Raw genomic sequence first — 71,860 nt, 5'->3', positions numbered from 1 at the left:
TGTTTATATGAAGAGAGAAAAACAAAAATATTGAACTATTTTTTTTTGAAAATTGATATAAAAGAGTATCTAGTTGTGACAAGACTTCGACTTCTTCAGCTTTAGAGTTAAAGGAAGCAATGAATAACTAAATTACAAAGTCTTGGAGCTAGTTGCACGTAGCATGGGAGATTTGGGAGGAGCAGGAGAAATGAAAATGAAAATAAAATTTAGAACAGTAACCCTATGCTTACATGAGCTTTAAAAATAGGGCAGAATGAGGAAAGTAGCACTAGGTCACAAGGTAAGATGGCACATGTCATCAAGAGATAGTTAACAATACCAAAAAAAAAACAGCCAATAAATTCAGAGTGCGATTGTACTTTTGCTGTACTCCTAATCACCACTGCTAAGCCCTAAAGATCCGTCAGTACCTCTGAAAAGTACCCGTATTAAGATGCACCTAGGGCCAGCGTCCAACAACAACTTGAGTGCATAATCTTCGCTTTACTAACCAGTTTTTTGAAGGTGCCTACTGGACGCTGTTCTAAATATTATTCTCCTCCCTTTCGCTGATATGTTGCATCAGAACCACGGGCCGATGATTACCATTTTGCCGTAAGACTCACCCAGTCGACGTACTCACAGGAACCGTAAACTGCCTTACCCTTGGTGACAGAAGTTGATGTTCCTACTTTTAACTTGTACCTTAGCTTGGTACACTACAGCAACAACCCTGTCGCCAATACTGTGTGGTGCGCGTATTTGTGCTCGCGTTAGGATCGGGTTCTAAACAGACATAACTCTCAAAGCGGACAGCAGCATGTCCACGGGCACAAACTCCTCCCAAAATTCCATTCAATCTAATTAAACAAAATCCGTCAACATCGCGTGAGTAAACTTAGCGCACCCATTTTTCAATCGTTTTAGTAACCTGTACCTTATTTTCTTCTGCTCAATGAGCATGTAATGTTAACAATTATATTGGTCAAGGCACTTCAAAGCGCAAACGCTCAATTTTCCCAGCTCAAGTTTTATGGCCAGCTGGAGCTGCATATGCGGGTTTCTGAATTACATGTGATTTTTCAGTAAAATAGTATTATGCTTCCAGCAAAATGTTTTCGGCCAGGTTCATGGTGGCATATCTTTTTCGCGTTAACTTACCTGTGCGTTACAATCGCAGGGCCTTTGGAATCGTAGAAAAACGGCATTCTAAACAATCTACACAATCAACATATGTGGCTAATTTATAGGCAGCCTATATATATGTAGATATATCGGGGTGTCGAACCGGAACCGAACCGAACCGAAATCCGGATTTAAACCGGTATTTTTGCCGGAACTGAACCCGAACCCGAACCGTTATTTTTTAACACGCTGAACCCGAACCGGAACTGAACCTAAAAACGAAATAACGGTTACCGGTTCATGCCGAAACGATTCGACCCTCCGTTGTTTATATTGTACAGTCAATGCGATTCAGGTACTTTTTTCTTTCACGTACCATCAACTTCGTACCCGCTCACGAACTTTCCCCTACAGACCATGTATTGGACAATATCACGCTCTATGTAACAGCAGGGGAAATGAATGAGCACCAGTGTAGCAATGGTCTGTTGCTGCTGGAAGCGCGAGCGTAGTTCAAGCTGACCGAACGAAATGTTATTCTCGGCAGCTTGCAGGGGATATAAAACGACTTTGCCCTTGCCTGGCTGCGACTTTATTGGAGCAATCAGGCCGCAGGAGTGCTCCACTGCGCAACAGCGAAAGCCTACACCTGATGTGTGCAAACTTTTTGCATTTCATAATTTGTTTAAAAGGTCCAACACCTGCAAATTGCTAATACTTGACAAGTGTGACCGCAGGAGCTGCTCAGTGGCTAAACCGTTTGCTGCTGACCACAAGTGGCCTCGATCTTCCTTCCCCACGACCATTTTTCTGAAGTATATCGAAATCGAGAACGTCTGTGTATCGAGACTTTGGTCCACGTTTAATATCACCAGCTGGTTAAAATAAGTCTGCCGACCTGCAACATAAGCTGCGCCTACGAGCACAGATATAGCACTGGGCATCAAGTGCGCCAGTTACAAAAATGTGTTTACACGGAAAACAACAAAAAAGAAAAGCCGAATCACGATGTTTTAACATATTACGCAAAAGGTAAGTAAAACCGAATAAGTAAAAAAAGCACCAAAACGTGGATATTGCTTTATGCTTTTCTTTGCCCTGCCTTTCACAACCAAACGTGTCATCAACGCGAATGAAGCGATTTCCGTGGTCAGTTTTTGAGGACAGTGGAGTGGACAAGTGCCGTTTTTTACAGATACAAATAACAACAGATATGTCAGGGAAAACTGTAAAGGTGCGCACTTAATCCCTTGGCAAGAAACTGCAGCCCTCGACCTTGTCTTGGAAGCACAAATAGTAATAAAGCAGATGACACGTGTAGAAAGGCAGGCCGGTACCTCACACTGTCCCATTCGCCCAGCGATCATCTTTTCTGCTTGTTCTGCAGTTTTGACTCTTTCAGATCTGCTTTTTTTCGAAGGTGCACTTGTACTGACTGCCGAATTCGCTACAATGCTTCTACCGCTACTCGTTCCGGAGGGGAGTACTGCTGTGGACGAATTATAGAGCGTCTACCCAAAAAAGTCCCATCTCATGCTCCGCGCGTCAAATTTCCCTTTCATTTTGTAACAGCATAATCTGTGGTAACATTCCGCAATGTAGCACACAGAACGATGGCCGGGACTCAGGTGGTACGATGACATACTGATTGGGATGCACAGTTTCGGTATAGCTATCGCAAAAGGAATTGCAGTGGTCAGAGCAATAATGAAGTGACTGAGCGTTAACTAAAGCTTACTTTTAACAAAAGTATGGCAAACACATTCGATAAGATGACAGCTAACAAATTATTCAAGGTGACCAAATATTCTAATTCATTGGTAGTATTTATGTGCCTTTTGTAGAATTTTTCTGTTTTGTTACAAATATAAAAATTGTGCGCCATTGGTATTAAGCGCTGGTATTTCAACGCGCCAGTACGCAGGCCTAAATTTGAGGCTTCAAGGTTAGCGTGATGCGGAATCCATAGCGACGATTGCGATTTCAACAAAAAAGGAAAGGGCAGAAAATATCTTCAAATGTCATAGCTGTTGGCGGTGGCTTTATGAATAGTCGCTAGGACAACATAAAGTCTGGGCGAGAAACAACGTGGTAAATCGTCGCCACTTCATCTGCTTTTCTAATATCTAATAATTGTTTAAAGTTTTGTTTGCCATTGCGCCACTGACCTTGGGGAACAGCAGAATTTTAAATTTTTGTTTTTATTTTGATTTGGCTGTCGTTTTAAACTACTAAATCTTTTTTATAAATTCAGTTATCATTTAACTCATCGAACCGGTTCGCGAACTAGTTCGGTACGCGATGTTGTCGAACTGGAGCGGAATGATTTGCCTGAACCAGAGCCGTAACCGAACCAGTATTTTTCGGTTCGACACACTGATATATATATATATATATATATATATATATATATATATATATATATATATATATATATATATCAGTGTGTGTGTGTGTGTATATATATATATATATATAAGACAAACATAAGGGCTGGCAGTCAAGAAAACTACGGAAAGCAAAGGGGAAGATGTGGGTAATTGAAATAGATAAAGAATTTGGAAATGCCGAAAGAAATTGGACAAAAAAATACCAACCGAGTGGAATCTGAACCTACGACCTCCAGAATACCGGTCTGGTGCGATGACCACTACACTACCGGTGGGGGTATTTTTTCCCTCCCCTTTCTGGGGTATTTATGTTAAGGTATTTTTGTTTCCCGCGCTTGGGGGTGGTAGCCAGCGCCACTCGGACTACTCGGGGTGAAGGGGACTTTTTTTTAACCCCCGGGCCGTGACTCGAGTGTCCACGAGATGTCGAGAGTAGTCGACCAGCGTTGAACCCTCTCAAGTTCCCTATGACACCAAGACTGCCAGAACAGAGGCCCTCGCTATGCATGTAGCGAATCAGAATAGGAAATGAGGGCCTTCTTGAAAAAAAGACAGAAATAAGAGTTGGCAGTCAAGGTTTCTTGACTGCAAACCCTTATTTCTGTCTTATTTCAGCGAGCCCCTCATTTCCTATCCATAAAGCAAAGGAATGCAAGGGGAAATATGGTACGACACTTTATTCTTCTTCAAACAGATATAGTCTTTTGAAAGAAACAAAGTGGAGAAAAATGCCCGCCGGGTGGGATCTGAACCCACCACCTCCAGAATACGCGTGTGGTCCGATGACCACTACGCTACCGGCAGGGTTGTTCTCCCCTCCACTTTCTTGGGTATTAGATGGGGAGCATCTCATGCTCGGGGCTGCGTCCATCCCTCCCTTTTCGTTGTCGTTGTTGTCCGCCGTCCGCACCCCCACTCCACATGCCTGACCAGGCACCGCTGATGATGATTGTGGCAGGATGCTCCTAGGGATTGGCCAATCAAAGAATCCATCACGAGATAGCTTCGTGTTCAACCACCGTCGTCATCTTCCCGTAGAGTAACCGCTGAAGAAGAAGGAGAAGAAGACAAAGCTGCGAAGAGGAGGGAGTGTACGTTGTTCTCAGCCCGTGCACCAACGTCAACAACCTTTACCTCACCAACGCTGACGGAGACCACCGATTCTACCGCAGAGACGACAACATCGACAAGAACATGATTGATGAGTTTCGGCGCCTCGAGAACCACCGCTACTCACCGTAACACAACAGTACTTGCGTGCCTTTGCCACCGGTGTGGACCCGGACGCGGAATTCCGTCTGGCGCTACTAAACACCAGATCACTCAACATCACGGCAACACAGTGGAACCACACGGAACCCCCATGATGCTTCGCATCCTCGTCAGGGTTCCCCACGGGGAGATGGTGTAAGTTTGGTAGACAGCGCCACTCCTACTACATGGGGTGAAGGGGACCTTCTTTTTAACCCCTGGCCGTGACTCGAGCGTCTACGACATGTCGGGAGCGGTAGACCAGCGTTGAACCCTCATAAGCTACCTATGGCACCAAGACTGCCAGAACAGAGACCCTCGCTATGCATATAGCGAGTCAGAATGGGAAATGGGGGGCTTGTTCAATTAAGACAGAAATAAGGGTATGCAGTAAAGAAAGGCAAGGAAAGCAAGGCAAAAATGTGGTAGGTCTTTTTATTCTTTTTAAAACAGAGATATTTTTTTGATAGCAAGAAATAAAAAAAGTGGTGAAAAAAAGCCCGCCTTATGGGATGCGAACCCACGACCTCCAGAATACGCGTCTGGTGCGATGACCACAACGCTTCCGGTGAGGTTGTTCTCCCCTCCCCGTTCTTGGGTATTTATCTCAAAATAATTATTTCTTTTGCTTGGGGATAATAGACAGCACCACTCCGAACACGTTGAAGGTATATTTAACAAGATGAAAAGCAAGCACACGACGTGAGCATAACAGATAATGGGAAAAGGCACAACACAGTCGGAAGGTACACAATATAATCTGGCAGTTCGGGAGGTCCGAGAGAATGCCCGATAGCGAGTGGGCGATGTGTTTCTAGCGGCTCAACGCAGGAACGACAGCGCCCAGAGCCGGAACAGAACGTAAGCGATTGGCGCACCAGTCCCGCTTGCCTTCCAGCCTTCGTCTTTAGAGCTTCGCGATCGCGGCCCATCTTTATTGTCGTGGTTGCTGCAGTTCCCGCTGCAGTGCGTGGTCAATCGCTCGCGCGGCATTTCATGACATACCCAATACATTGAGAAAGTAACAAAAGCAAAAAGAAAAAGAAAAAGGAGAGGCAGTTCGCCCACTGTAGGTGCGAAATGTTTACTGCTTGCGTGGCCTCCATGAGGGCATTCATTATTTTTTAATTTGCTATCGCTGCAACTTCGAGCGACCGGCACTGAAAAAAGGGTCGATTAACTGCTAGACACTAGTTTGAATGCACTGTATTCCCAATTCTTTTAAAAAAGTGTTTAGTAAAGGTCTCGGTAGTATAGCTAACTAAACACCACAGCGAACCGGCCTAGTTAGAAGCGGTTCGTGATTGTAAATGCACAAAGCAAACGGGGACACAGGAAAAACACCGTGCGCTCGCTTTTGTGTTCCCTACTGGGGAACACAAAATCATACAAGTGCGAGAGCTTGTTTGTGTAAGTTTGTGTAACCATACAAGTGCGAGAGCTTGTGCGAGTGCAACCATACGTAAAAATATAATTATGCAAGGAGCACGCTTTCGAAAAAAACGAGATAAGCAAGGTTAATATATCTATTTTTAGTCGGTCTTGCATAACCACTCGGCGTTGAAGCCTCCTCTTTATGACAGCCTGCGTCCCTGGTGATAGCGGTTGATGAGGGTAGGCAACGCGGAAGTTTACCTTTCCTCTCTTGACATTGCATCCTGTTGCGCAACTCCGCGGAACAGGGTCGTCGTTGCCTGAGTTGCGGCGTCAGAGTGGCCGCCGCGTTACCTCTTAAGAGTCACTTTTTAAGTGTTACCTATCAAGCCTTATCTTCAATATGTCAATTGCATTATCGGCGCCGGTAAACACTAAAGCGTTAGTACACGCGAAAGCACGGGAAAGCACGGTGTGGCTACGCCTGTGGAGCTGGGTGATAAGGGGCGATGCGCTGTTACCGTGGGGTTTCGTCAACTGAGTGGCCGTTGCACTGTGGAGAGCAAGTTTAACGCGCCAACAGCTGTTGGCGCGTTAAACTTGCTCTCCCGACCTTGATACTTCAGCTAGCTGACGTAGCAAGGTCGGGAAACTCTCCCCCCCCCCTTCCCCCAGCAAGTAGCATCAGGCAAAGCCCGAAAAGCAAGTGGTCAGAAATTAAGGCACGAAACTAACACAGCACAGTGTGCTTGCTATTGAAAAATTGTCACTCAGGCCGTCGCTCTTTGCCAGGCACAGTCATTAAAGCCACTGCGTCTTTGAGAAGCCAGTTTCTTTTATTTTATTGCATTCATGCGTTCAATAAAATATTTATTATTGGTGGTGGTATTGTTATAACTGTTTATTTTAAATAGCGTTGATGTCGCTTCATGCTTGCCGCTTATTTCGGAATGGCGGCTACGAAAAGACTTGCAGGCCGTCACGGCTAAATTTAGCGTGTATCTAACATATTTAGCCTGTGCGTGAACGAACAAGAGACCGATAAAACCCAAGAAATGTATAGAAATCAAAATCTTCAGGTTCGAGGTAGCGTAGAGGCATGCCTGAGATTGAAAAATAAGATGCAAACTTATTTTTATGATAGTTTAATTTATTGTCTTTTACGACACACCAGCGATCGCCGATAGTGCCTCGTTTTTTAACCGCTAACAAATTTCAAGCACATTCTATAGATTTTTCTCTCGCGTTCTGTTATATAACGTCCACAAATTCAGTCTCTCGATTGGAAGGTGACACGAGTAAGATCAGTGAAAAACATTATTTGCTGAAAAATCAGTCTGTTTAGTTTTCTTCCTTCTTTTTCTGTCTCGGACGTTCGTCGACCGTGCCGACGATGTTAATCATAAACCTGGTTATGTGCACTCCCCGATGAAAGCCTTTCCAAAATACTTGCAACAACTCCAATCCTGCCCTTCCCAAATCCAGTCGTGGCTTCAAATTATGTCACCTCTTAACTCTATCAATTACCCTCTTTTTGCCACATTTGGAATTCATAAGCATTTGCTCATCGTAACTGGGCAAGGAACTCAATCGAATGGGCCCGAGAATTGAAATGAGTTTTGGTGAAAAATTAGCCCTGCTTCACTGACTTCACTGATGTTAAGAGCGAAGCTGCAGGCGTTTTCTAATCGTAAGGCTACGCTTCATCGAACTTCTCAAAGACAAAAGATTGATTCATGTTCGGACCAATTCACTTTTGCCATCTCACACTACTCCCGGCATCTACTGAGTTTTTGTAACTTTTGAACACTGCCACGAGCTGACGTCGTGAGCGCTTTCTGGTTTTACAGGCGTATTTTGTATTTCCCATCACAGAAATCAAACAGCCATGTATATTAACCCTCCTGAAACATTCCCTACATACGGAATTATGGGAACGCGGAGTACTTGCCTAGAATGACACAAATGCGCCTGAAAACAACGAAGACTTTTGAGACGCAATTGAAAATGAATAGTACATACATGTCGCAGTATTTTGCACGGTTTTATGTTTGTAAGATCACTAGAATCGCGAAATAATTGTCCGTATGAATTTCGTACATACGGTTATACCGAAATCATACGGAGCGCGATTTTGCTTACAATTGAAGATAAAAACAACAAAACTGTGCCAAACGTTTCTATTCTGTGAACTGGTATCATTCCCTTGTTTCTGGAACTCTTATCTAATTTAGTTGTGTTTGGGGGCGTCACACTGCGTATACACTGAGCACTCCCATAATTCCGTATGTACGGAACGTTTCAGTAGGAAAATTATTAGCACAATGGATGCATAATTTATGTATTGATGTCTGTTGCCTGAAATATGCTTAGTTTTCATCTTTGCTCAGCAGTGTTGACAAGTGTAAACAGTGCCACCAGATTAAGTAGTCTTAAGATTAAGTTTCACCTATATAAGCGTCCCGTTCAGCAGATTAAGCAGATTAAGATTAAGAACCAGATTAAGTTTTGCCTATATAAGTGTCTCGTTCAGCATTCTTTTAACTGCTGCATGTGTTCTTGGCGTTTGCTCCCCGCCTGGCTAGGCTGTGTCTTTTCCACATCGCTGCGACCGCGTTACCGCATTTCGTCCCATAAATGCCTCGACAAAGAACAGCAGCGCCATTTAAAGGAGTCAAATAACAGGGTTACTATCTTCACTCCAGCTTAAAAGTTGCGGCATGCGCCACATTTTGCCTGTCATTGGATCTAATATGTCTTCATTAAATACCGCCTCTAAACAGCGGTGGGGACAGGGGCCGTGTTGGTAAGATAGTTCGTTTCCGTTCGTGGCAGCTGGTAGCTCATTCGTGTTTTAACCTCTTCTCTTCTTTCCTTCAGTCAATTGTAATGAAGTTTTCGCCCCTCAGCCGAAAAACCCAACAAACCTTTCTGTCGCACAACAGAAATGCCCGTTGCACAACATGAATATCAGATATCTCTGTTGGGGCTACAGGATGGTCGGTTGTGCGACAGGAATCTATATTGTAGAACTACAGAATGTCTGGGGCACGACAGAAATTTCTGTTTTGCCTACGACAGAGTACCCCAATCCGGAAGTTACAGTATAATCCTGTCGTATTTTCTGTTGCGTTTTTTGACTGGACGCCGCGTTTGAATTTTGAGTCCCTTCTGTGTATTAACGTTAAATTTTTGGATTTTATAGAGGCGAATATTTATGTTTGAGATTTTCTGGCATACTTTCGCATTTCTTCGCGTATGTCACGATCCAGTTATCTGTTGTTTTTACTGGCCATGCAAAACTTTTCTTCGCACCTCAACGTTTCCTCGCGCGTCGGTAGAAACTTTTTCAGGAAAGAATGGCGGAAATTGGATAAAAAAGACTTTCTTCTCAGGCGGGAGCCACGCAACGTGGTGCCAATAGTTGAAAATAAAGAGGAAAACAATAACAATCTTGTTTTTTTTTAGGTTTATGAAGCTGCACACAAATGAAGTGCATTTACGTACCTTCAACAAGGACGCCGTTCAGTTGAAACCCACGAGTTGAAAAGAAGTTTCCGTGACACCACTACGCGATATAAAAACGCAAAACAATAAACAGCGAGATCTTTTTGTTCGAACTGCTCACGCATTCAGCCGTAACACTATCAGCGCTCATAGGACAGACATACCGATGATGAGAGTTGTACGACGGACGCGAAACGCCGAGGAAGTACCTGCCCTACAGCTCAGCCTTCAGCGGGAACCGCTTAACAGTACAAGGCAACCGATCAAACACCAGGTACGATATGGCGCGCCCACGCCACCGCTGTGAGTGAAAAAGCACACGCGCGCCGCTTCGAGAAGCGCTTATCGCGGAGCTCTCACGTAACTTCGTGACCATGCCGTTCTCCTTTCGAACCTCTCTTCGCTGGAGGCGCCAGCGTCTCGCGAACCGTGCTTCGGCTCCCAATGTTCTGCAAGAAGCCGAGAGGTTCCTTGAATTAACGTTTCCAAATGCTTCATAAGACAAGTACGAAACACGGAGGTATAGACAAACATATACCCCAGTGTTTCGCCGTTATCTCATTGCATTTTTGTAAACATGACTATTAAGTACTTGTCACGGCTTTCGGCTTTAATCCAGGTTTGTTCACCAAGACTATTTTTGGGGCAATGGAAGTAGCGCGACTGTACTGAAAACAAATTTCCGTACGTAAATGTTTGTTATATTATTTGTTGCTGACTTTTTTTTTTGGCGAGGTGAGGCAATTTACTGAAGTGAAATTCTTGTATGCCAAATGTTGTCATATGTAATACTTGTTACAAATTACATTTAATAGGTCAGCCTTTGATTTCTACGTCTCACGCTAAGCATCAAGCACAGAAAATTGTAGCAATGTGTACAATATCCCACACCAAATCGGAGCAGTAGCGCTAGAGGAAGGGTTTTGGGAAAAAGCTCCGGTCCGTAGAACGTTCTCGACGCGCTTAGTACATATAGTAGAGAACCGACCAGGCTTAAAAAGGTCTAGCTTAGCTAATCCACATTTTGTCTGTAAAGTGAGTGGTTGGCTTAAACTTTCGCTTTAAAAAACGGAGTCTCGTTTTCCGGGTATGAACATACGGTTGTTGTCATGCAATGAATTCATTTCTTCGTTAGCCGCAAAATGTTTTTACGATCCCTGCTTCGCTCATTTGCCCTTTTTGTCCCAGGGCACGGTTCTCAGGGCCAGTTATTCCTAATATAGTTGTGTTTCCTTCTGTACGGTTTTAGAAAAGTACTATGTATGTCATCGTATTTGTACCCGTAAAGTAGTTTCAAAACCTTTGCAAAAACGCACAGAGGTTTAGAATTGCTTCTCGCTCTATGTTTGGTCTCTTTCCGGATCAGTTTGCCCTTTTGTCAATTTTAAGTTAGCGCTTTCTAAGTTAACCGAATTTCTAAGCATCTACTACAAGGTGATCCCTTGGAAGAAGTTCTTTCCTGCGCACAATTTTCGCCTCTACTTGTGCGTCTGATGTCCCTCACTAGATTCATTCGCAGTGTGAATGACTTTGCCAATCGTAAGGTTTCTTTTTTTGTTTTCGATGGAATGTCCGTTGCATAAAAATAACTTATTTACAAATATACACGGGCACCCGTCTCTCGAAGGAAGTCAAGAAGGGAGCGGTGGTGGGGTCCCCAGAGCCACCGCTGAAGGTCGGGGGGTCTTCCAGGATGGAGGCCTGTGCCTCTCAGGTGTCCCTTTCTGGCTGAGCCCAGTGAAGGACACGCCCATATGAGATGGTCCGCATCAGCTTGTGCGGCCGGAGCTGTGCAGAAGGGGCAGGTGTCGTCGAACGGGGCATGGCAGCGTGGTGGCCACGCCCGGGTCACAGCAGGTGAAAGCGCCACTCCAACGCGAAGTCTGCGCAGCAAAATTTCTTCCCAGCGAGCAAGGCTACTGGGGAGGTCCGTTCCACACGGGGGCATGAGGGCACGTGTGACACGACGCAGATCGTCCTTCCGTTGGAGAAAGTTTTCTATCGGACCGGTTGTTAACATTGGCAGCGGCCGAGGAATATACGTCGGGTGACAAGCCATATCCGCTGCAATGTGAGCGGGGAGCGTATTTCGCCTAATCCACACCAGCCTGAGAGGGCAGGGGTACGTGTCTAGTAGTGTGTGGATGTCCCCTGAAATAGTACAATTGTTCGATACTTGGCGTAAATCCCGTATCGCCGCGGTGGAGTCCGTATAAAGATGTAGGATGGAACCCACGGGGGGGCGCTGTAGGGCCGGCGTTAGTGCCTTTAGGCCATCCCGGTGGCTGTGAGCTCAGCCAGTAGAGAGGGCAGGGTGGGGATTGTTTGGTAGAGGCAAGTTTGAGAGGCGTCAGGATAAACGGGACACTGTATCGCAGTGGATGAAACGCCATCCTGGGCACCAGCGTCCACGAAGGCCTCTATAGCCTTCTGCAGCCTCCCGGGGCTAAGGGCCGAGATTTGGATCGATCACTAATACGGGGGTTGGGCGAGCTACTACTACACCAGGGTGGGCAGGTCGTTCTCTGGTAAGGGAGTGCTGTTTGTGTCCCTAAGAGCCTTCCTAGCATGGTTGCGCCTATCTAGCTTAGCCTCCAAGGCATACGGGATGGTGTCTACTTCCGGACCAACTAGCACTCCATACCTGAGATATTTTGGCAAAAAAGAAAACGAGATGAAAAAGAAAAAGAGAAAAAGAGGAAAAGGCAAAAACAAGCAGAACAAAAAAGGAGAAACAAAAAAAGGCGGAACCGTCGTCCGGGTGTTTTTATACTAAATCTGCTCCAAATCGACTGGGTGAAATGTCAGGCGGTGCTACGGAAACATTTTGCGTCCATCTACGAAAACGTTCCAGTTTTTGTTTGGCTGCTATCATTTTTGGGGTCTTACATGGTGTCGGGGCGAAGAAAAGCTCAGCGAGGGAGCAAATAAAGAGCAGCCATGGGGCTGTTGTCCGCGGAAGAAACGGCCAGGCGTGTAGAGCTTTGATAAGATAATCACTAAGTGGCACCTTGGTTTAGCTTACATTGTATAAGGGCATGTTCGAGGCTGAAGAAAAAAAGGATGAATGAGTGGTAACGTTTGGTATTACAAATGGAGTACTGAAACATGATGTTTGCAGTTTTACTTGAATAAGCTTAAATAACACCTACGAAGTAGCAATGGGTTGCAGCCGCGGTCTCCACCAACTTCAAAGTGTGCCGTCCGTACCCTTAAAGGAGCCATGAAGAGAAAACACAAGTTTGGTTCATTCGAAAGATTGCCTCGTTAGAACCATAACGACACCACTTATAACGCAAACTTCGCTCAAATAAGCTACATAATTAGGAAAAAAGGAAATGACCATGCGACCCACCAGCTCATTTTCCGCAACAGAACCTGTGATGTCACTTGGGAATGCTCTGCGATTGGCGGAGGCCGGCAAAAGCAAACGCATGTTAGGCAGGGCTTACAGTTTGCATAGCGAGCTAAATGCCCGTGAAACATACTGCACATTCTTTTTATGACAAAGAACGGTGGAGTAAACGGTTGAAGGTCCGAACGAACTCGCAAGCGTGTGCGCCAATGCGTACGAAACTAGCGCGCCGGCCGAGCTCGACATCTCGCCGTCGCGCAGACGAATTTTCGGGTTCGAGGCTCTTCGGGGCCAACGAACCGTTCCAGCACGCACAGCCGCGACCTTGCTTCGTATCGTAATCCCTTCACAGGAGGTTGGCCGTCATATCGCCAACCAGCAAAGTTAAAAATAGAAACGAGGGGAGTAAGGAACAGCAAGAAGCGACGAGATAGTGCCAGTCGTCGCGTAAGTTTCGAATGGTGTTGGCTTGCTGCTGTCGTTACGAGCTCGTTTCCAGTTTACAACCACTGAAAACTTCAGTTTGTTCAGTTACGGTAGGGACCCTTACGTTAGCTCACTCCTGGGACATGCTGGCGCTCGTCGCCGACTTCGTCAAATCGCTCTGACCTTGGGGAAAAAAATGCCGTAAACACCGCGCATTGACGCTCGTATCTTTCTGGTCGAAACAGAGAGCTCGCGCGAACGGCTTTCCATACACGACACCGGCCAACTGGCATAAGTGATACTGCTACTGAAATTGAACTATTATTAACCGTAATCAAAATACGGCACATACGTACCAGTATATATTCGTCCGTCGCGACGGGGCTGACGAGGCAGCGGTGCCGACGGCTGGGCGTTCGTCTGTTGTGGCTATCGCGGAATGGTCGCTTTCCCGTCCACCGCGTATCCCACAACTCTTGCCGCTCGTGCACTTAGAAGCATTGAGCGTTTTTGTGGTGTGAGGTTGTTAAATACAAGCCCGAGCTCCTCGGCGAGAGTTTTGTTCTCCGGATCAGGCGATTCCATGACTAGGGCTGCGGGTGCACTAGGTTTTACTAGTATTTTTAAAATGGCCGCCGTCTCGATCGACTCCCGCGTGTGGGTGCTATATGGAGTCGACATACTAAGTATCTGTTTCATGGACCGGCTCTATGACGCCATTGTACACGTCACGGAATGTTCAATTTTAGCGGGAGATTTAAAATTTTGGCTTAAATTGCCTTATTTCTCAGTGAATAAACCATCATTTGCTTCCGGGAAAGCGCTTGGGGTACTATGAAACACCTAATCTTTCGAATAAAACAAACTTTTGTTTTCTCTTCATGGCTCCTTTAATATTATATGCTTAAAGGCCAACTGCACTCAAATTTTTATTTGTCCAAATTTGATCCAAATAAGCAGTCTAAGCTGTTAAAATCACCTTGGCGAAATCCTAAGCTTTGTAAGCACACAGCACACTAGGTGCCGTCGTTCAAAGTAGCTCCGTGCAGACGACGTTTGCACCTGGCGGAGAGTCGCCGAAACAAGTTCCAAGCGGCGTGTGACGGAGGTTGGGGAACCTGTCCCGTGGAGCTCGCGCTTCTCCGGCGACTTGCACGGCACTCCGCCGGGCGCAGGGACGCGTTCGCCCGGGGTTTCTCTGCTACACCACCGCGCTGTACCGCCGTCGCCATCACATCTTTCAAACTAACTGCATAGGTAGCAATATCCGCCTTTTTTTCAGTGCAATAAAATATGTTAGAAGCCTACAAAATATACGCGCTCTTGCGAACGTTCTGGAGCTAGCAAAACTTTTCTTATAATACTTGGAAATAATATTTCTACTAAAAAATAAATAGCGCCACACGCACATTTGCCTTACAGTTCGCATTCCTATTGCATCTATCACAGAAAAAAAGGATCTTTTATAAAGTCTTGACCACATGACCTTCCGCGTCCGATATTTGCAATATTTGGGCTGGGCCAACGCCACCTCCTTCCCTTAGACCTGTCCAAAGTTTTGCGACCTAACTAGGGTTGTTGTACACGCGGGTATAAACATTTGTGCGACTTTTGCCTCACTCTCTAAGTGAACCTTGCTCGTGGTAACAAATATATCCGCACAAATATCAGCCGTCGTCTTTGCGAAGTGCGAAAGCTAACGAAACTGCTCCTCTCATAAACAATAAACTTGTTTTGTTTTTTTCAATTCTCAAATGAAGTATTTACTTTTGTAGAGCACTAGAATTACTTGAAAGTCAAATGTTTTCAACAGCACATATATGTCTCTCGTGAAAGTAGAAGACAGCGGGAGATAGGTAATTTTTTTCGTGTTTTAGCGCATCATTTAGCTGTGGAAGCTGGATTATAGTTTTAGATCCCTCTTATAATTTGATTCTCGATGTGCAGCAAGGCGAAAAATACTAGGCTGATATATATATGCACGAAGCTGTTTGCGCGTAATGTAGAGTAAAAATAGTGGTTGATCTGCGCCCGCGTGCGGTTTATTCCCTTCAAAGAGAAGCGATGTCACAGCCGAGGCGCCGGCTAACCAAAGCTGCTTTTCGATATCATACGAGCACCTGGCTTTGTAAATCAGGGCCCGCTTTTTTACTCACAATTCCCACGATTACTACAACAGCAATTATTCTGATGGAAAAATAACCGTTGTACGGTCTACTTCGTTTCGATTGATAGCAACGCTATGTCGGAATCGCGCCTAACTCCATTATCCTGGGCAAACGTTAGTGGGAGTTCTTCTGTGGAAATCACAGCGCGAAACGCGGCGCTACTACACGCATTTGAAGGCGGATCCGAGCGGCCGCCGGTTCTAGCGGGGCCGCTTCCGTTCCGTCACGTACGTCACGTCCGGCCACCGGTAATGGCCGCCTTTTCTATTCAGTTTCGGTTCCGAAAACGCCAATGTCGCGAGCCGTTTGCGTCGCTCGGGTTCATGTTTGAAACGTAGTATTTTGCATTTCGCGCTCTTTTTATGTGTACTATTAGGTGACATTATTTTTACGTTGTCGAAAATTTGAGTGCAGTTGGCCTTTAAACTCAGCTACTGAGAGCCCAGCTAACGCCAAACTAGCACACCGGACGCGACGACATTCACTAAGCGCGGCACACACGTGGGAAAATAAAGAGGGCCCAATCATACAAGCAGTCAGCGCGTGACAATCCCCTAAAGATTCGTAACCTCGCATAGACACAAACAGGGAGTGAGTATAGCATGCAGTGACACACCTGCTGCTAGGAAGAGGTTTTTTGAAGCCTGAGCAGGCGAAATACGGCTGCGTCGCTCTGCGAAAGAGGATCTGCTGAGCGCTCCAAAGCCCTGCACAGGTACTATCGGCGTCAAATGAAACTCGAACACGAAAATACGAACCTGAACACACAAACAGCGCGCTTTCTTTCTATGCAAGCCAAAATGAAGCGTGGCTTAGTTACAAAAAGAGAGTTAGGAGATGTGGATTTCTAAATATACCAAGAGCATGCCATTATATAAACTTACGAACAGTATTTTTCAGTTTTGCCGTTCTGGCTTACATTTTCGTGTTCGCGTTTCATTTGACGCCTATAGTACCTTCCAGCTATTATTATAACTGATTGATTTTAGGGTTTACCGCGCCGACGCAACGCAGGCGATGAGGCACGCCGTAGTGGAGGGCTCCGAGTTAATTTTGACCACCTGGGGATCTGTAACGTGCGCCGAAATCTCGCATACACGGGCGTTCTTGCTTTTCGCCTGCATCAGAAAAGCGGCCGCCGCGGCCGGGAATCGAACCCGCGACCTCGTGCTCAGCAGCACAACGCCTTAGCCACTCAGCCACCGCGGCGGGTTATTACTACAACTCCCCTTTCCGCCGCCCCAAATGCATAATATTACGACTCACAATGACGAGCCCCTTACTAAGTGGCAGGAGCTCGCAACAGTCGCTAAGAAGCCAGCGTATGCAGAAATTGTGCTCTGAACGGAACAACACACTCTACGTGTAGAATACCAACACACTCACAGTGTGTAGAGATTTACATATCGTAATTTTGAAAAAAAATTGGGCGCTATCAACAAAACCGTTTTGCGTTAAGGTGTTCTAAGTGGTGCCTTTTCGTTTATGATAGAGAACACATACTTGGCAAAAGTAGGTTGTCTGTCCCTTTAGGCGAATAATACAGATAGGAAAAAAAAACACGAGTAAGGCCAACTCTGCAGCCACCTTCTCGCCGAGTTTTCGACACGCCTCAGAATCGACAAGCCTCAAACCAGGACGAATTTTTCGTCAACTGCGAAGTTTCTGAGAAAGCTGCGTAGCTTTCCTTTGCAGCCGTACGGTTGCATTGAGGTGGATGTCAAACGTTCCTCCGCACAAAATCCCCTTTGTACGGTTAATTTCTGCTGCCGCAGCCACTGCCAAGAAACAACTGTGCAATTGCAGTAGTGCATGTAGTTTCATTTGATTATACTATTTTAACTTTAACCGACAGCAGCTCCACGCAATACTATATTTTTAGTGTTCTTTCATCACTTTCATGCTGGCGTCGAGCAGCGCAAAATTACGAAGCAATCTAATATTAAATTTTATTCATCCATATCACGTATTTCGAGAATAGAATTGACTGTAGTGGGTTACCAAGATGCGGTTCTTTATAAATTTAATGGTGTTGTGCTTTACCTATGACCATTATTAAAACAACAAACCCATCATTAACTTGAGTCCCACCCCTTGGAACTGCCTGCAAAAACGAAAGGTGAGGAGTGGCGGGTCTTCTATAAGAGTAACTGAATTACACGAGTCGAGATTTCCTTCAGCTAGTAAATTACCGCACCTATGAAATAACGAAAACCCTATCGTCATTTCAAAAAAAAGGTTGTTGCAGTCATGTCCATGCATGCCATTCGTGGTCGTTGCCCTTCTTAGACTCCTTGTTCATTGTAATGTTGAAAGAGCGAAGCGGATTTTTGGTTGAACGCAGTGCCAGGAAACTCTTTTCGCCAAATAGGCACATTTCCGGCGACGAGAGCATCGAAGGAAGTTGCCTGATTTCGAACGCCATAGGCACAGCGACCCTAGCCAGCTTCGGGAGGGCGATGCTGTTGTTTATATTCTGTTCCCAAGGCCTTAAAGCGGCGCCCGGCTGCTTTTTCACTCACTTCGGTGGCGCTGGCGGGCCGCCTCCTTGCCAGTTCCGGCTCGGTTGTGTTTTGAAAGGTTGTGCGTTCCCCGTGAGCGGCTGAATGGTATGTCAGTCGCGTGCCTCCCCAGCTTTGTACGGTCATTTTGCTGTTGCAGTCGCCGGTCTACCCCACGAGCGCCGACAGTGTGATGGATAGGTGACAGAGAGATTCGAAAGAAACGATTTCGCTGTTCTCCCGCTTGTTTTAATCTTCACGCCTGGGCCGCGAGCGGATTGTTGTCACGCGGCCCCGTTCTTCGACGCTTTCGTGGCTACCGATAGGCGTCGCTGTTGAAGGTACGTGAGTGTATATGCAATGATTCAGTTGTATCTTTTGTAGCATCTTGGTCATGTGCGGCGGCAACACACTTGTGTATGACACCGCTTTCGCACTTCTAGCCCCGTCCTGCCACGCCCGAAAAAGATTTTAAAGATAACTACTGTGGTATTCTGAAGCCTCACCCGCCACTGTTGTCATCAACATTTTTTGAAAAAAAGTTTCTGTGCGCAGTTTTTAGAGGTATGTACCAAGAAGAATGTAAACTCGCTGTTATAGAGAAGTGTGTAGCGCACTGTACGTCTAAATCATTGCCAAGAACAATTGGCGATATTTCCTTCACAGAGATCTGAGGGACGGCATAGCATGCTTCATTTGTAGCCGCCAAAAAAAGATTACTCTTTTTAGTTTCCGTCAGCTCCGTTAGCTGGAACTACTGTTTGCAGAAATGTCGCAGAATGACGGGGAAATTGATCGACTTTTTGGTTCAAAGTGGCACGTAGTGGTACAAAAATATCAGGAAAATTCGCGTTGTATGGAAGCACCAGAATATAAGAGATATGCGCACAAAGTAGGCGACATGCCATTGCGTCGACAAGAGAAAAGTGACATTACTTCAAGAAGATCAGAGCTGGAGACTAACAGACAACGTTTATAGGGTATTAGAACCGAAGTATTTAGATTTTGCATTTTATATCCGATGGCGAAATGGGTTGGACATAATACCTCCTCCATAATTAGGCGGAGATGATACTGTTGTGGCTGCGAAAAAGCATGCAGCTTGTTATTTTGTCTGTGTGTGCATCAAGGGCACCGTTAAGCTACGACAAGCAGAAGTTTGCGAATCTCCCAAAAACCATGGTGCATGTAGCACGTCCGGGGAACAACTTTGGCGGCTGCCAAAATTAGAATAAGCCTTTGTGGTACACTTGGCTTCCGGAATTTTTTTATGCATCCAGATTTTTTCTAGCAAACACTAACTATGATATTACTTATCGCTATCATCTGTATCATGCATTAAAACCATTTTCGCGGCTGCAGGACACCCGCCTACCGCACCGCCTTTACGAACAAACGGCACACAAACCTATCAGCGCTCGTTTTTTAGGGCCAGTCCGTTTTGCACACCTTAGATTCTGAGATTCCTCTTTATGCGTTTCCCTTCTTGCGTCACCCTCTCACGCGTTGTCTTGTCACTTTTTTTACCCGTTTCAAAAAGCACATGATCATTCTTTTTAACCATACCTCATCGCAACCGCTAACACAACGGCTACTTCAAGCACTTGCGCTCTTCCCAAAGAGCACCACTATCAAGAAGCACCGCTGTTCGCATCTCTAAATGCATATATTCGCAGTTCCAAATGTTCTGTCCAGTTTACAGGTGCTTCTTCGGCTTCAAAAAAAAAAAAAAAAACTTCACAGAGAAAATGCGGCTTCAACGGAAAGGCCTTGAAAGAGGCGACTGCTGTGTGTTGCGCAACCGGATGCAATGCTATTGCGCCGAAGAGGAAACTTCCGCGTCGCGTGCTTTTCGAAGTGTATCACTTTTTTTAGTTTCCATTCGATTATTCCGCTCCTACATTTAGCGACCCTGAGTGAGGACGTCTCTCCTTTTTCTCTCTCCACCTTCCCGCGGCAGTACTGGCGGTGCGCCTGCGTCAAAACGGCCATCGCTGCTGCTGCTGCTGCTGAGAGGGGAGGCCAACGCGCGCCTCTCTTGTAGTGGAAGAATTATCGTGTGTGCTTTCTCGGACATTATAATGCAGAAAAAGAGATGCCAAAAACACCCCGACGAAAGTAAGAAGTTTTTTTGCGTCCTTGTAGCGAAAGACGAGAAACTCGTTCGTATTCCGTGAAACTGAGCTGAAGAATATGATCTGTGTTGTGCACGTGCTCTGCTTGATGACAACCTTGCCAGTTTTGCATTGCGCACCAGTGTTTTGCTAGGCGCACGTCACGTTCGCGCACATGATGCAAAAAGACCTCCTGCTCTGGAGTTTGGTTGACTTGCAGCACCTTATCGCGCCCTCCCGCAGTGGCTACTACAAGAGCAGACGCTCTGCATAGGATTGCGTTGACAAGCAAACGGGGGGTTGAATTTTATTGAGCCAAAATGGGACTTAGCGAGCTTTATCGCTATCACATTGGTTAAAATATCAAGGTTAAATCAAGGCCTTCACTGGTCAAACAAAGCCCGAAAACTGTGGATTTCTGTTTCTCGCAGTCAGCTCTCGCGTGCGTCATTGCTGCACGGGTAAATGGTTGAATTTCATTCGTCCGGTGCTTTCATGCCACTCCTCTTCCACAGAACCTTGCTGTCATCCCTCGGGATAGCTGAAAACAGGTGCTTCTGCGGCGTATGGTTCAGGACGCAAAACTGGTTAATACAGAATTAGGCAAGCCTATACGAGTCCCACAGAGTAGCGGTTTGTGCGAGTTGGACACATAGCGAAGTGTTAAGGTGCAGCATAAGACGATGGACAACTAACACAACCAAGACGCACAGTAGCGCACCGTGTGTCTTCTTTGCGTTAGTTGTCCCTCGTCTTGTGCGGCGTTATCACACTTCGCTCTACAAGTCGCCGTAATCGTAGAACGGCAGGCACTGTTAGGACCATTCGCATGAAACCCTGAATTATGCCGTGATACCGTGTATTCAGCTTGTTGCCTAATGCACTTTATTTTTGCTGAGGACAGCGTCGTCGAAGTTTAATTTCAGAAACAGTGGAATGTGTTGCGTGCTGTTAAAACAGCTGCGTGCTGTTAAAACAGCTGTTAAAACAGTTTCCGCATGCAGTTTGTTCTGAAGCATCAGTTATTTAAGTACACGCGAGCTGCTTTGTACAGAGCCGCACTCGACATTTTCTCAAGAATTATTTCTTGTTTGTTTTTGCATTTGTGCTAAGCGTCAAGTTCCACTCTAGAGAGTCTTGTGAATTAACCTCCCGCCGATTCCTCCTTGATTGTGTCCTAAAGTTATTCTGATCCGGGAATTTGCTGATTGGAGGAGGCTTTACACGTCCGTTGTGCTATGTTTTTTTTTTCGCCTCTTGCATTATCAGCACCGACAACAAGACGAGATAAGGAGCGAGGCGCTGAAAAGAAAATAATTTGCGTTTCTTATCTGCCTTTCTCAATGTCTTTTAACTGTGAGTGGTACTGGGTACCGGACCTTCGGCTCAGTCCTTTTGCCGCGACGAAATACAGTCGTCGGCACACGTACAAAATACTTTGCCCTCATTCACAAGTATAGCGTTATAAAAAAATGCAATTGCGCAACTTTACTTGGGCAAGGCGGGAGAAACAGCAGAGCTGGTGGGCACTCTCCTTTCGTCGGAGACCCGGCTGTTGCATAATCATCAGCGGCAGCAGCCCACTAAGCTCACTGCATGCACCTTTAACCGCTCCTGTCCCGTGCCGCTAGAGTCCATTCTTTGCATCTGAATTTCCGGATTTTGTCCCTCAATCAAATAATTCGCCTTCCTCTTTTTGTAGACGCGTTTCTCGATATCCACTCTGTCACACTAGTAGTCCTCCGATTGTCATTTCGCCTAATTACGTGACCAGCCCGAGTCCATTTCATCTGATTAATTTTAACTATGATATCTTCTACTCCAGTTCGTTCTCTGGTCGAGGAAGCTCGTTTTCGGTCTCTAAATGTCACTCGGAATGTCATTCGTTCCGTGGCCCGTTGAGCCGACCTAGGTTTGATTTCAAGTTATTTAGTAAGGCGCCAAGTTTCCGCTCCATATGCCATAATCTCACATTTTTTTTCCGAATTTTCCGCCAAAAGCTCTCCGTGAATGGCAGGCCCGGATCGTTTCGTCCGCCGACTTTCAAATCTCTCCCAAAGTGGGCCGCTTTAGCATGTGATATAACCTGCGGCCAAGTCTACAGCCAACGCCCGCGCTACGAACCCAAAGGACATGCGGCGCACCAGTACAGTGGCTAGAATATTCTAGCCACTGTAGCACCGGGAATAAGCTTCATTCGCAAACGCTTCCAGTCAAAACATGGCTGCGCGAACAAGTAACGTGGATCCCTTGGCCAGGCAATTGCCGCTTGTGCAAGCAATCAGATGCCGTTGTTTTGTGCTGTGCCGTGACGCGGTCTTTTCTGGGACGTTTTGCAACGGACACTAAAAAAAAAAGGACACTGACATCACCCCGTACACCATTCGCTTCTTGCCATTTGAAGACGTTAATTGGGTGCCATATGGCGTTTTTGTTCCCCTGGGATTGTTTAGCTTGTGGAAGTGCCGCATGACTTATCGGCAAGCGAAACCTGCTAGGCGAACCAAGTGCATTTTTCGGGAACAGGCGGAGTTGGTACGGAGCGTTTATACGGCGCACAGTGATCCACCGGAGTGGCTGCCTCTTTTTGATGCGTGCGTTTGCTTGCCTGAGTTTTCAAATGGTGCCGATCTACGTTAGACTGACGTGCTTACCCTTCGCTCTCTGTTAGGTGTTCATATTGTGTGTTAATTGTCTTGTATGAGTTTTTCTAAAATTTCTATGCATTAAAAAAAAAAGATAGTTTAATCGAATAGACGCCGGATTCATGACACGAAAACCCAAGTTCTTGATTCCGACCCTGGGAAGCGTTTTTTTTTTCTTCTTTCCAATTCGCTGCACCTGTTATTGTTCCCCCCTCTGCTAACGTGGAATTCCCGAGCCTTTCGGGTGCGCGAGTGGTTCGGCTTCCGGTTTCACGCATTAAAGTTCCGGAGTTCGATTTCCAGCCTCTCCCTCACCACATTTGCTTTCTTGAGGCTGCGAGATTTTGTGTCTACGACAGAGGGGATTGCTTCAGACTAAACTGTTCTGCTGTTAAAATAAGTACGTGACGCTTTCTTTGGGTTCTAGTTTACGAGACCATGGTTTATATTTCATGCAGTAAACTGCGGCAACTGCTATACAGGGAAACAATTTAAAACTGCTTCGTTTTCAATCTAGAAGAGGCGAACCTGAATTGAGAGTTTTGTAGTTTATTGTACGCACAATGTCAACACTTGTTTTCGTTGAGGTTTAACACGCCGACGCTACACAGACGATGAGGCGCGCCGTAAAGGAGTGCTCCGGATGAATTTAGGCAAACTAGATCTTTGACTACCGCCGAACGGTCGAACACACGGACGTTTTTCCTTTTCGCTTCCATTACAACAGCGGCCACCGTGGCCGGGCATCGAACCCGCGTCGGTCGATATTTTGTGGAGTTCATAGAAATGAAGCATAAACGATGTGCGGCATCTTAGATAAATTTGTAAAATTCACAGTCCAAAGCTCTGCAAAAGAAACGGTCTGTGCATCTAGGTCTTAGGATTCAGGTATAATGTGCAGAAGTTTGTCGAGAAAGTCCCAGAGGGTAAAAATAAGGTTAACTGTACGGACGCAACTGCCAACAGCTGCTGAGAATAAAAAGACACCGCCTTATTACTGCTTGCCCCGTGTGAGCTGACTTTTCAAGTGTAGTATTTAGCGTTCACTGATCAAATACAATATATGGGCAAAGGAAAATGAGTAAGTGGAGAGAATGCTGCCACCTTCATATTATTAGGTAGCCACAAATAATTCGGTAGCACGTGATGGTGGTCCTGGTACCACAGCTCGGATCGCAAGAACTCGAGTGGTTGCGTGGGCCATTTCATTCCCCTGTAGACCGCAGCGGGCCGGAATTCGTATTAAGATACTTTTTCTTGGGTTGATAGTCTCCTCTAACAGCGAGGCTGCTGTAGAGGAGATACTGCCTTTTGTGGAAGTTAAGTATGGCGCACTTCGAATCACTTATGCTTTTGGTCACTCGGGTAGAATGTATAGCAAGGGCTAAGACCATTTTCTCGCCCTGTGTGGGATCTTTGGCCGGTGTGGATGCTGACGCCATTGTGACTCGGTCATTGTTGACGGCTGCAATTGCCATGGCGTTAATTGCGACAAGAGCCGCCGTCGTAGTAGTCGGCAGTTTCAACTTAGACAATCTCACGTGGCTCACAATGGTTTCGGAAACGTTTGTCAAGGGCTTGTTGTGCTCTAGCCTGCCTCCTTTACACGTTTAGCTCTGTGTGCACATTTCTGGGTAGTAGCTGAATGCGTATGTATTTTCGCCTTTCGTGTGGAAGGTCACCTTCATTTTGGGGGGAACTTCCGCTTCGTATTCCGAGTGACTGCATAATGGGTCTTCCCGTTTTGCTTTTAGACAAGCGTTTCAATTGGGATGTTTGTTGCGTTTCGGTTAGTTCTTCAATCGATTCCTGGATGTCTAGTGCTTCGAATCGTTCGTTGGGCGTGGTAACTGGTAATGTTATTGCTTGTTTACAAACCTGTTTATTTACGCCAGTAATTTTTATTTTCTCGTCATTTTTGAGTTGCACGAAAAGAATACAGTCGGTGATTATGCTAATTACGAGAGAGAGAGGAAACTTTAATGAACACTGAAGAGGTTAGCCCCACAAATGAAGGGACTTGCTACTTCTGATGGGGGTGAACATAGTGAGGCGAAAAAAGAAAAAAAAACAGGGGAAGAAGCGCATAGTAGCAGTGAATAAGAGGGAGAAGAAAATGAGATCAGTTAGGAACGCACAGAAAATTAACAGCACCAGGAGGGAAAAAATCTGAGGATCCCAAGGTTAAAGAACCTCGATTAATCCCGAGTCAGACAAAAAAGTTAAGAGAGCCTTCGTCCCTCGCGCCGCGTCAACGTGATTTTGCCACGGACCAAGAAAGTGATGCAGCTCTAAAGAGTTTCCGCGTAACAGTCGCGCAAGAGTTATTTTTTTCTTTATTCTTTAAACAGCCCTAGTCCGGGCCGTCGTGCTACAGTCTCTTCATTAGGAAATGGCTGGTCCGTAGAACTCCCCGAGGGCCGCACTAACACGAAGACAGGGGGCGCCAGAAGTTCTTGCGTCGATTTGACATGCCAGGACCCGGGTTGAGCAAGTCCTCCCAGGAAGCGATGCGGGAACGCAGGTGTTGTTGTAGGTCTGGCGGATGGCACTCCCAGTAAAGGCGCCGTACTGATGGGTAGGAAGGGCAGTTGGGTGTAGAGCAAGTGGGACGCGAGAGGATGCCATGCATGTAGTGGATACGGGATGGGGTGATAAGAGATGAGGTCTGTGCTTTCCGGACCACAGATGCCGTTTCACGCGAGAGGGCGAGGTGGGGGACCGGGAAACACTGCCTGCTTGCGCGTAGCGCGCAGAGATGCTGTCGGCGTGCCTGATGTTCTGAAATCTTTTGAGTGCCAGGGTGGTACACATGGGGCCACAACATGGACGGACCCGGGGAGAGTACTCGGGTAAGCTCGTGTGCTCGAGCATTGCCGTCCAAGTTGGCGTGGCCAGGAACCCATACCGATGTTATCCTGTGGGGAGGATTGGCGCGAAGGGCGCCGTTGAGGGTGTGAGACGTGTGAGGGTGTGTGGTGTATCGGGAAATATTTCGTAGCGCCTCCTGTGAGTCACTAATCACAAAAATTGGGGTGGCAGGGGGCTCGACTTTCACAGCGTATTCGACGGCGGTGGCTATGGAGAATTCTTCGAGGGTTGTACAAGTTGGGGCGTTTTTGAAGTGGACAATGGTGTCTACAGATCGGGTAGGGCTATGGAGGGCGATAGCACCATCTCTAGAAGTGGAGTCAAAACTGGCGTCCGTGAGGTAGATTGTCGCACCGTTCTGTTTAAGCCAGTTAATGCGCCTGTTCAATGCTTTGTGCGTTGTTGCCTACGGAGCAAGTTGTTAGCAGGGTGCATGTGGCGAGGAATACACTCAATTACTAAGTTTGGGAAGGAAGACCAGAGAGGAGGTTAGGGTGAGATTGGGGGAAGCCTGTCTGTTCGGTAGTTCAAGAGGGTGAGAATCGTCCGACCTGAAGCAGAGAGCTTTAAGCGCTCGAGTTGGGCCGGAGCGGATCGCACCGCGATGAACTGTATGCTGCGGGCAGTAACACAAGACATGCCGTATGTCTTCTCTCACAGAGCACACAGCACAATGGCGAGTCCGCCCAGCCTATTTTAAAAATAAAACTACCAGTGAAGGCAATGTTCAGGCGTAGTCGGTGAAGGACGCCTTCTGTGTGCTTTTGTAGGCCTCGCGGAAGCTGGAATTTGCACTGAGGGTCCTGCCAAGTTGGCAACTGCAGTTTCCATTCCAGTGCATTCACGGCAGTACTTCCGTCTTGTCTGGAATACGGGATTCCAATAGACAAAGGCAGATTGTGCGCCTCGTTCGCTGCTGCGTCAGAGACGACGTTCCTCTGGATGCCGGAATGACCTGAAAGCCATTGAAGCGAGATGCAGTGCATGTCTCGTAGCCCAGGTGTGTGCAATGCTTGTAGATCACGGACAAGTGGCTGCAGCAGTGGGATGGCCTCATTAGTGTTTGTAGGGCAGGCCGCGAGTGAGTAATGATCACCTATTGCTGAGCGGGCGCGGGACTATTGGTGATGTGAAGGAGTGCTGCCCTAATAGCAGCTAATTCAGTGAAGGTGGACGACGTCTTGTGACTGAGTTTCTCTTTCACAGTTAGTCCCACCGACGGAATCCGCACTCCAATAGCTGATGAGTCAGACCTCACCGACCCGTCTGTATACACGTGAACGTGGCCAAGATAACGCGAGCTGATATGCTTCAGCGTGAAGTATCGCAAGGCTGGATCAGGCAGAGATGATTTCTTGCCCATACCTGGTACGCTCAGGCATATTGAGGCTTTGTGATTGCATTCATCACAACATACTTTTATCGAAACTTGATAGGTATGGTTTCCGCGGTTGCGTTCACTCTTTACTCGCCTCTTACTTAGCCAATCGTACACAGTATGTTTGCATTGACACCCACAAATCATCTGTTAAGCGTATAATAGCTGGCGTCCCACAGGGTAGTATATTAGGACCCTTGTTGTTTAATTTATATATTAATGATATTTTAAGCGTATGTCAACAAGCGAAGTGCATTTTGTATGCCGATGATATGACCATACTTTTTCGTTGGACTCGTCAGACCAGATCGGAAGGAAAACTAACGCTGTCTTGCAGTCTGTTCAATGCTGGTCAATTACTAATCGATTAAAAATAAACGCGAATAGGTCTAAAGCTATACTGTTTCGACCCAGAAATAAACAAATCATTGTTCCACAGTATGTTAAATTTGGTTCTGACTCAATAGAAATTGTGGAATGCCTGAAGGTATTAGGAGTGTATTTCAGTAGTCACCTTACTTGGGATGACCACGTTAATTCTGTAATTATAAAATTGTCTCGCATTGCAGGAATCCTTAGCAAACATCGTCATTTAATTCCGCGTAAGTTACTGCTTTATAAATCTTTGTTTGAATCTTGTTTAAATTACGCTCACCTAGTTTGGGGAACTACTACACTTGCTAATAAAAAGAAACTTCATGTACTGCAAAAAAAATCCTTACCCCCCATTTGGAATCTCAGCTTCTCGGCCCACACCGGTCCTTTATTCCAGAAATACTGCATTACCAAAATTTTCGATCTTTATAATGCAAGATTAGCTCTTAGCTTTAAGAAAGAACTAGCGAAAAATTGCAAAAGTTTATCTGAGCTGGCCTGCCTTTGCCCTAATTCGCCTGTGTACACTTGCAGAAACACTGAACGATGGCACGTGCCCACCTTTCGTACATCATACGGTCTGCAAACTTTATCTAATACTTTACCGCGCTTACTGAACAAACTGGAAGCACGCAATATAGATATGACGCGTAGTTCCAAAAAGGAAGTGTGTAGATTGATAGCGTCATTCTGGTAATGTTTCTTTTTTTTTCTTTACGTCGCCAATATTGTTATCGCCAAGCTAGCACCTATCAATGCTGCCTTGCAAAACACTTCGTTGCGGGCCTTCCTTTAATTCTTTCTCTTCTTTGCTACTCCAATTTTTCGGGCCTTCAATAATTAGCATTACTGTTTTTCCTATGTGTAACGTTTTAATGCATTATACATCTCACTGTGGGTAATGCCCTGATTGGTGTAACCATTTTTCTTGAAGTGCTTATTCCTGTTCTGTTGTATGCAGTAGCTCATATGTATACTTCTTTATCACGTTTTGTTTACCGGTGCATTTTTTTGTCAACTGACACTATTTGCATGTTGTATGTTTCAGTATGTGCCTCGTCGATTTTCTTTTTCTTGTGTGTCTTTTTTTCTCAGCAAAAATATGATTTTCCTGTAGCGTTCTCATGTTTTTCGAATACAATATCGTTTCTTTGTTTAGTTGTTAGCGTGCATATATATATATATATATATATATATATATATATATATATATATATTACTTTGCATATCTTTGTTATCGCAATAGAATTGCGTTACTTTGGTATGTTTTGTGTTTATTACTGTAAAAGCTGTACAGCATGCATTTTTGCCGTCTGCTGCTGACGTTTGAATTGGGCTGACGGGCTCGTCAAGCTGCTTCTATGCAGCATTTATCGTCAGCCTTCGATGTAAATAACGATAAATTGAAATAAAAGATACCTCACCTCATATATCCCATTGTGCAACTTTCCATGGTGGAAATGCAGGCTTGATTGGGCGTTCGAAGTTGGACGGTAGGAGGTTACGTACATGAGGGGTAGACACCTGTGCTAGAGGATGGTCAGCACACCGGGTTACGTGACGGAGGCTGGCGCGAAGGAACCCTTGAGCTTGGAGTGTCTTGACTGGCATGCACCTTGCTTCGCAGAGAGATCCATTCGTGAATGTGCACCTTGGAAGGCCCAGGCAGATGTGCAGAACTTGAGTCTGTGCACACCCTAGCGCTCTATAGTTTGTCTTAGACAAACCAGTCATCGCTGGGAGGCTGTACCGCAGAAGGCCAAGAAATAGTGCCTTATAGAGTCGTAATATTGTAGACACTGAGCAGCCCCATGTTTTTCCTGTCAGCATCCGGAAAATGGGCATAAATGAGTGCAGGCGTTCTATGAAGTGACAAATATGGTGGGCCCAAGATAGTGATCGACCTAATGTTACTCGAGGAATTTATGGGTATGAACGTACTGTATTTATGTGTTATTTATGACCAGAGGATAGCGGGATACATCCCGCCTCGTAAAGGCAACTGCGGCACACTTTTCAGGTAAAATTAGCAATCCGCAGGTACTAAGGTACTTTTGAATTGCGAGAAGAGCTGTCTGAAGTTTGGATCGTATACTTCTCCGGTTTTTGCCAGAAGCGCCGACACAAATATCGTCAGCGTAGAGAGATATGTTGACACCTTGGGGTAGTACTTTCGTGATGCGGAGAGGCAGATTCTAAACAGGGCAGGACTTAGAACTCCGCCTTAAGGGACGCCCTTTGTGATCTGATGCCGCCTTGTGTCGCCTTCATTGGTGGTCATATAGACATACCGATTCTGCAAGTAGTCACAGAGCTAAGTGTACATCCGCCCTTGTAGCCCTACGAACGTCATTTCCCTTCGAATAGCTTCATGAGCAACGCTGTCAAAAGCCACCTTGATGTCTAGGAAGACAGCTACTGTGATATTTTTTGCAGCCTTTTGCCGATGAATATCCCTCACCAGAGCAATAACGTTGTCGATGCTACTTCTTCCTTATCTGAACCCTGACATCTCTGGGGGATACACTTCTCGGTCCTGAAGGTCCAAGACGCGTCGATGCAGCACCATTTTCTCCATTACCTTCCCTATGCAGCTTAGTAAAGCAATAGGCCGGTAAGAGTTGATGTCAGTCGGCGGTTTTCCTGGTTGGAGGGCCGCTACTGGGCGATCAACTTTCAAGCTTGCTTCCACGCGGCCTGCAGTGTCTGCCACGGCTTGTTGTAGAAGGTAAGCAGTCGCCGGAGGGCGTTACTGCCGAGGTGCCGCAAAGCTAAATATGTAGCGCCATCGGCACCTGGCGAAGAAGGCAGGTTAACGGACGCTAACGCTGTGATTAGCTCGTGCACAGTGAATAATTTATCCATAAGCGTAGCTTTCGTTGTGGAGAGCGAATCAGTCAGGACCTCTGAAATAACTGCAGAGTTCCGGGGAGCTGTGACCTTGGCTCAAAATTCTTCAGCTACGTCCAGTTCACTGACGCCACGCTGGAGAGCTATGATAGGAATGAATGAGCTTGACTCGGTGTTGCTCTCAGGCTGCGGAAAACTTGCGAAATGCGAGTCAACGGCTTGCGGGAATCAAGCTTGGAACAACATTCTCCCCGGCGCTGTCTTGCGAGCTTATTCAAGTACTTCTGAATGCGCTTCTGGGCATGCCTTGAAGCTCGAATGTCATCTGCTGATAGCCTTTTTCTCGCACGGCACTCTGCTCTCTCGCGAATAGCGCGAAGGTGTTCATACTCTCCGCCCACTGTTACCCACGCATTTGGCACCAAGCTCGGCCGTGTTCGCTGTGACTGGGCCCTGGCAATAGCTTCCGCTAGCTCTTCATTCGTAGACAATGCGTCAGCATTATCTTCCAGCATGTCTCGGAAGGTCGTTCAGTTTACAGTCGACAGTGGCCGCTTGATGGTACCGCCTCGGACTCCATCAATCATGGTGTACTTTGGGATGTGGTCGCTGCGAAGCTTTCGATGTCTGGATACCAGGATATGACAGGCAGCAGAGAAGTGGGCACCATAGTCACATCCAATACGCTTGAAGTGATGCCCCGAAAGAACGTGGGACAAACACTGTTGAGCACTGCTAGTCCAGCTTGGCTGGCCACATCGAGCAGACGGTTTCCCCTTGGTGTCGTCTTAACACTGCCCCAAGCAGGATCATGCGCGTTGAAATCCCCTGTAAGCAAGTGCGGCGGCGGTGTAGCGTCCCAGAGGGCTTGCAGGGGCTTAACTTTGAACTTTGCCTTAGGTGCAATGTATCTAGTGATTATAGTGAAAGTCACGTGATTGTGCTTCACCGTAGCCCTGGCATACTCATTCGAGTCATCTCTCCACATTCTGCACAAGAAACGTCAAGTCATAAGGAATTGCAAGGAGCACTCTGCTGTTTTCTGAGCTCGTCAAAGACCGATACACAGAGTATCCCGAAAGACGGACATCCCGACGCCGTCTGAATTCCGAAATCGCGATGACTGTGAAACTGTGCTTACTGATGAGTTGCCTAAAATTAGACAACTGGGATGATAGTCCGCAGGCATTCCACTGGAACACTGTTGCCTGGTTCCGAAGAGTTTGCATCGGCACCGTCATAGCACTCCAGAAGACGTTACAGCCAGTTTAGGAGGAATTGGGTGATGGTGTCAAGTAAAGCAAGAATAGCACGAGTCACAGGAGACGCGAAAGGTGCCAGAACTGACCGAACGGCATCAATGAGGAAGATTATTGGTGCACCAGAGTTCGTGGATGGTTGCACGCTCTGCCGGCTCATGCCGCCTTGGCTGGCACATGTCCATGCGCGCTGCCGTGGGGCAGCTAGAGCGGTAGGAGGGGTAGGAGCTTGAGGACCTTGATCAGGCATCTGCGGTGGTAGCAGCGGGAACTCAGAGAAGTCAAAATCGGTGTTCTGACTCTGCCTCTCTTCTGTCGTTCTTTTGGTGTAGCGACGCGTGGAGTATTTATTGGATGAGAACACCGCCTTCGCTGTCTTGTAATCTACTTTGTTTTGGCTCTTGTACTTGTAGATTCTTTTCTCTTCTCAAAACAATGTCTGCGTATCTGCTCGCCGCTAACTTGGCCTCCTACGACACCGGCTCAGATACTCTCTTTGGCATGGCTAAATTTTAAGTTACAACACGTTAGTTATTTCTAGATTAGAATTTGCTTTGGAGCCATCTACAGAAAATACTAACAAACGAACAAATGAAAAACTTGCTGTTCATTTTACATTCAAGCGTTACAGCAAGCGTGATTCGCCTATTGAACCAATGAACACTAATGGAATAACCTCCTTAGAAAATCCGAGAAAGCTTACTAGGGTCAAATTTGTATTCCAACTTTGTCATCGGGTTTTAAAACTTGACTCCTGTACCGGCCTGCAGCCCTGCACCACTACACCCACGCGACATCACAATTCCTGTAGGATAAGTCCCGTTTTTGCACAAACTTATCAAAAGAATATTCATTTTTCCCAATAATTATAGCAGATTGGAACGCCATTGGAAGGCGCAGACAAGAATGGTATGCTGTAGTTAGGTCCCTCAAAGTTCAGTGTATTGCAAGGAAGCGACAATAAGCTTTTTTTACTGCGTCAGAAAAGCGGCGGCTCATCGCAAAACTCAGATCGGCCGAAATAATGACAATGAACCTGTACACCGTGATTCGTAGCAAGCATGCCACCCACGCGTACCTGGCACACATTTCATTGTTCTTTCTTATATAGAAAGCTTCCATAAAAAGCTTCAATTATCTCCCGATGAAATAACGATGAAATGTGTGCCAGCCACGCGTCGGTGGCATTACATAAAAAGGAATTTCTTTTCCTATCAAATGCATTAACTTAACTGTTTGGTGGGTTGTTTCTTGAATGTGAACATTGTAATCTTGTGTTTATCGAATCGTAATCCTGTAGCCTTTGTAATCTTGTGTTTATCAAACCGCACTTTCGGGGGGTTAACCTGGGCACGTGTTCATTCTGAGTATACATTTGTGTTTATGCGTAATAAAATCAGTTGCGACTTAGCGCCGTCGTCTTCTCTGCTGTCGTCCCGTTTCAAGCACTGCTTAACGATGTATCAACACCAACTAGCCCAACTGTCGGTTTTACTGTTTTCGTCATGCCCTCGTGGCGTGTTTGTCTTGAAGCAAAATGTCTAATGTCTCTCTTTGTTGAAGGATAACTCCGGATGTCTATGGCGCAGGGGATGGAGCGCGGTCGGCCGCTGCAAATCTTGCGCCCAAAGGATGACGGCACCTTCGAGATGGATAAAGAGGCACTAAGAGGCACTCTCCTTGCCCCACATGTGAGAGACAAGCCGGTGGCGATAGTCTCCGTAGCAGGCGCCTTCCGCAAGGGCAAGTCCTTCCTGCTCGGCTTCTTCCTCCGCTACATGCGTAGTGCGGACAAAGAAAGCTGGCTTGGTGATGTCGATGCTCCGCTGAGCGGCTTCAAGGGGAGAGGAGGCTGCGATGGCGACACCAAAGGCATCTGGGTCTGGAGTGAAGCGTTCCTGGTAAGGCGGCGACTTTGTTACACAGGCGCAGCTGTAGCGCTGCAAATGCGCAGGTTGAAACGCCTCATGGAGAGCAGGTAGCTGTCCTCCTCATGGATACTCAGGGAACTTTCGACTGCGAATCCACGACGAAGGATTGCGCCACCATCTTCGCGCTGAGCACCATGATAAGCTCAGTACAAGTGTACAACTTGTCCCAGAATATCCAGGAGGACGACCTGCAATACCTTCAGTATTTTGCGGACTACGGGCAGATTGCTCTGAAGGCGAGTATATGCTCCATTGCGAGTATTTTCGCTGCAGCAGCAGCGAAATGTTGGCCGGTCTTCTCTCTACGTTTTGCCACACTTTCGCAGGAACAGCAAGACACCCCAGCCAAACCCTTCCAAAAACTGCTCTTTTTGGTGCGGGACTGGAGTTACCCGTATGATTTGAACTACGGTGACCAAGGAGGGAAATTACTGCTTCAAAAGCGCTTGGACATCACCCCAAAAATGCCGAAACAGCTGAGCGCGTTGCGGCAGCACATCAGATTCTGTTTTTCAGATATTGATTGCTTCCTATTGCCCCATCCAGGCGAAAAGGTATGCTGTGTTAGATCCTCATGAGTAAATCCCTTTACACCATCATTGGATAATGCGGTGCACCCTTTTGTCAATATAATTCAGTGAAAACCATAGAGGAATGTTTACGATGCAATTTTTTTAGATAAGGGTGGTGCTCATGAAGGGGAATACACGCCTTGAAGACAGCGGCTACAATGACAAGCATCTGCCAGTACTTCAATCGCTGACATCATAATAACGCCTACTTTTTCTGTACCTTTCAGGTGGCGACGGAAAAATATTTTGATGGGCGACTGTCTGGCATCGCGGAAACGTTTAAACAGCACTTGAAACAGCTGGTTCCTTCCATCCTAGCACCTGACAAGCTCATAGTGAAAGAGATCCATGGGAGAAAGGTCTCTTGCAAACAGCTGCTGGAATACTTCAAGGTAAGCTGCCGAGATTCCTTATCGCACGTATTACTGTTTAAGTGTTCTTCCAGGCATATGTGGACATATTCAGTAGTGGCGTGCTGCCGCCTCCCATGTTCACACTGGAGGTAAGCGAACATTGCTTCACATTGCACTCTGGAACAAAATCGCTTTTCTTGTGGTGCAGGCGTCCGCGAGGGTGTGCAACCATCATGCGAAGAAAGAAGCCAAAGAATTATATAAGTCTGCAATGGAGAAAGTGAGAAAAGAAAGAGGTCAGAGGCGAGATGTGTCGTCTTTGGTAACAACTATTTTTTTTAATGCAGCGCTGCAATCTCGACGGGCGTTGGTGGGAGCCCAGAAAATTGCAAGAATACCATGATCAACAGAAGCAGTCCGCATTGAAGTTATTCTTGAAAAGCACTAAATGGGGCGGACGCTTCTACTCCAATGTGTGCCAACAGGAGCTGAACGATGTAAGTATCCTACCCCTTAATATTTTCCAAGACGAACGCCAAGGATAAAGAGGCTCCAAATCACCAATTTGGAGAACAGTGCCATATGATATTTTATAAACTATAACAAGTAATTGAAAAGCTTCAAAAATTTTATTTCTTGCGAAGGCTGTTTCAATCGGGCCATGCGACAGAATTTTGTTAAAACTTATTCCAAACGCGTCTCTTTTTTTCAGCATGGGTTGAGCTTTGCGATTGCTCGTTGAATAATACAACATAATACCATGACCCCAAGGAACAGAAATGGCAATCAGAAATGGCAATTTCTGACGTCCTTTAAGAAATTTAGGTACGCACTGTATTGGTGTTCAAGGCTGAAAAGTATATCCTCACGTCAACTAACACGCGTATCTTTCATAGCAGAGTTTTTTTCGTAGTAAAGATTAAGCAAGATTGGCTTAAACTGACCTCCGCCGGCCGAAGGACACTTTAGGCTGAACAAAAACAGCCAGTGCAAACAGCTCACAATGACCGAGTACCCAGAGGCATGATTGCGTCTTCCTTGCGTCTTCCCAGTGCACCGACGAGTTGTGGACTAGAGGTACGGTCTGTATGACGAGGCGTAACATAAATCTGTCCAGTTGCGTGCGAATTCAACTGGACGCCGTCATTGCTGCTACATGCGACGCTTTCCAAGCCCACGCGGTGTTGTGTAAACTGGAGTAACCTATTGTTGACCAGGTTTCGTGCCCCACGCAATGCATTATTTGAAAATGAATTTTCGACCCATCAGAAATCCAATACTCTAAAAAGGGCACTCCAAACGGAACAGACACCCGAGTGGTATTTTTATACAATGGCAATTGTACTACTGTACCGACGCTTCTAAATTTAAAGCCCTTCTTCCCACAGCTAACCCCTACCGCATGCCCTACTCGCAATAATTTCGTGCATTCCCTGTAGCTCCCGTAATCAGGTTCTATCTAACTGAAGAACATTGTTTCACCTAATTATTTGCCACAAAGAAACAAAAATGGCCTACACCTGCGTCGCAAGATGGAAGTTGTCAAACGGTTCTGATAAATTAGCAACCTCTAAATAAAATAGATTTATGGCACACGTGACCTTCCAGCAAGGTCATAGTAACATAGTAACAGCAATGTAGTCTAGACATTGATTAACTACTATTTTGCGCCAAAGACATATAACGAAAGTAGAATAGACATACGTATATCTATTGGTTATGTACCACTACAATACCCACGAAATATAACACTAAGGCAACATCCCATAATCGTAATAAAGTATTGTGTTGGCTCGATGCTACGTGTTTTTACGTTCTCGGGGCAAAAGATTTTTGACGTCGGGTCAACGTTCCATATACATAACCTTGATCAAAGCGGGATGTCTCCTCGATGTCCGCAACGTCCATTCCTGACCTCTCCGTGATATGTAGGGTGTGCAATACAGTTTGCTTAGAACTTCCAGTTTCATACATATTCCGCGTAGTGCTCGACAACAAAAAATCCCGAGCAATCTCCACTAACGCAAATCCTGGAGAGGGGCGAAGCATACAGTGTATGAGTGCATCTCCACGAAGCGAATCATGACGAGTGGGCGAAGCACTGGGGATCGTTCTTACCGTAAATCACCCGTGAGAGTGCTTACTGCTGCTATAACGATTCCCAATCTAATCCAATCCAATACAATACAATTAAATTTAATCCAATACAATCAATTTTAATCCAATCTAATACAATTTAATCCAATGCAAATCTAATTCAATCCAATCCAATGCAATCCAGTGCTTCCCGCGCATGCGCAGCATAGCTCTCTAGTAGCACTCTCTCGCTCTCTGTCTCTCTCTCTAACTTTTTGTGAACCTTTCGTTCATAGCTGTTTCGATCTACACGGTGCTGTGCGTCTCTCTCTCTCTCTCTCTCTCTCTCTCTCTCTCTCTCTCTCTCTCTCTCTCTCTCTCTCTACCCTTTTGTGACCCTTTTATTTTGTTCTTGTTAACAGGCATTTTGTTCACAAATGTTTCTATTTACTCGGTGCTGTGCCATGAGCACGGACGCAGGACGCCGGACAGACAAGCCTCGGCCTTAAAGATGCTTCGCCCCTAAAATCCCGGGCAATCTCCACTTACGTAAATCCTGGAGAGGGGCGAAGCATACAGTGTATGAGTGTATCCTTGGCGCCTTGGAGTTTTTGACAACGGAGATGGGGGGTAGTATTATGCAGGTTTGGTTTAAAAGTCTCATGTCTTTGAAGCACGAATCTTTCCAGCGCGAGGCGTAAACGAGTGTCCCGGTATTTTAGGGGGCGAAGCACCTTAAGGCCGAGGCTTGTCTGTCCGGCGTCCGGCGTCCATGCTCACGGTACAGCACCATGTAAATCGAAACATCTGTGAACAAAAGGTTCACAAAAGGTTAACAAGAACAAAATAAAGGTTCACAAAAGGTTAGAAAGTGAGAGAGAGAGAGAGAGAGAGAGAGAGAGAGAGAGAGAGAGAGACGCACAGAATCATGTAAATCGTAACATCAGTGAACAGAAGGTTCAGAAAAGGTTAACAATAACAAATGAAAGGCTCACAAAAGGTTAGAGCGCGCGAGAGAGAGACACGCACAGAACGGTGTAAATCAAAACATCTGTGACCAAAAGGTTCTCAAAAGGTTAACAGGAACAAAATAAAAGGTTCACAAAAGGTTAGAGAGTGAGAGTGCTCCTGGAGAGCCATGCTGCGCATGCGCGAGGAGCATTGGATTGGATTGAATTGATTTGGATATGGATTGAATTGAATTTAATTGAATTCGATTGGATTGAATTAAATTGAATTTTATTGGATTGGATTGGATTGGAAATCATTTTAGCAGCAGTAAGCACTCTCACGGGTGCTTTACGGTAAGAACGATCCCAGTGCTTCGCCCACTCGCATTATCCACTTCATTGAGATGCACTCACACACTATGCTTCGCCCCTCTCCAGGGTTTACGTTATCGGAGATTGCGCGGGATTTTTTTAGTACGCGTTATAAAGTGCTCCAGCACAAGGCCTAAACGAGTGTCCCTGTTTTTTTTAGCACGAGTTACGTTTTAGCGCTAGGCGTAAACAAGTTTCCCGGCGTTTTAGTACCGTGACTACGCGAGACGCCGATTACGATGACGACGACAGGAGGTGCCAACTCTCACTCGCGTTACCGGTGCTGATGGTGTGGCGGGCCTTATATGCAGCCGCGATGGTGTTGTAGTACAGTCGAGTCCATTTATAACGATACCGTTTATAACAATATATCGGATATAACGATGAACAGCTATGGCACAGTCAACTTTTGTATTCTATCTAGGATAAAATAAACCGCTTATTACAATGCTCCGGTGCCACAATATCGGATATAACGATTGAATCCGGTTATATTGTGCACCAAAAGTGTTACAGTGATGACTCTAATGACGCGGTTGCGCAGCCTACTCAGGTAGTGTCTTCGTTGGAGGCCCAATGCGTGACACAGTCTCTGGGGGCTTTGTTTCCGCCAAGGACATTTACCTCAACTAGGTGAAGCACCTATAGATGCTCTTGGAAGAAAAGATTTGCCCTACCTTCACACGCGGCAAACAATGGTGACCTACTGTGGCTTCTTTTCCACAAATTAGTAGTAGTAAGACCTTGCTGGCGTGCGAATAAAATGTTTTGAGCTGTGTTCCGTCTTTTTATTTCGCAACCCGCTTATAACAGTTATCGGTTATAACGATGGGATTCCCTTGACACTTGGATATTGTTATAAGTAGACTAGACTGTATTCCCGCTGTGTGGACGCCGCTTACTGACTTATTCAACAGCAACTTTGCAACGCGCAGTGGACATAGAAATATGACTTTGCCTATCAGCGTTACAAACCCTTCGTTATGTTCCCAAAGTAGCTTTTATCGATGAACCGTCCGTCCACTTGCGCAAAATAACCGTATTTGTACTTGAGCCGCAAACGTCCGGTGCATTTCGAGTTTCATGCCCAGATAAATATCCTCTTCTGCGGAATTTTAAGGTACAACATGTGTAACTGACTTCCATTTTTACGGGTTTGTGCAGGAAATCGACAAGTCGTTCAACCGGTTTGTCGAATGCAACGACGGGAAGGCAAGGATTCGAACTACGGTTATGTTGTCGGGGATGGCGACACTCAGTATCATCTCAATGGCAGGCCTTGGTGGTGTGGGGCTGGTTGGCGGCGCAGTTGCCTGCTTGGGGGTGGCTGGTGCAAGCACTGCTGCCGCCGCCGTGAGGAATAACGTCCCTTCAAGGGGCCATTGGAGGAAAATCTTCACCTTCATGGACACACCAGTAAACTATGTATGGGACAGCGTAAGTATTTTGTCTGTTTTGGCAAGCTTCATTTGCGAAACAACTGGATGTGCTGAATTTGAGGTATTGCACTTTCGTTAAAACATGTACCCCGCTATCGAAATACTTCGTGATCGCATGGCCACACCTATCAAAATCACTTCCACTTTCTTGTTACGACAAGGACGGGTGTGGTAATAGGGACTGAAGTTCCTGAAAGTGTGTATATTCCGCCTATTTTTGTATGCGTAGGTTCATATTAGCGGAGACAGCTTTTCTGTGCACACACCCACACGCGCTCGCACGCACACCTCTCCCTGCAATCATCTTAATAACCTTCATCCGAATCCCCTCTTCTATTTTCAGGAACTCTCAAATACGCTGTTTGCCTGTTCACATTTACTCTTGCGCACTACATATTCTTCTTCATACCCATTAGCTTTCATCTTACTTTGAGCACGTGAGCGCGTCATAGATCAGTGCGAGAGCTTGCATATACTTGAAGAATACTTCGTACCTCTCCTTCAAGGTCAGTAGTGCTCCAAAGTGTCTCATTTTCTCTATGGGCTTGGGTAGGCACTTCTGCCGAAACAAGCAGCTGCAGCTCGTTGCTTTGGCGCCTCCGCAACTGTACTCTTATGCGCGTGCCTTGTGCGTCGGGATGGCTGACCACGGCATTCGAAGCACCCAGCTGTCATGTTTATTGGGTGGAAACCTTATATGCCTCGTTGTTAAAGGAACGGACCACCGATTTCTGTCGCGCGTATGTTCTCTATCCCAAATGAAAGCCAGCGTTTTATATGGCCTGGTAACCAGAAGCAATTTATAAACAAATTGGCGGAAATCATTTTAACTTGACACCAAACTCTCCGAAATCGCAAGGGTGGCGTTTCGTAGCGTAGAAATTTGACACTACAATATGTGTCCCGGCCTCGTGACCTGGAAACCTAGCACCTACTGCAACTGCTGAAACGTTTATTCACGTATGGAAAACCTTTCAACACAAGGAGTTGTGTAAGTTGAAATTCTATATGTATTTTTAAACGTTATTTTGAAAATTTTCGAGACACGCCACCCGCCGCAGCTGGGTTGCTCTCAGTGTGGCTAACTGAGCCTCCGTGCCCATAAACAACGGCAGCGTTCAGTGAACAGACCCAGTGAAGGAGCTTTGTCGATTCTGCCTGAGTCAGGGGCGTTTGTTCGGCCAAAATATTTGATTCCAGCTTCCAAATACGCCAACGGCAGCTTAAAAAAAAAACGTCGCGCCCGGGGAGAATCGAACTTCCCACCACCACAACCCGAAGCCAGATTCTACCTATCGTCTATCCCAACAGATGGCACTTTCGTGCTAAATAGACTTAAATAGACTAGTGAATTACAAAAAACCCATAAAGGAATAAGAAAGCTCGAGATTCACACTTTTTTCAGCTGGGGACAAGTTTTTATAATTGCTTTTCGTCTCGCATACAGACGAATTATGTTGCCGTGCTACTGTACGTCATGGTTGCCAGCATTATTTTTGGGGGGACACAAACGGCTCGTAAACCTAACAATTTCGATTTTAGAAGTTCTAGGGCGTTATCAGCAAAACTGTTTCCCGTTAAGGTGCTGTAAAAGATTCCCTTTCATTTGGGATAGAGAACATATACTCTACAAAAATCGGTTGTCGGTCCGTTTAAGTTTTCCATGAACGCCTCTGACCGAAAACCGCTCGTCACAACCCATCGTGTGCGAAATTTTCGGAACGCTTCCAGCGAGTTACAGCAGTTGAAGTGGAAGGGAGGAGAAGTCCGGATTTGTGGATGCATTGAAGTGAATGAATAAAAATCGATGTATAGTTAGGTGAATTAAAGGGGTTAATTGGCGAATTAGGGTAAATGAAATATATCGAAGTGAATAAATCCATTTATGATGGGTGCTAAGCACTAAAAGGGTGTTACATATGAGAAAGTATTACCCGAATTAAGAGTGGGGGAAGAGGAATCAAAGTGCATTGACAGGTGTAATAGTGAATGATAGTGAAGCAGATGGAAGAAATTTGCAGAAGTAAACCTGAATGAAGGTGAATTTCAGGTAATTAGGAAGGGAAACAAAGCAATTTAAGGAGAATCAGTTTGAATTAGGAGGGATCAAAACCATTCAGAAGGAATAAGAGGAAATCAAAGTGAATGACAGAGCAATCTGTGGCACATCAAAGCGAAGTAAGGCAAATCAAATTAAATGCAAGAAATGAGGAAGAATGACAGGGATTTAAATCACATAATTTAATAAATTAGGAAATATAAAAACGTAACAAATTCAATAAATTTTTGTTTGGGGTAGGGTCACGGATCACAGGAGAATACTTAGATGAAGTGAATTGGATGAGTAAGGGAATAATGTTTATCACGTAATATTTTGGTGGATGACGGACAGATTTAAGTGGATGAACACTGGATTTTATGTCGATTACTAAGACTTGCAAGGGGCGAATAAGAGAGCTGCGCCAAGTAGTCATGGCGACTAATGAAATAGCGTTACGGGCGGAATTACTATAATTACAGCGAAAAATGCGGATGACAATCTAATTTGTGAGGAAGCAGATAGGAGGGTCGCCAGTAAAGGAGTCAAGCTACAAAAAAAGATAAGACGACGGCAAATGGGACTGCGGCAAAATAGACCATGAACAAATGTAAATCATAGACTTGTGTCTAATGCATGACCACTTGTGTTTTGTCTTCAAGTCGCTTGGTAACAGACTGAGAGTTCCCGCAAATGTGGCTGATTAACATCAGACACCCTGTGCATTTTGCTTCGTTTTCGTCTATCACATCCCTAGCGGACAATCAGGGATTGTTATTCGATCACCCTTAAGCGTCTTGTGCGCAGGCGCCCGCAGACATGGTTACGCTGACCAGCGACTACTTCGTCCTCTTCGAGATGACCGCTTCAATGCTGCAGGCAATGCCGGTAAAGGTGTCGATGTGGTGACATGTAAGGCGAAAATCATGCACCTCTCCGTCAAATCGCGACGATGGTTGAACGCGAAGCTTTGTCGTGACGGATACTTTGGTTGTCGTCTATATTTTCCAAACCGTTTCGATCATCTCAAAGGGGAGAAATTGGATCGACGCCGGCGTCATAACGCGGAGCACCCTGGTGCGAATCCGCCCGCGGAAAGGGTTTTTTCATTCTCTTCGGTGTTTTTGCGGTAAAGGCGCCATCAGTGGGAACACTAAACCTTCCTCTTAAAAGCCAACTTCAGCTGAAAAGCAATGAAATACGTTCGAGGAATTACGTTTGAGTTGCCTGGAAACCAAGCAACAATTTGAATGCTTCGGAAGTTCCCTAACGGTGACTTTCAGTGGACAAAAGTCCAGTTAGACGGATTTTAGCGTCACATCACAGTGGTACTAAACTGTAGCTGCGCAGCGTAGACCGGAAAGTGCTTCGTAGAAAAACTACGCTAAGAAAGTTTTGTTGGAGGTATTGGCCAGAAAAGCCACTGAGAACAAAGTGTCATGCCAGGCAGGAGAGAAATATAACAGGCGTTCATTACATGCATAACGAATCACGTAAGCTAGCTTAGGCGGATGAATAATCTGATGCCCAACTATAAGGATATAGACGGTGTGTTTAAATATATTAGGATTAAGTGGCCCAAGGTGGTTGTAAAAAAATGGCAGCATCTCCACTCCGTGGATGATGGCGAGGGTGTCGAGAACGGGGACTTGAAATTACATCCAGGTTGCGCCCCCAGTGACATCCCATTTGCTCCCTGACCGTCATTCGATTTAAGCCGTGGGTTGTTCCTTGATTATTCCTTAATTAAAATTTGCAACTCACGGCTCAAATCGAATTTCGCTTGATTTCCGCTTGATGGTGGTGTGTGTACGGATTGACGCGGACGGACATTGGGAGGTCCTAAGGTACTCCGCACCGTTACAGGCGAGGGAGTAAGCCGTTTGACTCTCAGGTACCAGCTCATGGTCGTAGCCCGATGCGTAAGGCGACTGACGTTAACTCTGTCTTGTCTACCGTACACAGGCTCGAATCCTAGCGATGCATGTGTTTTTTTTTTTTTTCGATTGTAAATGCTATTCGCAAGGACCCGGACGGACATTGTGCGGTCCTAAGGTTCTCCGCACCTAAAAACCGTTGTTTTAAAGTAGATAGGTGAACCAAGCGTTTGAAATACATGATAGGAACCCCCAGTCCAACTGAGTTGGTGTTTCGCCAGATGTTATGCGTCCCAGGAAACAAAATTTCGGAGAAACAAATCTACGGTTATGCGATTGGCAGCATTGTGACGTACTCGATGCGAGGTTATACGGATTTCTAAAATAAAAGCATGGAAATATTTTAATGGGGCGCTTTCTTTAGTAGAACGGTGTGGTGTGGGAAGTTTGAAAACACCTGTCTATCCCTTTGAGGGCCGACTTTTTTCGTCAAATGCGACCCTCCAGGGTCATTTTTTATTGCTGATTTAAATTCTTCGGATGAATAAATTTCGAAAAAAAAATTCTCGTAATTTTTTAGGGTGACCATACGGTGACAGAAAATCGTTTGTGTTGTTACATTAATGTGGTTTATTCATGAGTAACACAAGAAAAATTCTAAATAAAAACTACACAGTAACAAGACGTCACCTTTTGAGTGAATCGAAATCAGATAGACATCAGTTCCGCGGGCGCAGAAAACGGGAAGCGCCCGGAGGACGATATCAAAACCAGCCGCTGCGCCCGCGCGCGCGCGCGGCCGCATGCGCGAGCGATAGACGACGCACCACCCATAAAAAATACAAAAAAGAGAAAACAGCCCCATCAGTTTCGCAGGGGCCCTTGGTCTCTGGCAAGCGCAAGAAGCGAGAGGCGCCTGATGGGCGTAAGGGGCCTTAGGTGGGCGATAACCAGCGCGCCGTCTCGTTACCGGATGCGCAAGCGATAGCTGGCGTGCCCCTGAAGTAAATCATAAGAAAATAAAAAGAAGAGCCGTCGGCGCAAGAAAATAATTTGACGTATTTCCGCAGTGTGGAAGCACATGCCAAGCAAGAGAAGTTGGCGAAAAAGCGATGACGTACATGTACGTTATTGACAATTTTGAAGGTGTTTGCAGAGGACGTACATGTAGGTCTGTGATCCTAAAGGGTTAGATACACAGGAAGTTATGGGATTTACTTTGCAACTAGCCGTTTTAAGCTTCATTACCCCGTTTTGCATATTTAGTATTGGCCGGATATAATTTCACCGACGATCACATTATAGGCTCATTATTGCATCACCACCAAAAAATTTCAGTGGTGCAGATAGCCCTGCACTAGTACCTATTTACTAGGGATATGGACTCGTGTATATTGAAAAAAAAAAGTTTTGTGTGTGACACCAGAGTGTACGGCTGTGGCCTGGCCCCAAATATGCATTTGGGGTCTGTTATGAGGCTAATCCTAATACACGGATGTAAACGTCATGCTTTGATGTTGCACGTTACACATATGAACTGCGACTAATAAATAAACACACGCCGAAAAGAATGAACGCGACGTAGTCGCTCACATGCCAACCCAGCACAATAAACACAAAAAGTGAAATTCAGTGCCCTCCCACACCGTGAAGGGAGATGACCAGCAAACCTGTGATGCGTGATGTTAGAGTTGTGTTAGGGGCTAATTTTCATAAAATTTGTTTTGGAATAGTTTCGATGAAACAACAATTACAGCTGCTTTCTGTAACCATACTCCCCCGCAGCTGGTCATGTATTAGCAGAAAGCAGACAGCCATTCTGTAACGCTCACAACGTCACTGGCAACTACGACAAGTAAATGAAAGTCTGCGTAATGGAGGAGCCATCTTAGCAGCTAAATGTCACTTAATTTTTGGGGGACACTTTTGATCACAGAAGAGTTAAAGCCGTTTTCTATAACAATACCCCCTCGTAGAAGGCCATACTTGACTGTGCAACCACAGTGCGGAGAAACTAACTTACAAAGACCAAGATTTTACAAAGCGCCGTAAAGTCATCTTCAACTGTCAGCCCGTATGTTTTGTTGGAGCAATATAAGGCGTAATATCAAAATATAAAGGCGTTAGAAGCTTTTTAAGACAAAGCTATGCAAATCTTGTCGAGTGGTATCGCCGTCGCAGTAAATTTGACTTTCATTTGACCGAAGCTGCGCCGTATCTTTGGCAATGCATTACGTCATTCACCAGGCCGAGCTCCGCCGACGGCAGCGTTCGCTAGCCGCTGCCACTGCCACTGTCGCCTTGGTGCATGCACACTCCGCAGCCGGTTCGCGCCAGACCACATAACTCGCCGTGTGCATGCCAGCTTGGCCATGGATATGAACGAGGCCGGACCGTCTTCTCTAAGCGCTGCGCGGGAGCTGGAGTGTTTTAATCATCATCGGCAAGCAGCGCCTGACCACCCGCACATATGGTTCGGCCAGCCATACGCCAGAGGCGGGACCACATCAGCAGATTTAGGCAGGCTTTAGATGAATACTATGATAATAAGAGGTAGATCAAATGTTAACCAAGTGAAACCAATACTTAACCAGGCTAAGGCAAGCTTCCGCTTTGCATATCCAGGGTTAGCTCAGTCAAGCAGCAGCCATTGTTTTAATTTTAATGAACTATTTCAATACCGCGAACCGGTTTTCCGCCGCGGAGAAACCTGCTTTAGAGATAGAGCGTGACACGACACCAAAAGAGACTGTCGGAAGGGCCACCTCGAGGACAGCTCCGTTGTTAAAAACAAATCAAGAAGAGAATGAGCACGACACAGCCACTCACATGCCTTTTAAAGTGGGAAAGTCACATTTCGGTTGCGCGGGGGTTGCTGTCTGTTGCTCCTTTTGATTGTTCAATGGCCCCAGCGTTTCGCTGCTGTCGTTCATTATGCATAATTTTTTGCCGCCTACTCGGCCACTCACTTTCTTCGCACTCCATTTAACACTAAGTATCAGCGCGTACATAAGGCGGCGTGCGGAGACTCAACAACCCGAGCAACAATGCCATTTCGGTTGCCTCCATTTGCCAACGTCACCCTGAGCACGTGCAACGGCACCTGTGCCAAAAACGAGTTGCCACCGACACCACTTCAGCTTGACGCGATAGTCCGAGCGGGTTGAGGAGTGGCTGTTGCTGCAATACGTCCCTCCCTTGCACTCGCGCTGAACTTCCATCCCGCGCTGAACTTCCACCCTCTGCTATGCAGCCACTTAGTGTGCCGAAGGACGGCGTTAAATTTTTGCCGACAAAACCTTTCTACTGATAACGCAACAATAGCTTGCCTTTTACAGGAACCATAACTTGCTCACCTCACCTAAGGTGAACGGCCACACAGTGTAGAAAAACTGCACGCTAAAAGAATACTTCAAATATGCAGTGAAAGTCAAATGGGTCGGTTTTTATGTAATTTTCTGTTATTCCTCGTTGCGAGGCTAGCGGCAATGATTCAATGTCTCCAGGAAAACAGCCAGTTCCAAGCTGCAAAGAAATTCTTTTTTGCAGATAGCCCACCTCCGGCGGGGAGGTCGGGCTCCAGATCTGGACGTCAAGGCAACTGATGATGAGGAGAAGCAACCCCTTTTGGCAAAGCAAAAAGGCAGCAAGAATGACTGACTAAGAAGCGCTATGTTACCAACGGTCACCGTGGTGGCTCCAAAGGCCCATCCCCAAGTGCTTGTATGCCATAAGAGAAAAGTTCTTCTTTCGGGTGCTCACGCCTCTCTTGTAATGCAGAGTAGTTTCGTTGAAGTGTTGTAGGTTGGGTCCGGTGTTCGCACGGGCAGGTTTTAACACAAATCCCCAGCTGGAAACCGGAAGAGTGGTATGCGAATCGAATCGAAATAAACACTGTAACAAAAACCAGCACCGCCGATAACTCGCGTTCGCGCTATGTACGAAGACTGTCTACAGTTCAAAAATGCGTTAAATTGCATTTAAACTAGATATTACATTGATCCCCAGGTGATCAGAATTAATTCGGAGCCCTCCACTACGGCGGGACTCATTGCCTGTGTAGTGTCGGCGCGTTAAACGACACCATCAAATCAATCAGATAATACATTGATACTCCAATGGTATGAAGTCTGATTTCTTGCCGTTACACTTTTCCTTCAAAAAGCTATCAATTCGGACTCAGTAGGTGTATTCACTACTACTACAAGTCATCTTTCTGAACGCCCTACGCAACATTTTTGTACCTACTTCCCTCTGTGAAGCTTTGAGCCTGGGTGTATAAGCAATGTAGGTGTAAAAATAAATGAACAAACTTGCAGTGATTAGTTGCTCAATGAATCGCGAAATTATATTCTAAAGGGCCTGGCCTGCTTGAGGAAAAAGTAGGAAAGCCTTATGTTTAATGTTCACATTCCGTTAGAGTTTCAAGCTGCATGAACCATTGTAAGATGTGTTCGATTTTGTACCAACCTGCGGGATAGCGTGGTTTTGTTACAATTCACTGGACACGAAGGATGGTGAGCTGCGTTCGAGGAGCGGCTTCGGTTGAACCCCTGGCCGGGCCGGGGGTAATAGGTGTGTAGTTCTTGCGAACCAGCAGGAGCACACCAGATCCTCTCACCAAGTGGGTAAGGGGGTTCTAGATTGTGCGATATGGCTAACATTCATAGATCTTTTCTCCTCTGTGCCTGTCTGTTTTTGTAGGATTTGTGTACGTGAGAGACACAGCCCTACTGAAAAGTTGCGTATATACGGAATTATGAGAATACGGAGTTTATACGGAATGTTCCGCTTCCAAGCGTAATGAATGTCGATATTGGATCCACAAACACGGGAATTATATGAGTTCGCACAATATGAACGCTTGGCACAGTTTTGGTGTTTTTATCTTCAATAATAAGCAAAATCACGCTCCGTATGGTTTCCGTATACTCCGTATATACGGAATTCATACGGGCAATGATTTCGCGGTTCTAATGATCATACAGACTTAAAACATGTGTCAAATGTTTTAAATAGCCATGCACAGTTTCATTTTCACTTGCTTCTCAAAAATCTTTTTTGTTTTGTGGCGGCTTTGTGTCATGCTACGAATGTACTCGGCATTCCCATAATTCCGTATATACGGAACGTTTCAGGAGGGAGAGAGAGAGAGAGAGAGAGATAAAACAGAGAGGAGTAGAGAGCTAGGGCTATCTCTACCGCTTTAGTCAGCCTGGACATCTTGGCTCGTGGCAGTTTCTTCGGCCATTTGTGCATCTCGTGGCTGCATTAGGATATCGCAGCTGCGCAGCAGGGCTTCTTAGTGCTCAGATGTGTGATGTCTATACGCCTCGAGCGCGGCCTGTAGGGGCGCCACTGAAATCCCCCTAGCGGCCCGTTTCGAAAGCAGGCGCGGGAGTCCCCGGCCCGCTCCCGCCTGTCGCCGTTGCTTTTGGGGCTCGTTCAAGACAGCGATTTACCGTTTGTCCGCGTTCGAAATACCGAATAACGTGGAGCAGACACTCTGTTTGCAAGCGTGGTATGTTCACGAGAGTATAAACGTTGACGACGCGATCTTAGTGAGATCTATATGAGCGCCGGGCGTGCGTCCCTGGCCGGCGTCCTGAAGCCAGCATTTGCATGCAGCTTATTATAATTCTGCTGCCCTGTAATTTAGTGACAGTGTCTCCGTAAGCAGTGTTTCCTCCGATGGTCATGTTGCGGCCATACACACTATCATGTAAATCGACTTTGTGCACTTACAAAATCCAGCGGAGCACTCATACCTGACAGCACGCAAGTTACGCCTGCCAATGTCGCATATCAGATATTGATCAGTACCATGACAAGCCAATGCGGCATAAATTTCACAAACATCGTACCAAAGAAGTACGATGGATAATGCAAAATTACACTCCGGAGTCAGCACGCGACGACAAATTTAATGCTGGGTCGTCTTGTCCCGAGATGAGCGCTCGCAAAGATTCACGTGTTACATTTATCCTCCACGAGAAGCGCGAAGATGGGCTTATAGAGTAATCCGCGTCCGTGACCAAACTCTTCTTCGAAACATCGTCATATGAGTCATGACACAGGGAGACTGCAGAATCTAGCATAAACCGAAATCAGAGACCCTTATCAGATACGACACTCATCCAACGAGCCCGTGTGTACGAGATTTCGGCGCACGTTAAGGATCTCCAGGTGGTCAAAATTAATCCGGAGCCCTCCACTACGGCGTGCCTCATCGTCTCCGTTGCGTCGGCGCGTTAAACCCTGCAATCAATCAATCAACTCTTCCAACGACACCTCGTATCGCTTGTGAACTGCCTAGCCTGTATTCTTCAAAAAATGAGTCCGCCGAGTGATCAGCCGTTTTTCAAGGCGAAAAACAAAAGAAAAGTGAACACGCAGCTTGTGTGTGTGATTACTAAAACGTTCATTCGTTGATTTCGCTCCGCATTAGTGAACAACGATAGTTGAGCGTCCTCCTCCTCATCCCCCCCCCCCCATATCTTGCGAAATACCAGTGCCATTCGCATCTAGTTGGTCTGGTGAATAGTATACCTTGCTCAAACAAACATCTTTAGCATTTCAGAAGCTGCACTCGGTTTTTTTTTTCATTCCCGTACGACTATTCTATTTATTCCTTACTTGCAGACCATTCATTTTCCCGTGGTTTCATTAACATATACCTTGGTTCTTATCATAAGGCATGAGTGGGCACATATCTGACAATGCACAGCCTTTGAGTGTACTTAACATTTTCGCGTGGCTTATATTCCCATAAAAGGCAAAAGTTTTTGTCAGCTATTGGGTTATCACGTCCCCGAAACATATTTTTCTACGACGTACATATTCGAAGCAAAGCCGCATTTGTTGTCTGCGCTGCAAAACGAACCAACCCCTTACAGTGAGAATATCAGGTCTAAACGAGGCGACAATAAATAGAATTCACTTGTGCTGACGGGTTCGAAGGTGACAGCGGTGATATGCTGCTGCCATCGCCGACGCCCGTAAGAGCGGCCAAGAAGCGCGCAGAAACGCCTCCCCGGGTAGCTCTTGTTGGCGCTGGAGCGCTCTTCCAAGACGCAGCTATTTTTTTTTAAAGTGCCCTAAACGTTCAGTTAGCTTACAGACGTCACAAAAACAAGTTGTTTAGAGCGCAGAAAGGCAAAGGGAATCGAAAGGAACCAAAACACTGCATGACCACCTATCAGCCACGCAGCGCTAATCCCGCAAACGCCGCGGAGAAGCGGCGGCAGGCGGCGCAGCGATCGCGAATCTCGAGGCCTATACGGAGTAGGGCGTCTTGTTCTGTCGTTTCTGTTGGCATTTCCACGTAATGTACATGAGGTCTGTGCGGTGGCTGCGGTTTTTTTTCACTCATTCGGGAAGATTTCTGGATGGAAGCGACTATAGGCCACCGGGTTAAGGTATGTTATTCGTTTTGTAGTTGCCTACATGCCTTGGCTTATGCAGCGTTCACTTTGCTGTTGGAAGCTAGGAAGTTGCGCCTGGTATGTTTAATCTCGGTACAAGTCCGTTATCTCTGTATATGTGTACAAACTTCTGTGAGTGCTCTGTTGCCGCTGCGGGTGGATTTATTGCTGCTCGGGTGACGATCTCGCACCCAGCTGTGTGGGTCTGTTTATTGACGTGTAACCCTACGTGTGCAGGAGAGTCCAGACTAGTTTAGTTGTCCTGTAGTTTGGTGCTCGTTGCTGTTGAAGTATTCTTCCGGCGACTTGTAATATCCGTCCTTTGCTGTAGCTACGTATGGCGGCTTTGGAGTCGCTGAATATGTATCTGGCTCCATGTATTGGGCTACATCGATTTGATGCCTGTTCTGCAGAAGTAGCATTTTTGGGAGTATTGTCGCTGAGGAAAGGGTTTGTCCCGTGTGGTCCACTACCACCACGGCGATGGCGTTGTTGTGTACGTGTGTTACCTGGGAAATAAAGCACTTGGTAATCAGGCCTTGTTCCCTATTCTTTGTTTGTCAACTTTAGCGCCGTAGTGTGTTCCGCAGAAAAAGCGTAGCCCCATAAAATATACGACTCATTCTTTTTCACAGCGGAGCTGCTTAGGCTGTAACTGCTCCGCCGCGGCAGCCGAGCAAGCTCGCGCCGCCGGAGCAGTGCACCGTGTGACTGCAGATAGGATCCCGAGCCGCGAGCCACGAGGGACGACTCACGCGGCCGGCAGTTGAAGTTGATGATGATGATGATGATGATGATGATAAAACTTTATTTTGCCCAAACTGGGGGAGGGAAGGTGACGAAAGGGAGCGTTCGACGGTCCTTCCCCGTCAGATGGCGGCCAGGAGCCTGTGAGCCCTGGCATCATCTTCGGCCAGTTGGACAAGGCTGCGTTCAGTCTCTTGGTCGGAGCTGAGCAACACGGCCTCCCATTGCTCCAGAGTCTTTATCGCTATTGTCTGTGATGTGTGTTGTGGTTTCTCGGGACAGGCCCATACCATGTGCTGCAGGTTGGCTCGTTCGGAGCACCATCTATTGCTATTTGTAATGGTTTGGGTATAGGCGGCTGTAGGCTACGGGTTTCGGAAAGGTGTTGGACGGCAAGAGTCGCCAGGCCACAGACTGCTACCGACTGAGGGAAGGATGCGCCGCCGGGTATTTCAGGCGGCCTAAGCGATAGTGAGTGGTGATGTCCCTATATGTCACAAGCCTGTCCCTGCCCCCCGTATGTAGCGATTACTCAAGATCGAGGCGGTCCCGGTAGCTGAAACCTCGGGCCGCTTCGTGACTATGCTCATTACCTGGCAAGGACGAATATGCTGGCGTCCATATAAGAAGGACCTCGCGGAGTTTAGAGCCAGTAAAGGGTTGAAGAAGGCGCTGCGCTTGGGGTGAAATTCTACCCTTCTCAAAGTTTTTAATGGCTGTTTACGAATCAGTCACAAATATTTTTGCGCGTGTGGAGGATATGGCAAGTGCAATGGCTGCTTCCTCCCCGTTCTCTGGGTCAGTTGTACAAACTGAACCAGAGGCAGTTGAATTACCCTGCTGATCCACTGCAACTATGCTTATGGCCGCTTTGTCTGGGTATTCCGCGGCGTTGACGTAGAATACTTGTTTCTCCTCTCGAAGGCGGCGATAGAGAGCAGCCGCCCTGGCTAGGCGTCGATCAACGTTGTATACCGGGTGGATATTTCTAGGAAGGGGAGATGTACGGATATGCTCCCGCTGTGAGTCAGTAAGGACAACTAAGGCGGTAAGTTGGGCGAGTTGGTTACTGACTAAGGAAATCATCGTACTAGCGAACACTAAACAGAGACAAAGGTAAAAGAGTGCCTGTGTAGGCTGTTCCGTACGTGCATCAAGCGTCCCACCGCCTGAAAAAGGTCGGTGGGAAGTGCGGTGTGCAGGTTCTATTCTCGGCACCTGAGAAGCTCTCCAAGATGCTGCGTAAGGTGAACAACCCTTGCACAAAGCCCCGCTGTGACACGAAGCACAAAAGTAGGTTTGTGGATTGTGCGATGGGCGTAGTCTACAGGATCCCCCTGTCGTGCAAGAAATGCTACGTCGGTCAAACAGGCAGGTGCCTTAGTTTAAGGCTGAAAGAGCACCAAGCGGCTGTGAAGGCGCAGATGGGGGCTGGCCACCTGGCTGATCACTGCCGGGGGTGTAAGGATTGCACTTCAGATTTTCTGCAGTTGCGCATCCTGTACAGGTCTTCCTCGCAGACAGGTCGAGAAATTTTTGAGGCCTTCATGATAAACAGAGGAAGGGAAAGGTGCATCAGTTCACCATCCTTGTCACTGTCTGCAAAGGAAATCGGTTTTTGGAGAGGGGGAGCAGGTTGTGCACGGGTGAGGGGTGATAGCCGAACACACGTGTAAGTTTAATTTACGCCGAGTGATATTGGCGGGCACTGTGAGCTGGCTCTGTTATATGAGCAAGTGTGACAATTGCGATAATATTTTACTTGGTTTGTGTTCAAGGCTTTTTACCCTTTCCACGTTTCATGTACATATAGCCTTTTTTTGTGTTTCTGTTGCATAAACCGAGTTGAAATTCTAGCGTGTGTTTTGTCGCCTCTTTTACCTTTGTTTCGGTTTAGTGTTCGCTAGTACGATGATTTCCTGAGTCAGTAAACATCACCTTTCCCCCCTGCTGGGAGGCGTAAGTAATGTGGAGCTGTTGAAGGATAATCCGCCCCGTTTCGCTGCTGGAGAGCCGTTGAAGTTGTGCTATTCTTTGCGCCTCAAGAAGCTCTTCAAGGCTATTATGGTTACCCATTGCTTCGAAATGTTCAGTAGATGTGGTGACGGGAATTCCAACCACCTGTTTGTAAGCTTTCCTAATAATGCAGTTAAGTTTATCTTGTTCAGATTTTTTGAGAGCCATAAATGGCGCGACATAATTCGGCTGATAATAAATGTCTGTACAAGCCGTACAAGGCTTACTTCTTTGAGCCCATGATGCCTATTTGCGATCCGAGAGATGAGGTGACTTATTTGTGTCGCGCTCGAATGGTTTCTGAGTTGGACCCATCAGCTTGTATTCTGAGGCCTAGTACCCTGATGCACGGGACTCGATGAATAGTGTGCCCTTCTACTTGCAGGTGAATATCTGCGGTAGTGACACCGAGCCGAAAGAACCGTGCTCGCACTGTGCCACGCAGGATCAGCACCGGCGCCATGGCTGGCCGTTTCCACCGCAGTTCGCCTTCTGCTGATCGCTCAGCACTCTGCAGTAAATGAAGACAGGACGTCTCCTCACGTCCCCTTCATATTTAGCGCCCCGGAAAACGATGCCGAACCGCAGTTCAAGGCAATCGCGGCAACCATCGCCGCGGCATCACCAACGCTACGTCAGCGTTGCAACCACGCTCTAGGACACGTCAGCCATGGCTTTACCACGCCGGTATGGATTCCGACGCGCCCGCTCGGTCGACGTTGCGGGTTCAATTCGCGGCGAAGACGGTTTCTTTTTTCTTTTTTTTTTTGGGGGGGGGGGGGGTTTTAAGGGGCATGGTTTCCATATCCAATTGCATTTCTATGGCAGACAAAGAGTCCGAGTCGGAGCTGTCGCGGCTTGACATGACGAGTCGGCGTGTGTACTTCCGTGGTGAAGCACGTGTGTACGGGAGCAGACTCCGCAGTAAAGTCGCAGCGTACCGCAGCGCCGCATGGTAGACACACGTGGCAGAGCGTCCTCGCAACACTGTGACGTCATGGCTTTTATCTCTTGGCGCGAGTGTTTCTGGAACCGCCGATTCGCATCCAGAACATTGTAGATCACAGAAGATTATTCTGGGCTAGCGACGTTAGGGCGAAACAGTCTGCTTATCTGAATGTGATAGCCCGTTCGGCATAAAACTAAAGAACGGAATTCGCGCTTTGCTTGGCACGCAGATAACACAGCCGGGCATGGCCAGGCAGCAAAAACAAACAATAAATAAGCAAACCCATACATGGTTCGCGGGAATATGTTTGCAGTGCTTCGATCGCTGCTTTTCAATGCCAGACTTTTAATGTGATTTATTGTGCTATTATGACTTGTTGTAGCCAAGGTTTAGTTGTAATATGTTTGCAGTGCTTCGATCGCTGCTTTTCAAGGCCTGACTTTCAATGTGATTTATTGTGCTATTATGACTGTTGTAGCCACGGTTTTGTTGTAATATGTTTGCAATGTTTCGATCGCATCTTTTCAATGCCTGACTTTTAATCTGATTTATTGTGGTATTATGACTTTGGTTGTAGCCACAGTTTTGTAGTAATATGTTTGCAATGTTTCGATCGCATCTTCGCAATGCCTGATTTTTAATGTAATTTATTGTGCTATTATGACTTTGGTTGTAGCCACGGTTTGGTTGTAATATGTTTGCAATGTTTTGATCGCAGCTTTTTAATGCCTCACTTTTAATGTGATTTATTGTGCTGCTATGACGTTTGTTGTAGCCATGGTTTTGTTGTAATATGTTTGCAATGTTGAGATCGCTGCTTTTCAAAGCCTCACTTTTAATGTGATTTATTGTGGTGTTATGACTGTTGTTGTAACTACGGTTTTGTTGTAATACGTTTGCTTTGTTGCTTGTCACGCTTGATCAGTGACTGCAGTTCACCGACCTCTTGCTGGAGTCATTGCAGTGTCATTTGCTTACATGATACATTGACATGTAGTGCAATGAGTATACCCTCATTTGGACTCTTGTATGTGTTTTCCAGAATTTTGATGTATTTGTGCACTTAGTAACTTTAGTGTATTCTCTCGTTTGCTTGACTATGTAGTGTCCTCGTGCTGTCATTTTTGAGCGTATTCTCCCATGCAATAAAGAAAAAATTGGTCGCGTATCTGCTCCTTTCGTTTCAAATGTCGTCAAAAGACGATAGTCTTTATCGGCTTTTGCGAAGTAAATGCCTCCGTTCGCTTTCCCGCTCACGTCTCATGTTGTTCCTCTTGCGACGCGCTCCTCTCAAGGTAAAGACGCCAAAGGTTTGCTTAAATGATTTTAAATTTCCAGCCTTCCACTGCTCCAAACCGGGTGTCTCGATGCGAACGCTTTCGTACGGCGAAGACGCGCGTTAATTGAGGCGCCCTACTTCAACGTTTATAGAACCGCGTTTCCCTACTCCACGGGCGTTGCAAGCAGAACGTGGAACCTATCTACTGGAACCTTGCGTAACTGTTGCCGGTTGATTTCTTAAAATGGCGCCAGAAGCTATAGTGGCGCGGGCGACAGCAGGCGATGGCGGAGTGAATTATTTTTCTGCAGTCAATGAAGTATTTAATTTCGCAAAATTCAAGCATGTTTGATTTTTTTATAAAGGAACACTGCAAATATCACTTCTGTATTGATTTGTTGTCTCATATTTGCGTAATGTCTTGTTCTTCTTCAACAATGTTGACAAGTATGAACCTTACACCGGACATAGGCGGGTAGATTTAGCTGTGACTATATAAGACTATTGCGCAGGCATTGCTTTGCTTTGGCCGGGTGGCTGAATCGAGTCACAGACAGACAGAAGGACAGACAGACAGACATACAGACAGACCAAAATTTCTGGGTTTAAGTAGCCCAAGAAAGACTATCGTCTTTAAAAAGAGGTAGCAAAGTTGGTGGAGTGCTGGGCTGCTACTGAGCACGCCCGGGTTCAAATATAATCTGATCACATGTATTCTTTATTTACGTACCCTTTACTGCGGCGGCGCTTTTCTTGACTGGATGACTACAACTACTACATCAACAGTTACAGCGATTTTTTGCACAATGCCGCACTTAATGTGTTCGTCTTAATAATACGAAGTGTCTAGAGTGCCTTCCTACGGCCCTCTAGCTGATCGCTGGCTGCATGGCTAGTGTGCTGTCCGACGACATTCGAATATTTAAGATTCGGCTAGCATCGCCAAAGCGTGTGTCGTTGTAGTGCAGAGGATCCGTCTTAGGTTCTTGATACCAAGGACCGTGGTTTGGGACCGGCTCTCGCCTGTCTTATTTATTTATTTATTTATTTATTTATTTATTTATTTATTTATTTATTTATTTATTTATTTGTACTGCAATCCCCTGACGGTATTTTAGCAAGTGGGTACAAAAGACGAAAATGTTAGCATATAGCTACAGGCAAACAGATGGAACAGTCACTCACATTTCACATTGTAGGCAGCCATATAACACAAGGCAAACAAAGAACCATCACTTGCGTTTTACAAGCGTAAACAAACGTAACAAAACAGTACAGATGAAACGTCACTCTCATTTTACGAAAAGAAAACAAAGCTAGCACACAAGTAAAATTATTTTCTCTGCTATTTAGAACAGCGGCAACGGATGCTAAATATTGTTTTGTGACTTGATGGTTATTTAAACTATTCCCATCCTGCACAGTTCTAGGGAAAAAAGAATATTTGAAGCAATTATTGCGGGTACAGAATGGAGTTATAGTACGATCATGGCGTTGTCTAGTGGCGGAACCTGAAGAAAATGAAATAATTTTTCCAATATCCATCTTGTAATGCCCATTAATAATTGATATAGATAATTTAATCGGGATATCTTTCTGAAAGTGAGGGTACGTTAGCTCTGACTAACAGTTCAGTTACCGAGGTTTGTTCATAACTGTTATATAGGAAGCGAACTGCTCTTCTTTGTATTTTTTCTACTTTATGAATGTTGATTTGAGTAAATGGGTCCCAGATTACCGGGGCATAATCAAGTATGGGCAGGACTATCGATATGTAAGCGAGAATACGGACCGATGGAGGTGAAAGTTTCAAAGTCCTTCATAAAAAGAATAGTTTCTGATTAGCCTTGGAAGTTACTATGTCAATGTGTTTTGTCCAGTTAAGATCGCTTGTTATCCACAACCCAAGATATTTGTAGGATTCAACCTCGGAAAGAGTGGCATTGTTTGGAAAGTATTGAAAATTTAATTTGTTTTTCTTGTGAGAAATGGACATGTATCTTTAATATGAACTATAATTTTTATGTCTTAGGTTACTTTTGGAGATTTAGATAATTTCTTTGTGTGCGTTAGGTCATGCTATGTTATGTTATGTTTAGATTAGGTTGCCTAGCTTTACGTTATCTAGAGCGATGTAGTGCCAGACGCGGCACTTTTGTTATAAAACTCCGATGGGCGACAATATAGTGGAGTGCTTATAATACCGTCGGACTGCGCTCTAGATAAGCCCTTATTCATATACTCTCGCACTTCCCGCAGCCACAGAAAGGAATTCACGCCATTGGGCTACCAGCTTTGCGTGAGGTCATCTTCGCGAGTCCCTCATGGACGTGAATCATTGTATCAAGTATTATGATGCTCTTCATTGATTTTGTTTTACAATCCCCCTTCTTCTTGAGATCTTGATTTGGCACTACTTCTTGGCCAATACCCGGGGCGAGTATGCGTGGTTTTTGAAGCTGCCCACCAGCCGAACAGTCTCGCGGAACCGTTCGTCTGTCCATTTCCCTCCATACCGGCCGGAGCACGGATCCGAAGGCATCAACATCTGGTGAGGAGGCAGGAGGATGCCATCACCTCCCTCGATTATTACGCCCATTTGGCATATGCGTGGGACTCCCGATGTTGCGAATCTCGCCAATGCGAGCTTACTTTAACTAGCTTACGTTGTACAGTTCCGCAGCTCAACTTCTACATGCACCGCGCTGGGCTCACCTCCTCTCGTCATTTTGCTCTTTGTGATGAACCCGAAACCCTAGAGCATTTTTTCTTACATTGCCGCGGCTTCTCTTCAATGAGAAGAAAATACCTCGTGGAGCCAATTCACTACCTTGGACTTACCCTTTCAATGCCGGTTTTACTGTCGTTCGGTGCCATTTCGCTTGGGTTTCCCCACAGGAATTTGGTTACGGCCGTCCACACCTACGTCTCAGAGACTAGGCGCCTACCCTGTTAGCCGCTCTTCTTGTACACAGACGAAATAAGAGCCTATTGCAAAATCCCGCATAGCCTTTTCTTGCAAATTCCTGCATAGTGCACACTCTCATTCTACAAATTCCCGTATTTGTTGTGCAATTATTCTGATCAACAATTTTTTTTTCTCCAAAATTTAGTCTCCTAAATCGGGCACATTCGCCCCAAATATCTCCCGATCCTGGCCAATCCCCCAAGTGGGTATGCGCCACAAAAAAAAAAGGAACAGCAACAACAACAACAACGAGCGATTGGATTGGATTGGGAAAACTTCTTTGGGGCCTGCGAATGAAGTCCTATTGCTAGGTCTTCATGACTTGGCCAGAGTCGTCACCGCAGATGTAGCCAACCCGGCTAGGGGTCCTCCGCTCCCCGTCACCGGGTAGCCGGGGTCCTCCTGCCTGGCCAGCGCCACGATGACTCGCTGGACAGCCTGGAGTTGAAGATTTTGGTCTTCAGTCCGCACCGCCTCCTCGAAGGCAGGTGGCATCGTTCTTGTGTTTGATTCGTCCGGGTACGCGAGGCAATTCCAGACGATGTGCTCGAGCCTTGCTGGAGCTTTGCGGCACACCCGACAGGTGGCATCAGGGTATGTCTCCGGGTACATCTTGTGCTTTAGGTAGGGGCTCGGGACCGTCTTTGTTTGGAGTTGCCTATAGATGACCGCCTGCTCCCTGCTCAATCCTTTGCAAGGCGGCGGGAGCTTGCGTCTGGCAAGTCGATAGGCCTGAGTAATTTCTTTGTAGGTAGTCATTCGGTCTCGTGTGCTGTGCCACAAATGCTCTCCGCCACTTTGCCCGGCGCGGTTAGTGAGTTCGCGCGCACGAGCGTGTGCGGTTTCATTGTGGTTCTGAGCACGTGCCGACACCGTACCTGCGTACAGCATGCGCGACCGCTCCGCGATCCTGAGCGAAGACCAGGAGACTGCCAACGCCCTTGTGCCACCCGTGCTCTGGCCCCACGCCGTGACCTGGCAGCAGGGCATGCATCCGAACACTAACCCGCCACCCCCACAGGGCAGCAGCGCCCACAGCGACAGGTTCATCTGCGCCTCGACCATGGCACAAGCCGGGAGCGAGTACCGCCCGCTGACCTCGACATCCGACAGCGCGCAGGTAACGCTGCTCCGGAGTGGAGCGCGTCTTCTGAGCCTAAATGTGTTGGTATCTACGAAGTTTTACCTCAGACTCGTGATCTTTTGGAGCTTATTCTAGCGGCTACGGTACACCTAGCTCAGAAAATTAATCTCACGGCAGCGCGCGGAGTTGAGTTCACCACAATCTACCATGCCACCGCGAAAAAAAGAAGGGGGTTTGCGTTGTATCTCTCTCCTGGATAATTCCAGTGTCGCGCTAAGCCGATTTAAATGGTAAATGTAATGATAAACGAAAGGCAGTGTCTATTATCCCTGCAACCGTGAGGATTACTGTCAGGGCTTTCTCACGGCAGTCGCCTCTGATTAGCTAAGCATGCCCCCCCCCCCCCCCTTGATATTTTATGGGACAAATATATCCTAACAAGTTCGTACGGATGCTCCGGTGGCGCTGTGTTATAGCAATTGATTTTAATAAACGAGAAGGCTCTGGTTTGAGTCCGGCATGGCCGAAGTTCTTTATTTTTTTTAGCTTTCTAAATTTTCGACGTTTTCGCTCATGGTGATATTGTTAATGCTTTTTTATCCTAGTTATTATTATATAAAAAGATCGACGCACAGGACATCTAAAATAGGCTGGATTAGGTTAAATGTAGATTTCAACCCGTGTCATTCGGCTGAATTAGGCTAGGATTGTTGCAGTTGGGCTGGATTCGGGTAGGTTATGTTGGGTTACGTTATGTTGGGTTACGTTAGGTTTGGTTACGTTAGGTTAGATTTTGTTAGGCTACGTTGGGAGGTAATATTATTCAGCAAATTTTAGGCCAGCCAGCTCTTATAGAAACTGCCGTGAGAATTCCCGGGAGGTAATTCTTACGGTTGCCGTGAAATTACACGCAGCATTAACGAAATGGCTGAATTCAACCGATCGCCACCAAAGCAGACTACTTTCGGAATACGGACAGTTCGGTGGCAATCGCTGACTTTGTCGCCCTTTTTTGCGTGTGTAGTGTAGAGTAATACAGTCTTTTAAAAGGTGTGTTCATAGGCGGTGCGGCATCCTTATGACCAATATATCTCTCCCATTAGACCCATTATGGAACGTTATTTTGAACTGCTAACCTGTAACAAAATCAGACCGTTCATTGAACGACTACATTTCCAAGTGAAACATTCCGAAAGGGGACGAACTTCAATGGGGTGCCAGTTTGTACGAGTGGGTATTTCAGTACTGGTTTGTGCGCTGCGATTTTATTGTTTTTTCTACCATATCCTCCTCCTGATCTACGTTGCGATGCTGGTTGAGACTGGCAACACAATATGTATCCACGTTAGTTGACGTGGGCTCCTATCCGCACCAAAGCACCTCTTTAAAAAATCATTCTTCATACCGTAGGTATTTTTCACAGCATTGTAATTGGTCCGAACATCAAAACCTGGACAACCACAGCCAAACTAGGAAGAAAACAAAACAAACAGAGACGTAACACGTTATCCTTGTGGAAGTTAGACAGGGACCCGTGGTTCAGAGCGTAAGAACCTGCAAAACTAGTCAAACGGGAATGGTCAACCAAGTCCTCGTGTGGCCGCATCTCCTGCCAATCTCTCCAAATGGCTTCTCTCTCAGATTTAAACGGTAAAAAGGAGGAGTAACCTTTTAAGTGCAGAACACTTTACGGGCTCGCATTGTCGTCTTAGCTCGCTAATGGTCGATGCGACTGCCGGAATCTGGCGGCGCAGCGAGATAACGGACCCAATTACTGAGGCTTCGAAAACCACGTGGTTTAAATAGTCATAGTCGTTCGAACCTCGTGAACAGCTAGCGCTTGTCACACATCTTCCCGTTGTTTAGCGCAAAGAAAACGGCAGGTACATTTCAGGCAAAGTCTGTGTATATAACCGGCAGCCCCCGCGATCATTTTTTTTTAAATTGAATTGTTGTTTATTATTCCAAACGGTGAGAAATACATACAAATTAGTATACAGACAAGGGTCCCATAGTCAACAGACTGCAACGGGACCCCTGATTAATTAATACAAAATGAAGAATACACAGAAAGCAGCAAAATCAAAAAAGAACAGTAACTAAACGCAATGAACACAGCTTAGGCAGCGCTAAAGTAGAGTAAGAAAAAGTGACGAAACCGGTTAAACAAAAATGCAAAAAAATACACGTAGCATATTGCTATCACAATACTAATTCAAACAAAGGAAAAAGGTGGAAAGGTTGAAAACAAAAAAAAACATTAAGTATACACTTGCATTACAACTACAATCAAGCTAAACTAAAAAAAACTTGGGCAACGAAATGAACAATAACATAGCAATACAGATAATAAAAACAATACATTCATCGATTCAACAAAAACGTTTTTAGCAGGTGTTTGAAGGAAAAGAATGATGATGAAGATTTTAGTTCTACCGAAAGACTATTCCAGAATGAGATAGCTGAAAAAGCGGATGTCATCTGACCATAGTTAGTATGGACTATGGGTAATAAATAATTCTCGTTGGCTGCAAATCTGGTGGAGTTGTTATTTTGTAATAGTTGCCTGTCAATAAATTGGTACGATAAATTATTAACACGCAGCTGAAACAAAAACGTGGCTATGTTGTAATAGAATAAATTTTTGACCGATAAGACATTATTCTGTTGAAGCAAAACACAGGCGTTAGCACGAAATGAGCTGTTAGTAATGATACGAAGAGCCTGATTTTGAATATGTTGTAATGGTGCCAGATGACAATCATAAGTGTTACCCCATGCAACAATACCATATGTGATATGACTATGAACGAAAGCAAAATAAAGAGACATAAGGGCTTGGCGTGAAAAAAATGGGCGGGATTTTATCAGAGCTCGAATGCCAAAAGCAGTCTTATTTCTAAGGTGATCAATGTGTTTATGAAATTTCAGATGCGAGTCGATGAACACTCCAAGAAAAAGGACGCTGTCACATGGGGTTATGGTACTCGAACAGAGAGAAATGATTGGAATATATGATAGGCGCTTCTGGAGTGGTCTAAAAATCATAAATTTAGTTTTTGATGGATTGATTAGTAGGTGGTTGATGAGGCACCAATTAGTTACTTTAGCCAAAACAATATTTAGGTTAGACGTAAGATTCGACAAAGATTTATCAGCCGAAGATACTGTGGTGTCGTCAGCATATAGAACACAGTGTGAGGCATTAATGGAATCAGCAAGGTCATTAATATAGATAATAAACAATAAAGGACCTAAAATAGAACCTTGCGGCACACCTTGATTAATCGTTTTAGTCATAGAATACGCATTATTAACCCAAACACTACCTTCCCTGTTAATAAGAAAATTCTTTAGGAAATTTAAAGCTGGTCCGGTTAATCCATAGGATTCAAGTTTGTGAAACAGAATATCATGATTAATAGTATCAAAAGCTTTAGTAAAATCTAAAAAAACAGATCCAACAAACATACCTAAGTCGAACGATTTTTTAATAAAATCGGTTAAAGACAAAAGTGCAAGATTAGTCGAACTTCCAGAACGAAAACCAAATTGACAGGGCCTAAGAATGTTGAATTTAGTTAGATAGTTATTTAGTCGATTAGCAACCAACTTTTCGATTACTTTACTGAGAGAAGAAAGGGTATAAATAGGCCGGTAGTTAGATATTAGGTGCTTGTCTCCTTTCTTAAAAACAGGAATAATTTTAGCACGCTTAAGGAAGCTTGGAAAAATGCCGAGAGCGAAAATCTTGTTGATAATGATGGAGAGAGGAAGAGAAACACAATGAGCAACAAGTTTTAGATGATATGCACACACGTTATCTAAACCAGCTGAAGTATTCTTAAGGGTAAGGAGCATGGCACGAACTTCATCGGGAGTGACAGGAAAAAGATAAAAATTATGTGAAGACCGACACATATTAACATTTGCTACTGATTGGCCTGCTGCAGGAAGATTTGAGAAATAGTCATTAAAAGCATTAGCAATATGATCCGGTTGATGACAGGTACGACCGTCATGAACAATTTTAGAGATAGGGACATTACGTGATGCATTATTTAAGAAATTGTTTAGAAGCTTCCATTGCATTTTTGGATTGTCCTTGAATTTACTGAATTCCTTTTAGTAGTATAGCCTTTTTGCGTCTTTTAACATAACATTTAGGATGTTACAATAGTTTTTGTATCGATTAGCAAGAGCTAAATTTAACGGCTTCTTTTTAGTTTTCTTATACATATTTTCCTCTTTACGCATGCATTCTAATAACGTTTGCGTTACCCACGGGTTACTCGGGTATTTATGCCTTTTTTCACATTTCACACAAATTATTTGTGTGTTTAACGAAACAGCCCCTAGAAATAGGTTACAAAACGTCTGCAGCGCTTCATCCGGGTCACGTAAGGAATCAGTTACAGAGAAATCAGTTTTTTCTACTGAATCAATGAATTCTTCTTTGGTAAGAACGGAGGTGAAAAAAGAAGGAACAGAGTTTTGTGCGTTAGTGGGAAACGTAAGAAATATCGGGTAATGATCTGAAATGTCGCAACTCACTACGCCAGATTCAGGTGATGGAGATATATTAGACAGGGCGTGGTCAAGAAGTGTTTGCGTTACGCATCTTGTGGGATGCAGAATTAAAGATTCGTAACCAAATCCGCTAAAACAATCAGTGTACGCTAACTATGAGTTCGAGGTAGTATCGAGCAAGTTAATATTGATATCTCCTACAATTACCGCGCACTTATTTTCAGCGGATACCTTACTGAATACCGAAGCTAAACCGAGCACGAAATCAGGAATGGAAGAAGATGGGGAGCGGTATATACTGCCCAGAACAATGTTTTTATGGCATTCCGGAAAAAAATGATTTATCTATTTCGATCCAGACTGTCTCACACTGGGGGACGTTGATAGACAGACCCTGCCGACGTGAGTATTTTAATTCCGGAGAAATAAAGATAGCAGCGCCTCCGTGAATACTTGACATTCGATGGCAATATTCGGCCTGATAGGACGGGTAACCATATAAATTGTAATCGGCGTTGCACAACCAAGTTTCACAAATACAAATGACAGAAAATGAATGATGAAGTGAAGCGATAAAGTTATTAATAGCATCATAGTTTTTCCGAAGACTTCTGGCATTAAAATGGATAAGGGACCTATTCTTTCCTAAGAGTACATTTTTTAGTTCATCTGGAGATAAAAGAGACATTGAAAGCGGTGCGAAGGAGCATGTGCGCGAAAGACTGGCTCAGGTGAAGATGCGCAGGTCAGCTTCAGTGACGATGCGATTTACTTTGCAGTCCTCGTTCATTCGTGCCAAGATCTGACAGTTATCCGTCCAAAGGAACTGCCACTTTTTTTCTTTTTTCAGAGCCAGTGCTTTCGCAAACAAATGCTTGTTCTCAATTGTAAGGTGGTCATTCACAAAAACGGGTTTGTCGCTTTCTCCGGCAAAACCAAGCTGGCTTGCAAGAAGCCGAGCCTTTTGGGGCCTTGCGGACGAACTCATTTTTTTTGTCGCGAGAACAAAAACGTGCGATCAGGTTCTTTTCTTTAGACTTGGTGGACACGCGGTGGACGGTATCAATGTCAGCGGGAGAGATAGGGCATTCGATTACATCAGCGACACACTGGAGTATCGCTTTGCAGTCTTCGCCTTTTGTTGTAGGAATGCCTTTTATCTCTATGTAATTTAATCTTGAATACTGTTCCATGTCAGTCACTTTCTTTTCAAGGACTGCGTTGCGCGCCAACAGTTCCTTATTGGCCGCGACAAGTTCAGCATTTCGCGCTAGTTAGGAATGCTCGTTGGACTGGTTTTTACGATTCCAAGAGAAAAAAGCAGCCTCGCAAGAAAAAAAAGGTTTGTTTGAAATGCCGCAGAAAGGTTCTAACCACGCAAAAAAAAAAGGGCGCGTTCGAAATGACGCAAAACAGCTCCAGCATACGAAATTAAATCAAGCGCAAAAAGAACAAAACTCCGGCTGGCGCAGTTTCAGGCAGGAGGCGCGAGAGCACTGCGAAGGCGGGAAATTTGAAATGCATTGGGTGGTAGCAGTGCGCGGATAACGGCGCAGTTCATTATGGCGATTCACTGCTCTGCACTTCCGGCAGCTTTCCCAATGAGTGGAACGGCTTTAACTTTTGTTTACTGAACCACCAGCTGAGTCTCCTGCATCGTCATTTGTCCTAGACATAGCTCGCATGCTCCTAAAAAAGTAGGCTATTCCTATGCACTAAGTTATATTGAAATTTCAGAGGATTCCCCGCGTGTCGTAAAGCGCAGTTGCATCATTCGGTATTGGGAGAGAACCTGCCTTGAAATGGCCTCCACGGTTCTAGAAGGACCGCTCGTGTAGCATTACGCAATCGGCAAACAGTTGCTTGGTCTTGCTTATTTGGGGCAGACGATCGCCTCACCTATCGGAGCGTAGGGCCTGACAATTGAGTAGCTTTGCTGCAACTGGCCGGCAGCTTTGAAGAATCCCACAACTTTCTTCCCTGAACATCTGAGAAGTTCCGTATAATACCAAGACGTATCACACTTCAAGCTAATATATCTCTGTGGTACATAACTACTTCAACGTGTTTGATTCTACCCCCTACCATTGCGTAATTTAGCGGGTAAGAACTTACACTTGCGAAGAAAAAGATAGAGCGGGGGCTGCATGTAAAAAGCGAATCTTTATGAAAAGCTGTCGTCCACCGAACCACTGCAGGGCATCTGTGGGCTAATTATAGATGGCGTCCCGTTACCCCCTCATTTTCAACGCATTGATCAAGAGTTTAGAGGCAAGGGTTACACCAGGGCAAAGAACTCGGTGGAGGGAGAAAATCAATACACACTCGCTAAATATTAGAGCAGTGCCACTCAACCTGAAAGCCTTCTGGTGCAGAGCTGTGATTCGCCAGAGGAGCTGTGGCACCCTCTCTCGACTAGTTTAGGTATCAGCCTAGTGTTGATACCGAAATTAGTGTCGATAACAACCCGGGCCATTTAAAGTGCTCCACACGTAAATAATGAACCTCAAAACCAGGTCGCCATCACCCATGAGGCGAAAGGCAATGGTGGAGTAGGACGCCTGCAGAGTACGGAGTAGGATACCCGCAGACGGTAGGGAAAAAAGAGAGAAATCACCTTATTGAGCCTTCGGCTGGTTTAGGGGAGCAATGCAGCCGCCGGTTTAAGGCCGGCAGCGACATTGGCCGCACGGCTGACCGGAAGTATCTAAACCTCTCGGTCCAATCTGCGCAGCCCTCCATCCCGCTGCTCTTCGTTAACGTTAACTCTGTAAGCAAAGGAACCTTGAGTGCAATCTAACAAAAAAAGTATCCATGTGGCTAGGTCCCCACAGTGAGGACAATTCGGCAAGGGTAATTGCGAGGAATGAATTCGGTATAGAAATGCTCGGCAGTCCAAGGAGTTCGCCTGCAGGAGTCACCATAAGCGCTCCTGATGGTTCATTCAAGGTGGGCAGGAAGGTACTGACTACGAGCGTGGCGATAATGCGTATTGATATCATGGTACGTGATTAACTGATCCCTGGCTTAAACTCTTATGTAGAATGACGTATCGTCCCACAAGCCCCACAAAGCGGGCAGTATTAGGGGTGGACGCACGCCGGGGCAGAGGTACGGAAATAAGAGGTGTGGAGTTCACTCCAGGAGATGAGAAAGGGCGGTGTGCAAGTGTAGCCTGTAGAAAGCTAACAAATCGAAACAGGCGATTGGATCCCGCCGTGAGTTGTCTGGCTGCGGCAGCAATTCGTTGTCATGACCGGTTGCTTCTTAGGCGCGCCCATGAGCGCACTTGATCCGATCGAGACAGGTGTGCCTCCAGATGATTCTCAGCTTGAGGGGCACGGTGGAGGGGATGGTGGCTAAGATGAAGTTGGTATGGAGTGTCAAAGCCCTTCTTTGTAGGCGTAGCATGAGTATTGGCGTAATCACCGTTAACAAAACACATCTTCATTGTTTACATTACCAGGACCAAAAGGTTAGGCTCATGGCCACATCTCAACATTGTTGCTGCTGGCAAGCACGAAACAATATCATTAGGAGCTAACTAAAATCTAAGATAACACACTCGTCCCCTTTTGTGCCACATAATAGCATATTTATTGTTGACCAACAACTTCTCCGTCATTTCTTCAGTGTCATTGTGCTTCCTTGTTTTTGCTGATTGGAATGCTCTGCCCCATGATTCCCCTATGCTCGACATGCCGAGATGAAACTGTATAACTTTTTCTTGTCGCTTAAGTCTGCTTTTTTGCCTGTATTTGTCCCTTGTTATTCACGAATTTGCAGTATAACACGAATTTTGTTCTGCAGTGTATGTATACTACAGCAGACGTGTATGTATGCAGAAGAATTTTGATCTGTATCGCCCTCTCCTGCATGGACCATACTTGGTCCGCAGTATGTGATAGATAAATAAATAAATAAATAACGTCAACCAGTGAACATTAATTCCTCAGGGAGGTTCTCAAGGCACCACAACCAGTAGTAGTCGTGGCACAGAGCCTAGCACCTCATGCCGAGACACCAACGAGACGGCCAGGACAGACTGCTGCCACGAGCGTTGCCTGGAGGAAGGACACCGAAGTTTGCAAGCTGGCAAAGTCAACAGGGGATTCGAGGCCAGCCCGCCGCCCCCAGGTAAGTCTATGCCCACGTAGTTTTAGTACTAGCGTTCGTGTGCGCTTCTGATCAACACGGCTCTTCGTGACCTTTGGTATGTGCCCATGTGAGTTACGTCTGCGCTAGCGGGAGATAATCATTAACTGAGGCTCGTTCCTTCCAAACTCCAACCCAGTGCCCCCCGCACGTAAAAGCCACGGCGGCTGCCTCTCCGTGGCCGTCCTCTGCGCCGTGGTCACCCTGCCGGTGCTGCTGTTGGGCGTAGGCCTGAAGCTTGTGACGATGCGCACCGGGGCTCAACGTTCGGCTTTGGCCTTCGCCGGCATCTCCGACGTGCTTCTCGACCAGTGCAGCAACGACAACGAAAGGGCCCAGTGCAGGGAGATTCTGGGCCGCATGGCGCACTCCATGAAGGCGACGGCGGACCCGTGCGACGACTTCTACGAGAGCGTCTGCGGCAACTGGGAGCCCCGGTACTGACTGCGGATGCGCGAAATTTCCTACGCTGGCCTTTTTCCTTGTTATCGCGCCAAGTGGTGCGGACCACGTTAAGATGGCCACTTGCAGTATTTCACTTAAGCTCTACTATTTTGTAGGGATATCTTAGAGCTCTGCGTAGGGGCCAGTCACATCTTAAGTTGTAGAAAAAATATAGGAGAGTATTATGCTCCCTAGACAATAAATGTTATGCTCTCACAGGGTCGGGTCTCCTCAAATGACCTCAAGTCACTTTTTCCCGGGCCTACCCTTATCTGTGGGATGGAAATAAATCATCATCATCGTCGTCGTCAGCCTGTCTACGTCCACTGCAGGGCAAAACCTCTCCCATAGATTTTCAATTATACCTGTCCCGTGCAAACTGCGACCAATTTATCCCCGCAAACTTCTTGGTCTGATCTGCCCATCCAACTTTCTGCCACCCTCTGCCACGCTTGCCTTCTCTAGGAATCCACTCTGTTACCCTCAATGACCAACGGTTATCTTGCCTTCGCCTTACATGCCCTGCCCATTCTTAATTTTAACTACTGTGTCCTTAACACGCGTTTTTTTTCCTGACCCACTCCGCTCTCTTCTTGTCTCTTAATCTTACACTTATCGCCCTCCGTTCCACTGCTCGCTGAGTCGTCCTCAATTTAAGTTGAACCCTCTTAGTGAGCCTCCAAGTTTCTGCTCCGTAGGTGAGTACCGGTAAGATACAGCCGTTATACACTTTCCTCTTCAAGGACAATGGTCGGCGGTCATTCATTATCTGAGAATGCCTGCCGAATGCACTCCACCCCATTCTTATCCTTGTAATTATCTCTATCTCATGGTTGGGATCCGGCGTCACTATGATATCGGATGAAAAGAATATTGGGGGTCCGGGTTGAAACGGCATAAACTGAATTAAATTGAAATTAAATTGACTGGTCACAAGAGGGTCGGAATGCTTACCCAGACAGAAGGAAAGTTTGAAAGAGAAGGGCGCTCAAAGCGAACGATATGGGTAGAGCGGTGGGCAGTGGCTACCCTAGGACGCCCACGGTGCGTGTTCGGGGTCGGTGGTCTTTTGGTTGGGCTTTCGTCCTGTGGAAGGAAGCTACTGGTACCTGGTGAGGAGTACCTTAAAAGAAACATGAGATGCACTTTCATGGCCGACTCGATTTGATGTTATTGGTGACCAGCGCAGATTCGAGGCTAGCTTAGTCGCTATCCGTTAAATATTGTGTCCATTAAGCGCCCGCTATGCTCCCCAGTGAATTGTGAGGTACGAGCACTGCGTTCTTAGTGGTATAAGTACTGGCGGTTCGGCTTTACATTGCCGTTCGTTCCGATCGCGCGAATTGTGAAATAAGACACATCGTATTGGATGGCTACATTTTCGGGTCTTATACACCGGATTCTTATTCGTTAAGGTGGACTTTATAAGAAAAAGTGGTAATCCGGATAGTGACCATGGGACTCAGCGAAGCAGCCAGTGAACCACCGGTGTGAGTATAACTGAGAGGCCCGAAAGCCCTCAGCGCGATACATTAAACAAAAACCCAGTGAAAAAATACCGCCTTATTGCCCCCCCTTCTGTGCTAACTTCATTTTATGCAGTTTGCATCCTCAACACGTCGTCATACATTCAGCCACAACACAATGTTTTTGCAGCCTGCTTTCATTTGTTGGCGACTCAGAATTAAACCACACGTAAGCTTTCGTAAGCTTGCATGAGCGGAGCACAAACATTGCTTTCCGTCCAAATCGCCCTCCTTCGTAAGTGCAGTCTCTTCAACAACGTCAGGCGCACTAGGAAATCACCTGATTTGGAGCAAACAAGCAGTATAACCGCATCCTGATGTCATGTTTACGATGATGCAGAGTGATTTCGCATTCAGGGCTATTTCGACCCTGCCGCTGGAGTTGTCTTCGCCACCAGCCTCGTCACCAGCCACTCCGCATTTTTTAAACGCCATGATTGGGCTCAAAAATGGCTAAATTACAACCCGGAATCAAACAAAAAAATTCCCCCGCATTTCCCCGAGGGGGAGAATGTGAAAGAGCGAATGCACGGTTGTCGGCCTGCTTGCGGCACTTGCGCTCGGCCCCCGCAGCCCACCGCCTCGCCGCCTTCTCTTCTATCTCTTCCATCGGGTTTGTAGTATCACGTGTACACCACGCAGTTATCAAGCCGCTATAACGCCGCTGAGTCGCCAACGCACGCCGCTGACGACGTAGTTTGAACGCGTTAAAGATATAAGGCGCGTCAACACTGATATCACCGTCGCGTCCGTGGCTTGATCGGTAGAGCATCGCGCTGCGGCCGCAAAGTCCTCGGATCGAAACCTGGCGCCGGATGCTGTTTCTTTTATAATATAGAGGAGCACTGCGGACGCCGCCGCCGCCGGCTGTGGATGGTTTGGGGTCGCTTATAAAGTGCATTCGCACTTAAAACCTCCGTCAGGAAGCTCATGCGCGGCCATCTTGGTTACTTTAAAACGCTGCTAGACTGCGCCATGGCCTTGGATTCGGGACTAGCAACGCCTTAATTTTAATGATGCAACATATATAGACTGCGTGGTTCCTGCAGCTATGTCAACCGACCGTCGTACTTCGAGGAGCACGTCGAGTCCTTCAACAGGCGCGTGCACGAGGCCCTGCTGAACACGGCCCTCCGCAGCCCAGCGTCCATGGAAGAGAGGGCCCTCGCCACGCACCAGATGGCGGTCTTCTACTCCAGCTGTCACTCCCTGGCCAGCGGCCGCGACCTGGGTGGTTCGGTCAGCGACGTTGTCCGTGCTCTGGGCATAAACCCGTACTCGTGGCTCAAGGCGCCGTCCGTGGGCGCTCTGCTCAACCTTGTCGTGCAGGCTGCTCACGAGACCGGCCTCTCGTCATTCGTGAGGTATGGCACAACTCCTGCAAGAAGCTTCACAACATGGCGGATGCGATATAAGGACGATGGCACCACTGCTGTTTCTGCAACGTTTTTTTTTTTCCTCATTAGTTTTTTTTCTTCTTACATGACATTTATTAACCGCTAACCAGCCAGAACCGTGTACTATTCCAGGTGCTTCTAGGCTCAGAGCTATTCCTAGTG

The 71,860-nt window shown here is 46.2% G+C and overlaps 2 protein-coding genes across 3 annotated transcripts in view; one reads left to right on the top strand and one right to left on the bottom strand.

The window, feature by feature from the left end:
• The window catches only part of LOC144144225 (atlastin-2-like), a 20,776-nt gene extending 10,852 nt beyond the window's left edge, over nucleotides 1-9,924 (bottom strand). Inside the window, exons 1-2 of the mRNA XM_077675593.1 lie at nucleotides 9,794-9,924; nucleotides 9,630-9,690 (exon numbers count right to left, since the gene is read on the bottom strand). The gene's annotated coding sequence lies outside the window, so the exon portion shown is untranslated. The remainder of the gene's footprint in view (nucleotides 1-9,629; nucleotides 9,691-9,793) is intronic.
• An 8,196-nt stretch (nucleotides 9,925-18,120) lies between these two features.
• Nucleotides 18,121-51,139, top strand: LOC144144242 (atlastin-2-like). 2 transcript variants are annotated; one of them, XM_077675610.1, is made up of 11 exons: nucleotides 18,121-18,420; nucleotides 33,161-33,472; nucleotides 33,526-33,738; nucleotides 33,829-34,056; nucleotides 34,302-34,466; nucleotides 34,520-34,576; nucleotides 34,636-34,707; nucleotides 34,775-34,924; nucleotides 38,990-39,262; nucleotides 46,729-48,501; nucleotides 50,453-51,139. In XM_077675610.1, the coding sequence occupies exons 2-10, from the start codon at nucleotides 33,164-33,166 to the stop codon at nucleotides 46,837-46,839; spliced, it is 1,578 nt and encodes a 525-aa protein (XP_077531736.1). In that variant the 5' UTR covers nucleotides 18,121-18,420; nucleotides 33,161-33,163; the 3' UTR covers nucleotides 46,840-48,501; nucleotides 50,453-51,139. The 2 variants fall into 2 exon arrangements, with proteins under 2 accessions (XP_077531736.1, XP_077531735.1); XM_077675609.1 differs by lacking the exon at nucleotides 18,121-18,420 and having other exon boundaries at nucleotides 32,704-33,472.
• Nucleotides 51,140-71,860: the final 20,721 nt, after the last annotated feature.

This window comes from Haemaphysalis longicornis, unplaced genomic scaffold (genome assembly GCF_048455015.1).
Source record: "Haemaphysalis longicornis isolate Haplotype H1 unplaced genomic scaffold, Haemaphysalis longicornis Haplotype H1 scaffold_67, whole genome shotgun sequence".
NCBI lineage: Eukaryota > Metazoa > Arthropoda > Arachnida > Ixodida > Ixodidae > Haemaphysalis > Haemaphysalis longicornis.
Note: the sequence above shows the minus strand (reverse complement) of the source record. Positions and strands in the feature narration are given on the sequence as shown.

Excerpts from the sequence above, each read along its gene's own strand:
- LOC144144242 (XM_077675609.1), top strand. The coding sequence starts at position 33,146 with ATGTCTATGGCGCAGGGGATGGAGCGCGGTCGGCCGCTGCAAATCTTG. Across the intron at positions 34,708-34,774 it reads ATAAGTCTGCAATGGAGAAA|CGCTGCAATCTCGACGGGCG; the intron begins GTGAGAAAAGAA and ends TTTTTAATGCAG. Across the intron at positions 39,263-46,728 it reads TAAACTATGTATGGGACAGC|ATAGCCCACCTCCGGCGGGG; the intron begins GTAAGTATTTTG and ends TCTTTTTTGCAG.